Source organism: Neltuma alba, unplaced genomic scaffold (genome assembly GCF_004799145.2).
Source record: "Neltuma alba isolate B1F8T4 unplaced genomic scaffold, ASM479914v2 tig00011257_pilon, whole genome shotgun sequence".
NCBI lineage: Eukaryota > Viridiplantae > Streptophyta > Magnoliopsida > Fabales > Fabaceae > Neltuma > Neltuma alba.
In genome coordinates, this window is record NW_021635970.1 from 1 (window position 1) to 72,089 (window position 72,089).

At 31.1% G+C, this 72,089-nt stretch overlaps 4 protein-coding genes across 6 annotated transcripts; all 4 read right to left on the reverse strand.

Moving 5' to 3' along the window:
* Nucleotides 1–1,224: 1,224 nt before the first annotated feature.
* On the reverse strand, nucleotides 1,225–5,236 carry LOC114763139 (putative zinc transporter At3g08650). The gene is made up of 5 exons (XM_028952748.1): nucleotides 4,526–5,236; nucleotides 3,646–3,930; nucleotides 2,896–3,024; nucleotides 2,187–2,284; nucleotides 1,225–2,068 (listed from the first exon to the last, which is right to left on the reverse strand). The coding sequence occupies exons 1-5, from the start codon at nucleotides 5,000–5,002 to the stop codon at nucleotides 1,255–1,257; spliced, it is 1,803 nt and encodes a 600-aa protein (XP_028808581.1). The 5' UTR covers nucleotides 5,003–5,236; the 3' UTR covers nucleotides 1,225–1,254.
* A 3,929-nt stretch (nucleotides 5,237–9,165) lies between these two features.
* On the reverse strand, nucleotides 9,166–20,402 carry LOC114763138 (probable LRR receptor-like serine/threonine-protein kinase At1g06840). The gene is made up of 21 exons (XM_028952747.1): nucleotides 20,307–20,402; nucleotides 19,768–19,870; nucleotides 19,350–19,500; nucleotides 19,122–19,193; nucleotides 18,948–19,019; nucleotides 18,311–18,454; nucleotides 18,147–18,218; nucleotides 17,944–18,015; nucleotides 16,223–16,297; nucleotides 15,635–15,703; nucleotides 15,454–15,522; nucleotides 15,240–15,311; nucleotides 14,969–15,055; nucleotides 14,758–14,826; nucleotides 13,538–14,046; nucleotides 12,812–12,970; nucleotides 12,353–12,636; nucleotides 11,763–11,814; nucleotides 10,794–11,044; nucleotides 10,034–10,168; nucleotides 9,166–9,668 (listed from the first exon to the last, which is right to left on the reverse strand). The coding sequence occupies exons 2-21, from the start codon at nucleotides 19,859–19,861 to the stop codon at nucleotides 9,309–9,311; spliced, it is 2,868 nt and encodes a 955-aa protein (XP_028808580.1). The 5' UTR covers nucleotides 19,862–19,870; nucleotides 20,307–20,402; the 3' UTR covers nucleotides 9,166–9,308.
* Nucleotides 20,403–43,386: 22,984 nt separating this feature from the next.
* On the reverse strand, nucleotides 43,387–50,906 carry LOC114763130 (acid phosphatase 1). The gene is made up of 3 exons (XM_028952736.1): nucleotides 50,403–50,906; nucleotides 49,849–50,061; nucleotides 43,387–43,835 (listed from the first exon to the last, which is right to left on the reverse strand). The coding sequence occupies exons 1-3, from the start codon at nucleotides 50,843–50,845 to the stop codon at nucleotides 43,658–43,660; spliced, it is 834 nt and encodes a 277-aa protein (XP_028808569.1). The 5' UTR covers nucleotides 50,846–50,906; the 3' UTR covers nucleotides 43,387–43,657.
* Nucleotides 50,907–61,387: 10,481 nt separating this feature from the next.
* Nucleotides 61,388–71,437, reverse strand: LOC114763136 (4-hydroxybenzoate geranyltransferase 2). Of its 3 annotated transcripts, none has more exons than XM_028952746.1 (10): nucleotides 71,217–71,436; nucleotides 69,497–70,173; nucleotides 68,911–69,046; nucleotides 67,940–68,061; nucleotides 65,865–65,934; nucleotides 65,612–65,761; nucleotides 63,372–63,507; nucleotides 63,167–63,263; nucleotides 62,309–62,380; nucleotides 61,388–62,084 (listed from the first exon to the last, which is right to left on the reverse strand). In XM_028952746.1, the coding sequence occupies exons 2-9, from the start codon at nucleotides 69,952–69,954 to the stop codon at nucleotides 62,311–62,313; spliced, it is 1,239 nt and encodes a 412-aa protein (XP_028808579.1). In that variant the 5' UTR covers nucleotides 69,955–70,173; nucleotides 71,217–71,436; the 3' UTR covers nucleotides 61,388–62,084; nucleotides 62,309–62,310. The 3 variants fall into 3 exon arrangements, with proteins under 3 accessions (XP_028808579.1, XP_028808578.1, XP_028808577.1); XM_028952745.1 differs by lacking the exons at nucleotides 61,388–62,084; nucleotides 62,309–62,380 and adding exons at nucleotides 62,387–62,740; nucleotides 70,771–71,062 and having other exon boundaries at nucleotides 71,217–71,437; XM_028952744.1 differs by lacking the exons at nucleotides 61,388–62,084; nucleotides 62,309–62,380 and adding an exon at nucleotides 62,387–62,740 and having other exon boundaries at nucleotides 71,217–71,437.
* Between the last annotated feature and the right edge of the window lie 652 nt (nucleotides 71,438–72,089).

The window sequence follows — 72,089 nt, forward strand, 5'->3', positions numbered from 1 at the left end:
TTGTGTTGGAGAAAGGGCTTCCTCCATTGGCATTCAAATCATCTGTGTTTGTACTGAGATGTATGAACAATGTTCTTGGAGGCATGTCGTTTGTGATCCTGGCGAGGATGACTGGTTCACAGAGTGTGTCAAAACAACAGAAGCCATTAGCTACTGCGGCAGAGAAGGAGAGTTTGGAGGGCAGAGAAGAGAAGAGGATTTGCAGACCAACCGATCGATATCAAAGTGAAGAAGGATCAAAGATTAGTACCTTGAGACATGTCAGGCTATGAGAGGCTTTCATTTCTGGGTATCATTTGTAGATGAACTAGCCAGAGTGAGTAGTTCACCTCGAGCCCTGGATGCGGGGATGAATGGGTTTATTTTGTAGCTAGCAGAACTTTTTTCTGGATGAATTAAATAATATTAAAATAAAATATCATTAAAAAATCACATCCAGTTAATATATTAATATATATTAGCATGTGCACGCACACACTTTTTAGAGTTTAACATCTAGTTAATATATTAACACATAATAAATCACATGCACACAAACGTGTGTGTATTACAATACACAATTTTGTACCGCATTATTTTTTGAAAAATACTTATTATTGATTTTTTCGGGATTGCATGTAATTCAAATGAATTTTTAATCATCTTGTGCATTTAAAATAAGGGAACCCAACCAAACTGAATTTTAATTACGTCAAGAATAAATCTAATATATCATGATAGAATTTTATAAGATTTTATAAATCTCGCTTAAATCTATTTACTATCATATTGTCAAATGTATAGCTGTATACAAAAATATATTGATTTAATCCACTCAAAACCCTAGTTATCCGGGTATAACACCATCCAGTCTAACGAGGGGAAAAAGAATCAGAATCTGCTGACTTCCCGAGTTTACTTTGTTCATCATATTGTAGGAAATTAGGGTTCAGATCAATAAAATCTCAAAACTATATATACATCGTAAAAGCTAAATACGACAAACGTCAGGTTCTGTATGGAAACTTGAGCACCCCTAACAAACCTGCCTCAACACCAAAAAGTATTACCCGTTAGCTTCTTTAGAGCCCCCAAAAAGGACAGCTCCAGTATAAATGGCAGATTCCAATCTCTGCAGTCTCCGTTGGTCAATAAAACTAGACACAACTACAAATCTCTTCACACTTAATGGCTGAGAACTTGGGTGATCAATTCGAAGAGTTCTATACGCCTGTTGTATAGAACATTAACAATAGATGATGCACCACAATCATCCTATCTGACAGCTTCTGGTGCAGAATTGCAGTAAGGTGTATGCAAGCAAACCAACCTAGTGAATGTCAGACATAAAATAGCAAAACCCATACCCATAATAAGGCCGCAGGTACTTTTACTTTTTTCCAAACTCAGTGCTCTCTTAACCATATTTCCAAAACCTGGGATTAATCCGCCACAAGCAAAGACCATAACATGGTCAAGACCGCTATAATCTATACCGGCAAGAATAGCCCCGATTGCTGATGTTGGGCCCATAAATCCAATTATGGCGGCTGCTGCAAGGGAAGCATGCCAACTATCAGTAGCACCAAAGATGCAGCTGGCCACGGCTGCTCCTCGAGGAAGTCCATGTAGAGAGACTGGAAGCACCATGTGACGGCCAAGTCCATATGCTTTTGGTGCTGCCACTCCCAATGCGAGTCCTTCAGCCAGAGCATGAAAAGCAACTGTTCCACATGAAATGAATGATTGAAGGGTGTGAACGCTCATTGGGAACCCAGTAAGTGCAGGCAAGTCACTAGCTGAGGTCTTTTTGCGATCTGCAACCTTCAACACGCTGGAGCTAGAAACATGGACGAAAGCAGCCCCTGCTGCAAGGAGGAATAAAACAGGAAAAAATCCCAACTTTGAAGACAAAAGAAGCTGTACTGGTCGCCAAGCACCAAGAACAAAAGCAATCCCACAAGCGGTGCCCATCAGAAGAGCATGCTGAAGATGAAAGGCAAGAGCAAATGCAACCAGAATGATGCCTCCGAGTAAGGGGCCAAGGCCAAAAAGTAATGAAACAAAGAAGCCAGAAGCATCCTCAGAGCTGCAAAAGAAATTAAACTTTCAGGGGGGAGAAAGAAAAAAAAAACCAGAAATGTTACTTCTCCGGAATGGTGGTGTGGACAGCTATAAATTCAATCTATTCCTTGTCATAAACTCACTTGTAGTCGTGGCTGAAATTTTGAAAGAAGGTACTGAGAGCTTCCATAAATGCTACAGAAAGGGTTGCTGCTGATGCAACCTGGGAAGGAGGGGCTTCCTGTAATCCAAAGCACAAAAAACTATTATACAAAGAAAATAAGACTCTACAAAAGTTAGAGGGAAGAAAATAACATGAGAAGTGTAATACGGATCGCAGGGGAAAAATTCCTTAGGAGGAAAGTTCCCTCAAGAAGCAGGGGGATTATACAATAAGCATTTGCCTATTGAATCACCTCTAAAGTTCCCAATAAAGAAGCAACTCCAAGCCTCCATAATACAAACCAGTTAACAAGCTAACAAAAATCACTAATCACAACTATTGAGCATCTTGAACATTCAAGTTTGAGAGTCTTCAACATAATCGGGAGCCTTCCAGTCTCCTAAATGTTACATAGCACGACCATAATTTTGCACAAATTAAATTAAAATGTAGCACATAGTATATTAATCATGTTGAATATATTTAATATAATTCAGATTGAAGACAGGATAATAATAAATAAATTAGTACATGTGACAAACCTAAGCTTGCATTTAAAGCGTAGTTGCAAAAAGCCACCATGCTACTATCGTCCATTAGAATATTAAAAGAGAAAATAAAGACAAAGTTGTTATAAAAAGGAAACTTTTAAAGATCAGAAGATCCAACACTCATGCAAAGTATGTCACCTTGAATGCATCAGGGAGAACTTCTGCAACAACCATCCAGATCATACACCCAGCTGCAAATCCCGTGCAGAAAGGAAGGAACTTACTAAATGCATCAGCACACATAAATGAAGGAACTGCTACAATTGGCTGCATCAAATCATGCATAACATGGTAAGAGACCGTAGCCAAAAACTACAATTTCAATAACCACTTGTCAGTGGTTACCAGTCTAGCTCAACCTTAACAATAATATCTTAGCCACCACTGAATCAACCTATAATGAGGTCATGATTAATATGCTACTACAGAACCCAACCATTTAACAACTATTAATTGCCATCAGGATCAAATTGCCATGCACATCAAGAATCAATACGTGTTTCCAAATTAACTGCCCATGGGTCTAAGCAGCATGGTATAGGCGAACTCACACAGGATGTGACTTCATTAGATAAGATAACATTGAAGACGTTGAAAAGAGAAACTAATCCTTTCAGGTTAGGCAATACTGCCTCAGTGCTAAACCCAACTAAGTCCACAAACAATTTTGATAGTTGAGTTGTGCCAAAGAGTCATTAATTTGCATCTTATCAGTTGCTATTGTATCTGATCAGATCATCATTATACCTTGGCAATGATAACTGACAACTTTATACAAGTCATAGTTTGATTCTGTTGCATACCAATATCTCTATAGGGCTGACTTAAGTTTTATCCCTTTATGAGGCACGATGATTCAACTTTTAATAACAACAACAACAACAATACCTGAGGTAAAGATGTTATCACACTCCATAACATAGCATTCTGTGGGGAGACGCCCCTTGATGCTAGCACCATGCTCACAGCTAATCCCTCTGGTATGTTGTGTACAGCAATAGCCAATGTAACCAACAGACCTTGAGAGAAACCTTTTGAGCCAGCAAAGGAGACGCCCACCCCAGAACCCTCTCCGAAAGAATGAAGTGTCATTATTCCAATAACTAGAACCACTTTGGCTGCATCAGCACCCTTTATATCCAACATGCTCACTTCCCCATATTGCTCAAGATACTGAAACCAAGGAGATAATGTAGAACAAAATAAGAATGTAATGAACCGAAAAAATGAAATTATAGATGTAGATACAAGATTTAAATGATTAAGTGCATCCCAAAAGATAAGAAAAAGAAAAGATTCACACAAGAAATTAACAGACATTGAATTCTTTCATCAAATGATCAAATCACCAAATTCGCAAAATTATTGGAGTTGACTGGTTCACCCCTAAAAGATATGCCAAAGATAAATAACTCTGTTCTTTTCAGTTTTAATTTTTTTAAAATTTTGGAAAATACATTTTATATAGTCATCATTCACTTGAAAAAAAAAATGCAGGAATACTGACATGATCTACCGGTATAACTACTTGTGTTCCCTAAAATGATATATTTGAAGCTAACGTCACCCTTTATGGCATTATCATACAAAGGTTATGAAAAGCTGAGAAGCATTTCAAAATGTCCAGTCACAACAACACTGAAAAAAGGTTCATGCATCAGAATAGAACCACTGTTTCAAAATATGTGCATACATGCATTGATTCAACTACTTTATTCAAAGCAATACAAATTATGAATTTGGTAAACACAATGGGCAAGAACTTCACCTTCTTGCATAGCCAAATAAAAATGCCACCAGCTAGGATCCCAATCACAACCCAGTTTCCAGCTCCATGATCCTGCCCTTCCTGTACAAGATCAAAACTTGCAGCCAACATGACACCTGCCGCCATTCCATTGCATAATCCAGCCCACTGTGGATCAAGCTCCACAAAGAAGAAGGGTACAGCCCCAAGACCAGTTGCAGCCGCCATTGCCAATGTGAATAATGCAACTGTTGAAACAGAAACTTTACTGCTTCCACCTTTCCTATCACTCAGCACATTATTGGTTTCATCAAGAGCGAGGGAATTCTCTAGACCAGTACCATCAATAACCTTGCTTACTACATTCTTATGTGGAGCAGATCTAATCTTTTGTATAACTTCGTGTTCAACTTCGGCTTTTGAATTACCAAATAAGAGAATGAAGGACAGTAGAAACAAGACACCAACATATAGCAGCAGCTTTGAATTCCAAGCCATATGAATCAAATTCTTCTTTCAGATGTAAACAGATACAGGGCTTTCTTTACGTCAACAGCCCCAAATGAAATCTTTAGAAGCTAGTGATCCATGATCAATCAGGGATGCCGGACAAAAGCTCATAGCATAAAGAAGATGCTATGAGCGCAATGAGATAGTCAACAATCTCAACAAGAAGAAAAATCCATCCAAAGGGCAGTCTAGACACAGCAATCACAAGTTAATATTTCCAGCAAAGTGTATAGCATAAAGATGATGCTATGAGCGCAATGAGGTAGTCAATAATCTCAAGAAGAAGAAAAATGCATCCAAAGGGCAGTCCGGACACAGCAATCACAAGTTAATATTTCCAGCAAAGTGTAGACCTCTTGGTCAACTTTCTGCAATTAAATAATTGAGAAAAAGATTAGCATCGAGACATAGTTACCTGTGCCTTCCAATTGACACTCCCAAAAGACATCAAAGCATGTAGTATATTGATCATAAGAAAAGACATTCTTTTAAAACTAACAATGAATGACCAATGAAACTCCGCTAAAACCCCACACAAAAAAAAAAGAGAAAAGGAGCAAATTAAAAACTCAATTTCGCATAAAATTCAGAATCTCAATCTCGCCTCATGAGATATACTTAAAAAAAGCGACTTTCGGAACTCAATTATAAGCCAAGGGCAATCTCCAAAATCGGAATTAAAAGATCAGCACGACAACCAGATATAATTGCGTTATTGAAGGATAATGCCCCATAATAAACACCCAGTTCCAAAAGGGTAATTGCAGATAAAGATCATTACCCAAAGATCGGGCAAATTGCACAGGCTAACAACGATCAGCAAAAACCCTAGAGGGGAATGAAGAGACGCACCTAAACAGAAAAGACCCGCCGCAAGGATGTAAGGTATAACAGATATTTGAAGGGAGCTGCAATTGCAAATGTGAAATGAAGCTGATTAGTGAGAAGGAAAGAGAAAAGACAGCCCGTTGTTTTGTTTCAAACTGACAGAGAAATTGGGAAGCGGTTTCGTAGCTATTGGCCACCGTCTAGGACGCAGCGTATATACAAAATATAAAGAAAAGAAAAAAGGGAATGTACAAACAGGAAACTGTGCAGAATCATCCTCCTTCTGGTGGGCACCCACAGAAATTAACGGTAGTGGCGGATATTCTTTTCGAAATTTAGGGATTCTTGTTGACATAAATTGATAGTTTGATACTACCATATAATTCTTTCTTTCTTTTTTTTTTTTTTTGGTATTCTATATGGTAACACTTTCTTTGAAAGTTGATAACATATAAATATTCAGCTAAAGATAGTTAAATTTATTGATTAGAAAAAATTGTTTGATTAGTAGCAAAAGACATTTAAAGAAATTAATGTTTTAAATAAAGAGTATTATATTAAGGAGAAAGATATCTTATAATAAGATCATGGTAATATACTCCCTCTAGTAGTGTATCTTAAAAGATTTTTTTTTATGTAAAAGTATCTAATGATTTTTCATTTTTTATCCTTCAGAGTTTTACATTGGGGAAATAATTAAAAAAATTATAGAAATTAAAAAATTCTAAATGAGGTATTCTCACAAAAATATCTTGTTATTTGCAATTCAATTATTGTCAAAACGTGTTAAAATGTTGTAACCAATCATAATTTGAAATTTTGTAATTTTTACTGTTTTTATCTGTCATTTTCCTTTTTACATTCCTTTAATTAATAATGGTAAAATTATAGCCTTTAGATCTGTTTATAGGAAAAATGTCCAAAAAAACTGTGAAAATTGAATTAGATATTTTTATAAAAATATATTGTTATTTCCAAGTGAATTATTATCAAAACTTGTTTAAATATTGTAACGAATCTTAACTTGAGATTTTGCAATTTTTATGGTCTTTATTTGTCATTCTCCTTTTTTCTTTTTATAACTTTAACCTTATAACATTTTTTCTTAAAGCATGTAAAAATATATCTTATAATAAGAACCCAAAGTATGATAATTAGATCGGTTCAACCACGTCGCTGGATTAATGAAAAATAAAAAATGAAATATAAAAGAAATTGAAATAAAAATTTATGGTTTGATATGCATAAAAAATAAAGAAAGAAAATAACTCTCCAAAGTCCAAATGATGTTTTATATGATTAAAATTGAGAAACAATAGAAGTAAGTATTGATAAAATTACTAGAATAACCTACCATAAAAAACTAGGAAACTTAGGAGGTCTCTGAATACCACATTGAACCCCCCCCCAAAAAAAATCTGTTCTAAAAATATAAGTTCTATTGTTTGAAGGGTAAGACGGGCTTTTTGAAGTATAGTCCCACAAATGTAGAGAGTACCTTTCCTTACATCTAATGAATAAAATTTACTCCTTTCGTTCCTTATTATAAGAGATATTTGATACTTATGGCATGTTTCTATATATAAGAAACACTTAAAAGTTGTTTCTATTTTTTTGTGTTGATTTCCTATTTTATCCATATTTATCATCTCCAACTCACACTCTCTCTCCTTCCCACTTCTCTTTCTTTGAGTAATTTACTATTGTTTTCTCTCATGCTCTCTCTCCTTGGACAGAAGAAATCTATGTAATGACTTTGGGAATTCCATTTCCATGTATCAAGCTATTCATTGGCCCATTTTTTGTCCCTTTTCACTTTCTTTTTGTGTTCCATCTAAGATGGCATAAGATTAGGAGAAAATTGGTGACACAAATTCCTGATTAAAAAATTAATTGTAGGAAGATACACCCAAATCTTTGAGCAAGAGTATTTCTTCTTTAGTTTTAGTTTTGTACAACATATCTTCAGTGCAAATACCTTCTGTTTCACACGTAATTAAAAATAAATTGCACATAACTAAAAAAAAAATTGCATTCGCTGGAGGCTGATTGCACTTAGTTTTTTAAATAGATTCTGGATGCCTTTGAACTATTAATTTTCTAATAAGAGACCTTTGACTAATTTTCCTTAAAATTATTAATGCTAAATGAATAATGTAATTTTTTTTGGTAAATTTAATATTTTATAATGATGATTATACACTTTAGCATAAATTAATTTAAAATTTGCTTGCATTCTTCTTTTTTGTTTTTTTCAGAAGAACATTAGGTGATATATGATTAATCTGAATTAAACCAAATCATATAATGGGTTGTAAAGTTCTACTTGCGATCATTTTCTCTACATACAAGATTCAATAATACTTAAATAAAATCACTTGAATCAATTGGTGGTTACATTTTTGGACCACTGATTAACAGAGATCTGATTTTTCTTAATTTTGTAGCCCCTCCACAGTTTCCTCTCCATCTGTGATCTAATTAATGTATCTTGGACTTATTCGTTAGAGGGAAAAGTCAAAAGATTCTATCGCCATGTTTTAAGATAAATACTAATAAATCATATTAATAAATTGATAAAATTGGGTCCAGTTGTCTAACATCATGTTGTTTGGCTTAGTATATCCAATTTTGTTGGCTCCTATTAGTCAAGCTGAGCTGGAAATCATTTTGGTCGTGTTGGGAGTTTGACTTCAAACCACCTAGTTTTAATATTTTTATTTATTTACATATATATATTTTAACCATATTAAAACAGAGATGGCTTAAATGAGATCACAAAGTAATTTTATAGTAAGGGCTTTTTTTTTGGGGGGGGGGGGTTGTTTAAGAGGGGCTTAAATGAAATCAAGTTTAGAAGATGAAAATCTAGTGCATAATTAACCTAAAAAAAAAAATTTCTCCGAGGAGTGTTTGGGAATTAGAAGAAGTGCTTTTTAAAAACACTTTTCCGCAAATCGAGATAAACTCTTTCACATATTTGTTTTGTTTATCATAAAATCACTTCTGAAACCATGATTTGGTCTCCATCCAAACACCTCCTCAAATCATGTGATTCCATGCTTTCTATTTGATACGTGTAAAATTACATCAAAATTCTGGATCTGTTAACTGCCACAGTTAGAATTTCTACCTACAAACTTACCTTAAGATCACATAATTTCCTATCTACATCTTCTATAATACATCTTGCCTCATCCACTATACCACAACCCCAACCTCAGCTTTTCCGCAACTAACAACCTTTTCCTATTTGTTTATGCAGAAAATCACAAGACACCATGTACTTTCACCGTCTTCTCCTGTCTGAAATTTGGTCCGTGACAATGCACTCATAGTTATTGGATTGAGTTCTCTCAACCATTAGATTTAAGTGCATGAGCCAAATATTGAACAGGAGAGGATAGCAGAATTGTTGCAGTGAGAGGATCTAGTTCCAACTTTGATCTCCGACAAAATCATATGTCTAACGAGGAGCAATGGTGGGAATAACATCACTGACAAGGTTGCTTCCTGACAACATGGGAGAGGTTATGTTTTGGCCATCCCTTGCCATGTAGGATGTTGATGATGTTGATGATGATGAAGCCATTTTAATAGGAAAATCAGAAGCATTGTCTGGGAAAGCAGTTTCAGAATCTGGCAACATTGAAAGCATAATCTCAAGCTCCCTCACCACATCTGCCATGGATGGTCTCTCCTCTGGATCCTCATGGCAACAACTGAGGGCAAGATTCAGAAACTTCTCCGCACAATCTAATGGATAGGAACCAATTTTGCTATCTATAATGGACGATATTGTGCCACACTGACGAGCTTCACTAACCTGACAAAACATTCTGCATTGTCAGTTTCAAAACCAAACTGACCGATTTCAAAAAATTAGATCCAATCAAACTGAAAAAAAAGAAGTTAAAAATCAGTTTTTCGACATCAAAACTGATTTTTGACTCAGTTATGGGTTCAAGTCAAATCAAACCAATAGTGACTGTTTCAATGTTCTTGATTTTCTTTTTAATCAATATGTTCTTGAAGTTGATTTTTCTTATACTGCAAAAGTGTAAAATCCAACTAAACCATTTAAGAAAGAAAAATAAAATATCTAAAACTTGACCATCCTTTTTCTAACATTGTTGTGATTAAGTGAGAAAAAATAACACAGAGGTCTACTGGTGCTATTAAACATGGTACCTCACGAACAATGTTTTTTCCATGAGATATTGGTTGCATGCTTGTCAGAAGCTCCAGAAACACAATTCCCAAGCTATAAACATCACTTTTGTCCGTTAACTTATGAGTCAAAAAGTACTCAGGATCTAGGTATCCCTGCAAACATACAAGTAGAAGCATTAAAAACAACTAAGGGAAGGAGTTGGCCAGCCGAAACAATCTCATAATGACACTGCCGATTTTGCACAAAGTCCCCCATAAGTGAGAGGTTGTAAGTTCAACCCCATTTGTAATATCAGGCCATTAGTGCTTGCCCCTTTAAATTAAAAAAAAAAATTGCACAAAACTCCCAAATTACATACATAGGTATGTGCATACATGTGTATGTATTACTGTCCAGCCCTCAATAATACTCCCTCCGTTCCTTATTATAAGAGACATTTGATGCTTATGGCATGTTCCTATATATAAGAGACACTTACAAGTTGTCTCTACTTTTTTGTGTTGATTTACTATTTTACCCATACTTATTATCTCCAACTCACACTCTCTCTCCCTCCCACTTCTCTTTCTTTTAATAATTTAATTGTTCTCTCTCATGCTCTCTCTCCTTATTAATGAGGGCATTTTTGGAAAAAAATTATACTTTTTACACATTAATTGTTTTTAACTAATTTTAACTGTTTTTTTTATCAACGTACTTCGGTTATTTGTCTCTTATAATAAGGAACGGAGGGAGTAGAATTTAAGTCATTCCTGCAATTTTCTGAAGAAAACTTACAGGTGTTCCTCTCACAACTGTTGACACATATTTAGGCGTGTTTCCTTCGTCATCCATATTTGGTGCAAGACGTGAGAGTCCAAAGTCAGCCACTTTAGCAACCAGCGTGCGGTCCAGAAGTATGTTGCTAGCTTTTATATCTCGGTGGAAGATAGGAGGGTTAGCCTCAGTGTGGAGATACAGTATGCCTTTGGAGGCACCCATTGCAACCCTCAACCTCATACCAAAGTTCAGGTTTCCCTTCCTTTTGCCTATCATATAACAATACCCATAAATACTACTAAAGCAGAAAAAACACCAGAGCTCAGTAGATTCCATGGTGAAGGTAATTGGGAATCACAAGAAATGACATTACATAAGCAATACTTTACATTCGGTGTTATAATAGACTTATTGCAGCTACAAAATCATAGAGTGCCATGTTGTTACTTGACTTTGAGATGACCGGCATAAAGGATTTATGGTGATTGAGTGCCCATATTAAGTGTATTATCCTTCTGCTTCAATTCTACTTCAAGTTTTACTGTCTTTTCTTCCCGTTTCCATATTCCTTTTCTAGATATGTTATTTAATTAGTCCCTGTTTTTTTTTCTTCTTTCTCTCATGCCTAGATTTGTCACACAAATGTAAGTTTATAACAATATTCAAATTTTGTTTCCTTCCAACTGCAGGAAAAAAAATTATTCTTCTCATTACCCACCACAGCCATGTACATCAGGGTAGATTTATAGAACTATTATAGTTAATTACTTCAACATTGATCATTTATAATTAAAAAAGATGTGGGGCGGGGGGGAAGACAACTTCTTGCAAACCTATGTTTTGCAATTGAAGAGTAAAACAGATGAGTTGAATACATAAAAAAGGAAGAGAAAAGAAGCACAAAACAAATAATGAAAGAGACACCTATTTTATATTTGACATTGAGAGCATTGTAAATGTTAATTTGAAAGTTCAATATTTTCATACCAGAAATCCACTCCCGCAAGGTACCATTAGGCATGAATTCGTAAACCAGAATCTGAGCCAGCAGAATCGTAGATGAGACTCATTAATATGATCAAACATCTAAAATACACTAAATATTTTAGATGCTAAAATAGCAGAACTAGAATAACTACAGTCCTCATTGTCCTGACTTCATTTTCTAGTCACTGCTTTAAAGAGAACTCAGCAAGAGCATGCAATTCACTTATTAAATAACAAGAAGCCTTATTTGTGATAAATCCAGTTCATACGTAAACTCAACAGAATAGACATGATTAACCAAATCAACATAAAGAACCAACATAACAAAGGGTTTAAACAGCCCAAAGGAGACAGATAGGCTGCATGTGGAGTTCAAGAACAAATAGGAATTGGGCTCTACCATGTGAAAAATTTTGACTCAAATTGCTAGTTTGCTAGAAGAATGTTTACTCAAGCTAATTTTACTATTATCAATTATACAGCCACACACGCACACAGTACACAAATGCTTCACTCACTAAAAATCAAATCTTTTTAAAAGAACCAATTGCAAGACAGCGTTGATAAGGAGGAACTAGCTGAGAATTTACCTGCTCTCCTTCTTCATTGCAGTATCCGACCAATGAGACTAGATTTCGATGATGTAACCTTGACAGAAGTTCAATCTCAGTCAAAAATTCTTTTTGGCCTTGTAAAGAACCTTCATCTACTCGCTTTATGGCCACAACTGTTTTATCTGACAGAATGCCTTTATACACCTTCCCATAACCTCCTTGGCCAACTATAGCTGAACTGCTGAAATTATCAGTCGCATGAGCCAGTTCCTTGAAAGTGAATGCTTTCACGCCATCAATTTTGATGGAAATATTAGAGGCTGCAAAAAGAGATCAGATTTAGATCTTTTAAATGATATTTTTCACCACAAAAATTATCAATATAAAGTATTAAAAATGTAAGGAGCTGAACAGTTTACAAGCCTTGGGCAGTGTAACTTATCAGGGGTTCTGTGAGAATGCACAGGACCCACTCGAAACACATATAATACTTACACATATGGTTCCTGGATAGTTTGGAACGGTATTTGATATGTCTTTTGGCTAGGACGAGAGTGACAATTGCAGAGACTGCGGTAGCACAAGCAATAGCTGCAATTATGGCAACTACTAACACAGTTGTACTGATCTTCCTCTTACCTGTCTCAGCAATTACTACGGCAACGATGGGAGAAGTTAGAGAAACTCAATAGGGAAAACATACTATAATTCAATTCAATCTAACAAAATTTTGGTCGGGTATTAGATGTATCCATTTTGATTCATCAACGTCAATTTTAATTCTAGGTAGACAAAAAGGGTTCCTGCTCTTTCATTGACATTCAAATCTTTGGTTGATAAAAATTATTCTTCTATATTATTCTAGTTTGATGGAAGAATAATTTGGATTCATCAATGAAGCGCATTAATACTTTTACTTTGCATTGAAAAATTTATTACTGCAAAATTTACAGATAGGCGTATGGCTTCTCCTTGTGCATGAGCCAAGAGTGAAAATGATTGCGGTTCAAAACACCAGAAGAGAATGGCTAATTTCTTCGTATCATGAATAAAAATCTGCCAAGCACTTTTGCCAGCAGTAAAGATCATTAGGTTTGTGGTAAATGCTACATACATATGGTGGCAAGTAATGAAGATGATATTAAAAGAATTTAGCCGAAATGGATAATGCATTGTCTAGGATCACATAAAGTAGGAAATTATGCTGATTAAGAAACTTACGATGTTCATAAGGTCCAAGAAGAGTGAAGTTCAGGAGTTCATATGGTCCAAAAAAATCAGTGCGAGGAAAATTCCATGATCCAAATTTTGCTTGAAGATGCCGGACCTCACTTGTATTGAACTTATTAGAGTGGGAATCATTGTAATTAGGATAAAGTTTCAAATACATCCTGAGACGAGGTCCTGCTTCCCAAGCAATTGAATCTATCCATACTTGGTGTAGGTCCATATCTAAGGACTGAGTCAGATACGACTCAAAATAAGTTCTATAAGGAGAGAAGTAAGAGAAACTTGGGCTTTTCAGACGATATCCAATTCTCAGAGGTGCTGCACAATAGCAGGGAACAGGAGAAGCTGGGACATATTCATAGAAATCATCCGTTGGACAAGCTTGAGCAGGGCAGGAAGTTGTTGAATTCATAGGTTCGTCAGATTCAACCCCATCAGAGGCACAATATTGACCAATATTTTGAATGTTAGAATTCTTGCAGATAGGATTGCCAGCAAGCCTTCAAGGAAAAAGGAAAGAAACTGATAAGAAAATGACAATACCAAGAGCCAATAATTTTCAAATAACCATCAATCTTAAACAACCTTTTTTTTTTAACATGTTAGATAGTATCATAAATGAACTACAAGCCTTTTGATATCACCTATTTTGCCCCGCCCAAGAGAATTCATTATTAGAAGAGACAAGCACAGCTTTAGTTGAACGACAAAACATCCTATTTGCAATATATATTGGCCCCAAATAACCCAAAATCCCTTTACATGTCCAGCAAATCAGCACCTTAAAGGAAGCAAGGGCAGATATCATGAGAAGGTCAAAGAATACAGAAACCTATCAAGATGCCAAAAGCTTGAGAATAGGACACCTTTTCTTGACATCATTATTAGATAAAACATATGCATACCATTGCATTGCATTGCAGCTTTCTTGACACTGTCCTAAGGTTTAGTGATAATTGAGTCTCCTGTGTTCCACTGTAGATTGTTACAGTGGATCTGATTTATAAGCATCAACTACTTAAACCACTTATAAGAGAACACATTATTTCCAATTTCAAATACACATCAGAAATCCAGATAAAATGCAATAAGTACGATTACCACGTTATGCTCATGAATCAAACAACAGAACCATAGAGAGAGAATCATATCATGCAGAATGGCAGATGCATGGATGTCCACGTGATACTGAACATGAATAATAAGAATACCTCAAGGTGACATTTGCTGGTAGACTTGAATTGCCTAAAATGTCTGAAAATGAGTTATTGCGGAGATCACTGCATAGATTGGGCAAAACATTAAAATTCAATTTAAAAATAGCATTATTAAAATCCATTCCATACTAACTCAGAAGAGTTAGCTTGATTCAGAGTATTACTACAAGATTTATAAACAACTTGATTTTGATTCAGAATTTACATTGTGAGCTTAGCAGTCCTACTGAAGGACATATTCAGCCATATACTAGCAGGGATGGATCCGGACAAAGAATTGTTCGCTAGTGACCTGCAATTGACATATTCAAAAAATAAACAATTAAAAAAAGGGTAATGCCCATTCTAAAGTATATTCTTGATGGCAGCTGGCTTTTCTTTCTGGAAGGGAGTTGTATTAAAGATATTCCAAAATATTACAACATAATCTATCATATGCTTCTGCAAAAATTACAGATTTATGAGTACGTTCTCACAATTTTTGAAGCAAAGGAAGTAATTTGAAGCTTTCAGCAATAGATCCGTTGATCTTGTTATTTGATAGGTCACTGTAATAAAAAGAAAATTACGATGTCAATCTCAAATGGTCATACATTAAGAATGAGATAAATATATGGTCCGAAAGTAGATAGGGCAATTCGGAGCATTAAAGCTGCAAACTACAAAGAATTAAATCAGCCAAATGCATACATAGTTGTCATATTATCTGCAGGTTTCTTGGCTGGTATGGGTCCACTAAGATGATTCCAGCTAAGATCCCTGAAACATGAACCCAACACAGGTTACTAGGTGGTCTAGAGAGAATGAAGTAGAGGTATGAGCTGTCATCAGGCACAAGTAAAAGCAAACCACAGAATCCATTTGAACATACAAATATGTAAGCTCCTTTATCGAACTCAGATCAGGAACAGCTCCTTGCAAGCTGCAGTTTCTAAGACTTCTGTTAAGTCAAAGAGGATGTGTTAGCTCAGGAAAACAAATCAGTCTTGATTATATTCTCAAAATTACAATTGAAAACTCCCACATATTGTCTTGTCCTTTTGTGGTATTTTTCTGGCCACCGTTTGTATAGGAAATGCAGTATCCCCAGGACAAAGGGCATGCAAATTCCTTGGCTGCATTCGTTGCTTAAGGATATCCTGTCTCAAAAGAAACCCTCAATCTTGAAGTTTGAGAAGTCACTTGAAGCCCAAAGGATATTTAAAACCCTTTTGTCCTTGAAGGATGTAAAGAGAGACTCTCTTCTATCTTAATTGGAAAATTAAATTTGCGAAAAAGAAGGATAGATAGAACTCCTGGCTTCATGATCAACGAGGTTTAGGAATAATGTCAAACAACCTGCTGCCCTAATGGTTAAAGCCATAAGATGAGAGCCGGAGGATGGTGGTTTAAAACTAAATTATCTAATATCTATAACATCCTAAAATAAAGAAAAGGGGTTATGAGCAGGAATACTTACAGTTTTACTAGCTTGGAAAAGTTTGCATAGGTTGAAGGAATTTCTGTTCCACCGAAATTATTGTTATCCACTTGGCTGCAACGGATGACAAGAAAAATACAAAAAATGAGGACATGGCTAAAGCTACATTACTTTTTCTTCCAAATGTAAAGATTTATAAGCGTGCATTACAGCGAGCTAGCATGTGGTGGCATCTACCAGCCGGAAAAGTAAAAGTATAAACGAACAACAATATGTTTATAGAAGTTCATAGCATGGAACATTAAAGCCACCAGACAGTTATTTAATTGTAAGGTAGCGGTCTTGAGTTCAAGTCCTGATTTTCTGAGGCACAAAAATGTTAACCACTCTACAATATTTCTGCAGCTGACCATAGAATTTTAGGAATCAAAGAAATGCTTCGGTCATAATACTGACAATGCTATTCAATGAAATTGATAGGATCCAAGATGGGCAGAGACAAAGAAGGAAGGAAAGTCTTTATTAAAATAGTTAATCAGATTCTAACTTCGCAATTTAATAAAGATGAAGGATAACCTTTATTAGAATATTAGCAAGAATCTTAAACTCATAAAACTAATAAAGCTCAATGAGAATCTCCCAAATTATAATGAATCCCAAAATCAAACCCCCATCCTTACTAGCTGCTGCCTTATTTATAATATAAATAGACATTAAATGATAATCAAATGAATCAGAAGATAGGGAAAATTACCAAAAAAATTAAAAAACCTCTTGAATTTCAAAAGAACAAGAGGTATTTTTTTATAGATAACCAACCAGATCCTAGCCAACATTCAATTAATAACAAACAAATCCTAATTGAGATATTTATAGATAATGTCTCATTCGCTTGTGCAACTGAAAATAAGTTAACAACTCCTCAAAAATGCTAACAAACAGCTTCGGTAAGATTTCACCCACTATCCCATGGTCCCTTGTGAGTGTAATCCTCCACCAGAATCATTCACGCTGACCCAAGAGATACACTTGGCAATTAGGTTGAACAAAAAAAAAAAAAAAAGTAGCTCATGAAAAATCAAATCAGCTCAAATCAGCCGGGGAATTGAAAGGTTATAGAAGAAAATTAATGTTACATTATTAGTTGCTTAAACTTCTTGAGAGATAGAGCATTATAATTCCAAAACATCCTGTATAAACTCATGAAATGGTTGTCACTTTTGATTAATTGCAGTTATCCTCAAGCCATTTAAATTACTTCCAGTCAATGCTAAAAATCCTTCAAGACATGAAAGTTACACAAGAAGACTATATCTAACTCTATTTGTATAAGTAGATGCATTTTCAAGTCGATGTATGTGCGACAACAAACATGGCAAGCCATGCTCCCAGATATTGTAATAAGCCAAGTCCGTCCTAGAGCAGAAACAAGAGGAACCTATACATAAATTCTCTTAGGCTATTTCTTAAAGTCCCTCGTGGCAATATTTCCTGACATTGATGCTTCTGTAGTGCATGTGTATTCATCAAGATAATTAAAATGTATCATAACATCATATTTTAAGCATGATGAGACTGTCATTCCATGTAAGAGCATAATATTTGCATTCTTCACTCATCCTCCAACACAGAAAAAATTGGAGGGGTGAAAAAGAAGCCCTCAGAGACAGTGAATAGGCAGAGAAATCAAGAAGATACATGTCAACAACCATAGCTGGTAACTGCTATTTAATCTAAACAATCTGGGAACAGAAGCATACAGTATGCGCAATGCCGGCAACATGGAAAATTCTGGTGGAAGATGGCCAGAGAAGTTGTTATTGTCCACAAGCCTGTAATGTCATCTCACCAAGTAAACACGCTGAAGAATTGTGCACAAACTAGAAAATGGAGAAACATACTGCTAATAGAGGTTTGAAACGGTAATGTAGATGAAGAAAAGCCTTCTGCCTTGGCTACTTACAAATGCAGTAGATTGTTTAGCTTTGAAAGTTCACGTGGAATTTGACCAGTAAATGAGTTGTTGTTCAAGTGGCTGGAAAGATACAAATAAAGCAGATAAAGTAGGTATAAGAAATCCAGCTACACACCAAGTTAGTGATGCATTTAGCTCAGAGATTCACTCACAGATGTTTAACATTGACCATGTTGCCAAACGATTGTGGTATTGGACCTGACAATTGGTTCTGGTCAACTTGGAACCTATTCAAGTTTAAGAGATTGCCAAGTTCATCTGGCAAAGCACCCGATAGCTTATTGCCATTCAGGAGTCTGTAAAGACAGTTCACAAAAAGAACAGTTATTTTTATATTACTGCATGGAAGAGTGAAGAAAATCAATACCCTGTTGCGTGATTGATGATAAAATTTCATGTGCTGCAGTATTAGCATTTTTGCTTCTCTTCAAACACGCACGCTCTCATACAGATAGCAGAACAACAGAAAATTCCAAAATTAATTTATCACAAGTAATTGGTTTGTAGTCTAAGACAAGACACCTTGTCCGAACTTCAGATTTATGTCACGTGGTGATATTATACGTTAATTTATAATATACCAGTCAGCAGAGTTAAACTAAAGGACGAATAGACACATAAATAAGTAAGACCATCTTTAATTAAAATTTCATCATCATCGTCTAGCAGGACAACAATTTCTTCTTATAATATAAAGGTCTTAACTCTTCAGGATCAATTCCATTATCTCACTTTATTGTGTAAAGGGAAAAACTCTAGAAACTCTAGAAAGAATTTACGCCATCTTACAAGAGTTTCAATGATTTGATATTTCCTATCTCCTTCGGTATGGTGCCTGTCAGATCATTCCACATGAAATTCCTTCACGAAGAAAATAATAAAGACATTAGAATAGCTGAAAGGTATCACCTCAATCTCCTGTTTGATTTCTTAGATAGAAGTGTATCGAGTGAGATCACTCACAGTATCCAAAGCCGAGATAGCTGACCCAGCTGATGTGCTAGACTTCCCGAGAAATTCGAAGTCATTAAGTAACTTCAGTAAAGTTGCAGAATAATAATTAGAACTCTGTCACCATATCTGTAGTTCTATACCTTTCCTCACTAACTTTCTAATATCTGACTAATACAAATTGCCAGATTGAAATTCCCAGAAAAAAAAAGGAGAAAAAGAGAGATGAAAGGGCCATACAGCTCATGGACATGGGAGTATCCATCAGTCCCAGCTTTATCAAAACACCAAACACCAGTCCAGTTTGATCTACATGGGTCGCCCTTGTTCCAGTTCCTCAGATGGTTCTTGGGATCAATCAAACTTTTCTTGATTTGGACGAGTGCATTCACTACAAATGGCAGAGAGACATAAACCATATATTAGGAACACACACACAAACAGTTTATGAAGAACACTTTATGTGGGAACTTTGAAATTTTAGTATTTTCTAAATGGTAACTGTCATGCCATTTTCCTACTTTGAGTGATGTTTTGACACAATGCAGCATCATGATTCAATATGAAGTACTTGTCTACAGAGCAATATGAAGCACCAGAGACACAGAAAAGAAGGTGAAACAGAAAAAGCCAATCGATGTAAAATTTTTAAATTCACCTTCCGAAGGATCTGTCTTTTGTGCTGCTGCTGTGAGAATGAAACAGCAAAACGAAAAAGCCAGGCCAAATCCATATAATCTTGGACACAGCATCCCAATAACCTGCAAATAGTGTAGAAGTGAATAAAAAGGAATCACCACATGCAACGAACGAATAAGTATCTGGGCATGCGAAGGATTAGTGCCAATCATGTTGTAGTGTTGAACATAAAGAACATTAAGATAGACACACCGTAAGCCTTCAATAAGAGCAAAATTAGATAAGTATATAAACAGAAACTCCGAAATGTCATTTGCTTCGATGACATCAACAAATGCAAAATGTAAAAAGAGCTAAAACAAGCCTTATGCAATAACTTGTGTTGATTTTAATTTGAATCATTCTCTCCAGCAGGGGAATGAAAATCAAAAACTTGAAACTGCAGAGAGCCATGAAGAGGAAAGAAAAAAGGGTGGGAAAAATAGCTGTTGAGCTGAAAAAGAATGAACAAGAAATCTGAGTTCCAATGTACAGAACTGAATCAAAAAAAAGTCTTACTTGAGAATTGAGACGATTACAATGAGAAAAATCACCAAGTGGGGGCTTGAAACCCTAGCAATTTAAGTCCAAAAGTCAATGCAGGTAATGGAGTGGGTAGGAAATTGCTTGCTAAATCATTCTCTCCATCATGACTAAACTATTTTATCCCTTTTATAACTCCAATGATGAAGACGAACCAAAAAACGGTTTTTTTTTCCTCCTTTTTCTTTTTCCATTTTTCTGCGCAAGCAACGTTGTCATGGTGATGGGCTGATCGATTCTGAATATTCAAAAGAAACCCAGACCCGGCAGTAGGTAGGTTTCAGCAAAGGCAGCGACACCTTTTCGATATTTTATCCGATTTTTTCTGTACTTTCACTTTCCACTTACGTTGAACAGACAGATCCCGAAAAGGACACGGAAGAGGAAACGCGCCAAACCAGCGCGTGGCCTTGGCCGCTAGAAATGTGAAGCCTGAAGCGAAACGCGGTTGGTAGACGCGGTGGAAGTGGTCAACGACGTGATCCGCTCTGAAATTCATAACTCATACAATAATTATCATTGTATTATTACTCCTGTTTTAATTATAAGGATTAGTTAACTAATTTAAAAAAATTAAATTAATTATTTATAATATATATGTGTTGTATTTGTTAAAATATTTGATAATCAAGTGTATTAGTTAGAACTACTATTGTTACAAATACTACTTTAAAAAAATGCAAAATAAAATGGATTGAAGTCTTATATTTAGAATCAAAATAAAAATTAAATAAGGTCTTATATTAAAGACCAAACCTAACTTAAGAATTGGGTCCTATATTAAGGACCGGAGGAGTAATTATTACAAATCTGGTGGCATGTTAAGCGTGTTCAATTTTTTTTTTTTTGGGTATAAGGAACAGCAAATAAAGATGGAGAACGAAAATACTAATAATTAATAATTATATATTAATAAAATATGTGTTTCACGCTATCCTAAGACTGTTCACCAAATCTGAATGGCAAATGGTTGTTCAACACTTGGATATCCTTTAAAGTGTGGCCAGCACATCATGTCTTTATTAAGGAGTTAAACCATCCATGCTTATTTAATTTGTTAAATAAATTTCAATAGTCCTCATTATAGGCGGAGGAATGTAAATGGAAGAAAATGTTTAATATAATTTTAAAATGACTTATATTTGCTACATTGAATATAAGTAGAATAATAATTAATAACTCTATAAGGCCTAGAGAAGAAAAAAAGAACTCTATAAGGGGCTCTGTAAAATAAGAATAAAACTTCAAAATTTGCAACCAAAACATATATGTTTATTATTTAAACATTCTCATTTGACATTAATTTATTTTTATAAAATACTTTTTCGTCATCGCATCATTTTATGGACTAAATTAACCAATTAGTTCAATCCAAATAAATAACTAACAATGATAACAATATGAATACCAAAAGTTTTTTAAAAAAATTAAACTATTTGATCAAATAATTACCCATTGAATTCTATAGAATAATCGTTGGATTGAATCTCTCTTGTAGTTTTGAGATCAAGCCAATCAAATAAAAGAAATTAAAACAGTATGATTTTTGTAATAGAAAATTATATGTTTTAAGTATAATATGATTATCTTCAAATCCAAGTCAACCATCCAAAATGTCAACCAGTTTAAGTTTTATTTTTTAATTTTTTTTAAATAAAATATGCAGTGGCAAATCTAATTATTTAAATGTTATTAACGATGGAAGCTGTCTAAAGCCAACATATCATATCATATCAACAAAAATGAGCTAAGACAAAGAAATTAATGAAATACTCGTAGTAGCTTATGCCTCACTCTTGATGGGTATGGTTAGCTGCATATCCAAGCAATGTTTCGTTTCATATATTCCCTTCACATTCACTAATTAATTATTAATTATTGGTAATGTGACTGAGAAAAAATGCATTCCTTTTACGGCACTATTTAAATATAAAATTACTTCATCACCAATTGTTTATTGCTATTTTAATATAATCAACATATCATTGACGTCATAACTCACAATATATATATTGCCGGATATATATATTCTTATCATGAGAAAAAAAAAAAAAGACGGCATTAAATGTAAACTGCCGCTCTGTTCTCACTTGTTATTTATAAGTTACTTGTAAGGAAAAAGTTTGTTCTTAAATATAAGTCACTTGTAGAGTGATTAATAAACCTTTTTCAATTTTACCCTCGTTGATTTAATAAATACAAAGAGAGATAAAGTAAATAAGTTAGAGAAAATATAAAACATAGTTTTAATATATTTTTTTAATAAGAGCAAATGTAAAAAAAAAAGTTATCTATTTAATGCATTTTTTTTGTTTGCAAGTTTAGGATACAAGTAATTTATAAACAGAAAAACACTTCACCTACAGCAACGAGCTTTGTCACATTAGATAAAGTCAGTTACTTAGATTAACAAAGATTATACAGCATTATTACTCTGTTAACAAGTAAAAGTAAATCTTTGAAAATACGGTTTATCAAAAGATCTGGTTCAATCATTTTGTTGAGGATTTTTCTTTTGTCTTTCTCTAATTTTTTTCAAAGGACACTAATTACATACTTTACCTAGAGTGTTGAAAACAAGAACAAGATAAGGATTGAAGTGTTCAATCCCTTAGGGATGGGATTCCATAACATGATTACCAATTCCACATGTTATAATCGCTTGATTATGGACCCCATGACCAAGTCAATGGTACAGCTGATGATGGGACTTTGATAATTATGCTCCCAAAATGTTGACAAAATATCACTTTCAACATATTTCATACGATTGGCAAAAAAAAAAAACGTATTTCATACGAAAAATTTTATATTTCATAATTTTTGTTTGATATTTAATAATTTTTTAATTTTACTTTATTTAATATATACTATATTTTATATAAACAAAATTAATATAATAATAAATAAAAAAGATAAAATTGTACATCTACATATAAAAATTTTCCCAGTGTTTTTAAATAGGACTAAAAAATATTTTATCTTTCTATAGGGTTAGGGTATAAATCAAAAGCTGTCTTTCATTTTTCTTTGACTTTGATCCCCCACTAACAAAAAACTTGTCTTTTACTCTTTGGCGAGATATGATCGTATCACTCACTCTACGCTTATTATTAGTTCCTCCTCTTAAAACATAAGATGAATTTTATCTATTTATATTTATCAAAAATTAGCTAAAATTAGTTTTAAACAATAAATACATAAGGTATGTATTTTTTTTTGAAATATGTTCTTATTGATAAATAGAATAAGTAAAAAAATGTAATAAATGAATTAAAAAAAAAAGAATATATATTAGGGGTAAAATTAGAAAAAAAAACTCATTAAATACTTAGATAAAAGTGAATGTTATCTTATAAAAGAATCAAACGACTGAAACAAAATTTATCTTATATTTTGAACTGGTGAGAATATTTAATAGCGCATATATAATCCAATTATATGAATTTTTCATAAGTTCATTGAAGTTATGCGGATATTCTCTCTATTTTAAAAAGCTTATGATACATATCTCCCATGAAAATAAAAGACAAATACATCTATTTTACTTTCGAAATATTTAAAAAAAATCTTCCATGAATTTTCTTGCATTGAAATAATTTCTTTCTATTTTTAAGGAAATATATAACTAAAATAAAAATATATGAAAGATGAAGATACCTATAGTACCAGCAAAATTCTGAGAAAGATTCGGATAATTTGAATATATTTTGAAATTAAAAAATGATGGCTATATAATTTTAAAATAATTTACAAGACATTATTCTGGTTATTGATTTTTATTTACATCCTCAAATCAATTATGATTTTGCTTTTCTTTCTCTTTTTTCTGATACAATTTTGCTTTTTAATTTATTTGAAGATGTAAAGTATATCTTAGAGATGAAACCCACTTAAGAAGTTAAAACAGGATTGAAAGTTAATGGCTGTGTACCACCCGTTTGGAGACATCATTTTCAACGTATTTTATACGGGAAATTTTAAATTTTATTAATCCTCTTTTAAAATTCAACAATTTTTTAATTTTATTTTTATTTAACACATATTATATCTTATATAAACAAAATTAATACAACAATAAATTAGAGATAAAATTGTATATTTATACAAAAAAAATTTCTTCGTATTCTATAAATAGAACTAAAAAATGTTTTATTGTTCTACCTTATAAATAGAACCAGAGTATAAATCAAAAGCTATTTTTCATTTTTTTTCTTTGACTTTGATCCCCCCAACCAACAAAAAACTTGTCTTTTACTTTTTGGTGAGATACCACCGTATTGCGCACTCTACGCTTACTATTAGTTGCTCCTTTCAAAATATAAAATAAATGTTATCTATTTATGTTTATAAAAAAAATTAGTTAAAATTAGTTTAAAATAATAAATATGAAAGGCATATGTATATTTTTGAATATGTCCTTATTAATGAAGAGAATAAATAAAAGATGTAATAAATGAATCAAAAGGAAAAGAAAATATATGTTAGAGGTAAAATTGAAAATAAAAACTCATTAAACGCTTAGATAAAAGTGAATGTTATCTTATAAAAAAATCAAACTACTCCAACAAAATTTATCTTATATTTTAAACTGGCAAGAATATTTAATTAAGCATATATGATTGAATTATATGAACAAGGTTGTCAAACTCGTGAGTTTAAACAAATTCATGATAATAATATAAACTTAGATCATAGACTTGGATTGTAAACTCATAAGAGTTTACTTTTATTAATAAACTAATATTAAAAATATATAATCAAATAATTAATATATAAAAATGAGAACAATTTCATTTAAATATATTCTAAATTGAAATTATATCCATTAATGTTCATAATTTATCACATTTAACAAAGAAATTTTTATAAAATTCATATATAAAGTTATTAAATATAATCAAATCCAAAAATTTAGCACGAGTTTAAAAGCGAGCTGACACGATTTTGCAAGCTAGAAAAGTAAAAACGGTAAACTCGATAAATGAACTCGTACGTTTAACTAAGTTTATTGTTATCATGAGTTTACGAATGAATCGACATAATTTTGTTAATTGAAAACATGAAAATGTTAAACTCGTAGAATCAACTCGCGAGTTTGACAACAGTATATATGAATTTTTCATAAGTTCATTGAAGTTGTGCGGATATTCTCTCATGAAAATAAAAGACAAATACATCTATTTTACTTTCAAAATATTTAAAAAAAATCTTCCACGAATTTTCTCGTTGAAATAATTTCTTTCTATTTTTAAGGAAATATATAACTAAAATAAAAATATATTGAAGATGAAGGATACCTATAATATCAGCAAAATTCTAAGATTAGTGTAATTTTAATATATTTTGAAATTAAAAAAATGATAGCTATATAATTTTAAAATAATTTACAAGACATTATTCTGGTTATTGATTTTTAATTACATCCTAAAATCAATTATGTATTTGCTTTTCTTTTTCTTTTTTTCCTATACAATTTTGCTTTTTAATTTATTTGAAGATGTAAAGTATATATTGGAGATGAAACCCACTTAAGAAGTCCAGACAGGATCCAAAGTTCGTGGCTGTGGGCCGCCCGTTTAGAGATACCATTTTCAACGTATTTTACACGGAAAATTTTAAATTTTATTAATCCTCCCTTAAAATTCAATAATTTTTTAATTTTATTCTTATTTAGCATATATTATATTTTATATAAACAAAGTTAATACAATAATAAATTAGGGATAAAATTGTATATTTATATAAAAATTTTTTTAGTATTTTATAAATAGGACTAAAAATATCTTATCTTTCTACCGTATAAATAGGACCAAAGTATAAATCAAAAGCTGTTTTTCATTTTTCTTTGACTTTGATCCCCCCAGCCAACAAAAAATTGTCTTTTGCTTTTTGACAAGGAACAAAAAGCCAAACCGGACACTAAACCGGTTGAGATAGTGGTTCAAAGGTTAGTTAGTCGAATCGGAGTCAACTCAGGATCCAATCGGTCATATTAAAATAATATAAGTTAATTAAAAATAATGAAATATAACAACATTAATAATCATTAATAACAAAATATAAAGACATATGACAATAGTTTGATTGTAACAATAACAAAGTATAACAATATCAAAAATTTTGATCTTTATGGTTTGTCATTAACTAAAATTAATAATTATTGATATCAAAATTATCATTAAAATTTATTTAAATCTATAGGGACTGCGATATTAGGAGCTAAATGAGAAAAAATATGACCAATAACAACCTAATCATCCAAACTAGTTTATTATCAGTTTACACCAATTTTTACCGGTTTTCAACTATTCACATCAGTTTGACTGGCTTGTTACCGGTTCAACTCCCTCCCAATTTAATATCCAAACTGAAACGAACCATTGACCGGTTCACCGGTTGAACCAGCCGGTTTGGCCCGATTTTTTGTTCTTTGCTTTTTCGTGAGATATCATTGTATTACTCATTCTACGTTTACTATTAGTTTCTACTTTCAGAATATAAGATAAATTTTATCTATTTATGTTTATCAAAAATCAGTTAAAATTAGTTTTAAACAATAAATATATAAGGCATGTATTTTTTTGAATATGTTCTTATTGATAAATAGAATAAGTAAAAAAATGTAATAAATGAATCAAAAAGGAAAGAGAATATATGTTAGGGGTAAAATTAAAAAAAACTTATTAAATACTTAGATAAAAGTGAATGTTATCTTATAAAAGAATCAAACTACTCAAACAAAATTTATCTTATATTTTGAACTGGTCGGAATATTTAAGAGCTCATATATAATCCAATTATATGAATTTTTCATAAGTTCATTGAAGTTATGCGGATATTCTCTCTATTTTAAAAAGCTTATGATACATATCTCCCATGAAAATAAAAGACAAATACATCTATTTTACTTTCGAAATATTTAAAAAAATCTTCCACGAATTTTCTTGCGTTGAGATAATTTCTTTCTATTTTTAAGGAAATATATAAGTAAAATAAAAATATATGAAAGATGAAGATACCTATAATACCAGCAAAATTCTAAGAAAGATTACTATAATTTTAATATATTTTGAAATTTAAAAAATGATGGCTATATAATTTTAAAATAATTTACAATACATTATTCTGGTTACTGATTTTTATTTACATCCTCAAATCAATTATGATTTTGCTTTTCTTTTTCTTTTTGTCCGATACAATTTTGCTTTTTAGTTTATTTGAAGATGTAAAGTATATCTTAGAGATGAAACGCACTTAAGGAGTTAAAACAGGATCCAAAGTTCGTGGCTGTGTACCACCCGTTTGGAGACATCATTTTCAACGTATTTTATACGGAAAATTTTAAATTTTATTAATTCTCTTGTAAAATTCAATAATTTTTTAATTTTATTCTTATTTAACACATATTACATTTTATATAAACAAAATTAATACAATAATAAATAAAGGATAAAATTGTATATTCATACAAAAAAAATTTCTTAGTATTCTATAAATAGAACTAAAAAATATCTTATCTTTCTAATTTATAAATAGAATCAGAGTATAAATCAAAAGTTGTTCTTCATTTTTCTTTGACTTTGATCCCCCAACCAATTAAAAAAAAAATTGTCTTTTACTTTTGGTGAGATACCACCGTATTACTCACTCTACATTTACTATTAGTTGCTCCTTTCAAAATATAAGATAAATGTTATCTATTTGTGTTTATAAAGAATTAGTTAAAATTAGTTTAAAATAATAAATATATAAGGCATATATTTTTTTAAAAAATATGTTCTTATTAATAAAGAGAATAAGTAAAAGATGTAATAAGTGAATTAGAATGGAAAGAAAATATGTGTTAGGAGTAAAATTGAAAATAAAAATTTATTAAATGTTTGGATAAAAGTGAATGTTATATTATAAAAAATAAACTACTCCAACAAAATTTATCTTATATTTTAAACCGGCAAGAATATTTAATTATGCATATATAATCCAATTATATGAATTTTTCATAAGTTCATTGAAGTTATGCGGATATTCTCTGTATTTTAAAAAGCTTATGATACATGTCTCCCATGACAATAAAAGATAAATACATCTATTTTACTTTCAAAATATTTAAAAAAATATTCCATGAATTTTCTTGCATTGAAATAATTTATTTCTACTTTTAAGGAAATATATAAATAAAATAAAAATATATGAAAGATGAAGATACCTATAATATCAGAAAAATTCTAAGAAAGATTACTATAATTTTAATATATTTGAAATTAAAAAATGATGGCTATATAATTTTAAAATAATTTACAAGACATTATTCTGGGTATTGATTTTTATTTACATCCTCAAATCAATTATGTTTTTGCTTTTCTTTTTCTCTTTTCCCGATACAATTTTGCTTTTCAATTTATTTGAAGATGTAAAGTACTAGTATATCTTAGAGATGAAACCCACTTAAAAAGTAGAAACAGGATCCAAAGTTCGTGGCTGTGTACCACCCGTTTGGAGACATCATTTTCAACGTATTTTATACGGAAAATTTTAAATTTTATTCCTCCTCTTTTAAAATTCAACAATTTTTTAATTTTATTCTTTTTTAACATATATTACATTTTATATAAACAAAATTAATACAATAATAAATTAGAGATAAAATTGTATATTCATACAAAAAAATTTCTTAGTATTCTATAAATAGAATTAAAAAATATCTTATCTTTCTGCTTTATAAAGTATAAATCAAAAGCTGTTTTTCATTTTTCTTTGACTTTGATCCCCCAACCAACGAAAAAATGTTTTTTACTTTTTGGTGAGATACCACCGTACTACTCATTCTACGTTTACTATCGGTTGCTCCTTTCAAAATATAAGATAAATGTTATCTATTCATTTTTATAAAAAATTAATTAAAATTAGTTTAAAATAATAAATATGTCCTTATTAATGAAGAGAATAAGTAAAAGATATAATAAATGAATCGAAAAGGAAAGAAAACACATGTTAAGGGTAAAATTGAAAATAAAAACTCATTAAACGTTTGAATAAAAGTGAATGTTATCTTATTAAAAAATCAAACTATTCCAACAAACTTTATCTTATATTTTAAACCGGCAAGAATATTTAATTACGTATATATAATCCAATTATATGAATTTTTTATAAGTTCATTGAAGTTATGCGGATATTCTCTCTATTTTAAAAAGCTTATGATACATATTTCCCATGAAAATAAAAGATAAATACATCTATTTTACTTTCAAAATATTTTTTAAAAAAATCTTCCATGAATTTTCTTGCATTGAAATAATTTATTTCTATTTTTAAGGAAATATATAACTAAAATAAAAATATATTGAAGATGAAGATACCTATAACATCAGCTTTTTTTTTTTTGGGATACAATTTTGCTTTTTAATTTATTTGAAGATGTAAAGTATATCTTAGAGATGAAACCCATTTAAGAAGTCAAAACAGGATCCAAAGTTCGTGGCTGTGTACCACCCGTTTAGAGACATCATTTTCAACGTATTTTATACGGAAATTTTTAAATTTTATTAATCCTCTTTTAAAATTCAACAATTTTTTTTGGTAATAAACAATTTTTTTAATTTTATTCTTATTTAATATATATTAGATCTTATATAAAGAAAATTAATACAATAATAAATTAGGGATAAAATTATATATTTATACAAAAAAAATTTCTTACTATTCTATAAATAGGATTAAAAAATATCTTAAAATAGGACCAGAATATAAATCAAAAGCTATTTTTCATTTTCTTTGACTTTGATCCCCCCAACCAACAAAAATTGTCTTTGCTTTTTGGTAAGGAACAAAAAACCGGACCGGACATTAAACCGGTTGAGGTAGTGGTTCAAGGGTTAGTTGGTCGGACTAGGGTCAACTCGGGATCCAACCGGTCATATTAAAATAATATAAGTTAATTAAAAATAATGAAATATAACAACATTAATAATCACTAATAACAAAATATAAAGAAATATGACAGTAGTTTGATTATAATAATAACAAAATATAACAATATTAAGAATTTTGATTTTTATGATTTATCATTACCTAAAATTAATAATCATTGATACCAAAATTATCATTAAAATTTATTTAAATTTATAGGGACTGAGATATTAGGAACTAAATGAGAAAAAATAGGACCAATAACAACATAATCATCTAAACCGGTTTATTATCGATTCACACCGGTTTTTATCAGTTTTTAACTGTTCACATCAGTTTGACCGGTTCGCTATCAGTTCAACTCTCTCATGGTTTAATATTCAAACCAAACCGGACCACTAATCGGTTCACTAGTTGAACCAGCCGGTTTGGTCTGGTTTTTTGTTCTATGCTTTTTGGTGAGATATCACCGTATTACTCACTTTACGTTTACTATTAGTTGCTCCTAATATAAGATAAATTTTATCTATTTATGTTTATCAAAAATTAGTTAAAATTAGTTTAAAATAATAAATATATAAGGCACGCATTTTTTTTTCAAATATGTTTTTATTAATGGAGAGAGTAAGTAAAAGATGTAATAAATGAATCAAAAGAGGGGAAAAAATATATGTTAAGGGTAAAATTGGAAATAAAAACTCATTAAATACTCGGATAAAAGTGAATATTATTTTATAAAAAAATCAAACTACTCCAACAAAATTTATCTTATATTTTAAACTGGCAAGAATATTTAATAACACATATATAATCAAATTATATGAATTTTTCATAAGTTCATTGATGTTATAGGGATATTCTCTCTATTTTAAAAAGCTTATGATACATATCTCCCATGAAAATAAAAGATAAATACATCTATTTTACTTTCAAAATATTTTAAAAAATCTTCCATGAATTTCTTACATTGAAATAATTTCTTTCTATTTTTAAAACGATGGCTATATAATTTTAAAATAATTTACCAGACATTATTCTGGTTATTGATTTTTACTTACTTCCTCAAATCAATTATGCTTTTGCTTTTGCTTTTTTTTTTTCCCGATGCAATTTTGCTTTTCAATTTATTTGAATATGTAAAGTACTACCTTCGGTTCTTAATATAAGACTTTGTTTGACTTTTATTTTGATCCTAAATATAAGACCCTAATCCACTTTGTCTCTAATATTTATGTTTTTTTTCTCTAAGGTAGTCATTTTAATAATAGGAGTTCTAACTAATACATTTGATTAGCAAAGATATTTTAGGAAAAGCAACACACTATTTATTATAAATAACTAACTTAATTTATTTTTTAATATCCTTCAATTAGTCAACAACTCTTATAATTAGGATAGAAGGTACTCCTCCGGTCCTTATTATAAGACCCAATTTGACTTTTTATTTGGTCCTAATTATAAGACCCAATCCATTTTGTCTCTTATATTTATGCATTTTTTTCCAAGATAATCCTTCTAATAATGATAGTTTAGCCAATATACTTAATTAGCAAGGATATTTTAGTAATGACAATACTTATTTATTATAAATAACCAACTTAACTTACTCCTTAATCTCTCAAATAAGTCAATTGGGTCTTATAATTAGGACCGGAGGAGTATTATATTTTAGAGATGCTTAAGAAGTTAGAACAGGATCCAAAGTGCGCGGCTGTGGAGCACCCGTTTAAAGATATCATACATGACACTAAAGTCATAGTGAATATGGAGTGGCAAGTCTTAATTAGATATATGGACATGTGTCATTTATTTGTTGCTGATAGTCTAGCGAAAGATGCTTATCGGTTAGAAGAAAATTTTTGTATATTTGATCAATCTCCACCTTAGATTCAAGGGATGGATCTTGATTAAGAATAGTGTATTTGTATTGTTGTTTGCTTTTGTTAAGTAATGTTATTTAGTACTGCCTATGTTTCTCATTATGAGAGCTTATTTGACTTTTAATTTGATCCTAAATATAGGACTCTAATATATTTTGTCTTTTATATTTTTTTTTCAAAATATTCTTTGTAGTAGTTGGATATATTAAAGGTTTCATCAAATCATAATTCTAACTACCAATAGGGGTTGGTTCAAGTGGTAAACGACTTGGTACTGCTTAAGCGAGACCTCGAGTTCGAGTTTCAACGTATGTAGAAATCCCTGTTGGGAGACTCACCCACCACAGCCAGGTGTGCAACGCGGGTCGGATCCAGATGTAGTCGGAACAAAGCTCCGGTAAACTGGGTGGTCAACAAAAAAAAATCATAATTCTAACTAATATATATAATTAATAAGGATATTCTAGGAAAGACAATAAATATTTATAACAAAAACTAACTTAATTAATTTTTTAAATTAATCAACTAGGTTTTATATTAAGAATATGAGGTAATATTATTAAAAAGAAAAACATGGTCCAAAGTATATAGAAGTTGCAAAGTTGGGTTTCAGTTTTAAGATTGGCCCAAATTCATTTCGTCCATAACCGTTGAGGCCCAGCCGAAGAACATACTTATAAAGCCTAGCCCAAGAGTGTGCTGTTAAAGCCCAACCCAGCACGGTTTCTTAATCAGCTATCAACATATCCAACTCTTCAACCGATTCTTTTTACGTTCCCCCCCCCCAAACCAACAACAAAGCTGTGGGCCTTGTTTTTAGTGTTTGAAAATTGAAAAATAAATTATACACTGTTCATACAATCTTCTGTTCTTAATATAAGAGTCAGATAACTAATTTAAAAATATAAAAAAAATTAATTAAGTTGGTTAATTATAATAAATGTGAATTACTTCACCAAAAAATAAAAAAAATAAATGTGAATTAACTTCTTTAAATTATACTTATTCAATTATGTATGTTGAAACTAAATCTGTGTGAAAATATCTTAAAATCAATAAAAACATTTTTAAAAACACATTATAAATTTGTGAAACAAAAAGTGTTGTTGTCTACTATTTAGGAACACTAACTAGTTCTAACATTTAGGAACGGGGCTAGTACTACTTCCTGTCCTTAATATAAGAACTAGTTGACTCATTTAAATATACTCCTCTGGTCCTAAATATAAGACTCATTTTCTAGTGTAATTACACTACAAAATGGGTCTTATATTTAGGATCGAAGGAGTATTAAGAAAATTTGTTAAGTTAGTTATTTGTAGTAAATATATGTTATCTTTCCTAAAATACTCTTGCTAATTATTCTTATCTTAATTCATTATATATTAATAAATATTATATTAATAATAATATTCTTCTTGTCTATATTAGTTAGAACTACTATTTAATTGAACATTTAACATGTACAAGTATTATAAGGACTACTTTAAAAATAATAATAAATATACAAAATAAAGTAAATTTTGTGCTTATACCACCTCCGGTTCTAATTATAAGAGCTAGTTGACTAATTTGAAGAGATTAGAAAAAATTAAGTTAGTTATTTGTAATAAATAAGTGTTGTCTTTCCTAAAATATCCTTGCTAATTAAGTGTGTTAGCTGGAATTATCATTGTTAGAAAAACTACCTTGGAAAAAAATATATAAATATGAGAGACAAAATATATTGGGATCTTATATTTAAGAACAAAATAAAAGTCAAACAAGATCTTATATTAAAGACCGGAGGTAATATTAAGTAACAGAGACAGTGTTAAATATTAAAATTTCACAAACAATGACGAAGAATTGTAAACAATTGGAATTATGTCAAATAATCCAAGACCCAATTCAGAAAATCCAAAGTACATTGTCCAATAAATAGAAGTTGAACATGGCCCAAAAAAGGTTAAAGGATAAATTAAGATAAAAAGAAGGCCAATCACGAAGAATTAAAAAAAGACGACTTTTTTTATTACCTTTATAAAAAAAAAAAAGGCGACTTTGTACATAGACTTTTTTTATGAATAAATTCATAACTTTGGAAAGTTATCAAGGTGAGGGATAAGGTTAAAGAATATATTATAACAAATACAGCTAATCTATATTGTTCTTTTATTAATTAATTATAAGGTTGTACTTGTTCTAATTAGACTGACAAAAGTGGGGATAATTTCTTCTCACTTTCTATTTATAAGTTACTTATAAGAAAAAAATTTGTTCATAAACATAAGTCAGTTGTAGAGTAATTACAAAGTCTTTTTCAATTTTATCCTTATTGTTGATGAGAGATAAAGTAGATAGGTGAAAGAAAATATAAAACATGTTTAATAGGGGAAATGGCAAATAAAGACCCTTGAAAATATAAAATGGCAATTTGGGTACTTCAATTCATAAAATTGCCATCAGAGACCGGGTCCTAGATTGCAATTATGAAATGAAGCCCAAATGACTAAAATGCCCTTCCTTTTCTCTTTCTTCCAGCACCTCATTTCTTTCTCTTTCCTTCTTCTCTTCCTCTCTCTCTTTGTCCTACTCTCCCTCTCTGGAAACGTAAATTTCTGACTTCCTTTCTCTCTCTCTCTCCCCCCTCTTTCTTCTCTTTCCTTCTTCTACTCTCCTTCGATTTCATTCTTCTTCTCTAGAACCGTGACGTTCTTCTATGTTTTTCCCAACCCATTATTTGCAATGGGAAAAATGAAAACATGTTAACCGTGTAGCTTCCATATTTAATTTTCTGCAAAACATGTAATGCTAATAGCCTAATATAGTACTCTTCATATAAAAGCTCTCATTCTCCATAATCTCTCTTTATTCTACAACCTCATCTCCTACTGATATACTCGAATTAACAACTGTTACCTCCTTTCATTGTAAAAAACTGGTTGTTGTCAAAGAATTCTGGAAATTATCATTTACGAAGAGAAATGTAAACTTGTATAAAAACCTTATCAGAAGTGATAAGTTCACTATGACAAATGATAAGCTGAGTATGATAAATAACAAGTTCTCATAAGGTTTTCATACAATTTCAAATTTCTCTGTTAAAATGACTAAATTTTCATATTGATTTATGAAATGACAAGTTTACTATGGTAGATGACAAGTTGAGTTTGACAAATGACAAGTTCCCATAAGGTTTTCATACAATTTCAAATTTCTCTGTTAAAATGACTAAATTTTCATATTGATTTATGAAATGACAAGTTTACTATGGCAGATGACAAGTTGAGTTTGACAAATGACAAGTTCACATAAGGTTTTCATACAATTTCAAATTTCTCTGTTAAAATGACTGAATTTTCATATTGATTTACGAAGTGAAAAGTTTACTATGACAAATAACAAGTTGAATATGACAAATGATAAGTTCCCATAAGAATTTCATACAATTTTAAATTTCTCTATTGAAATGACTGAATTTCCACATTGATTTATAAAGTGACAAGTTAACTATGACAAATGACAAGTTGAATTTGGCAAATGACAAGTTTCCATAAGGTTTTTATGCAATTTCAAATTTCTCTATCAAAATGACAGAATTTTCACGTTGATTTACGAAGTGACAAATTTACTATGGCAAATAACAAATTGAGTTTGGCAAATGACAAGTTCCCATAAGGTTTTCATACAATTTCAAATTTCTCCATTAAAATGATTGAATTTCTACATTGATTTACGAAGTGACAAGTTTACTATGGCAAATAACAAGTTGAGTTTGGCAAATGACAAGTCCCCATAAGGTTTTCATATAATTTCAAAAAAATGAATGAATTTTCACATTGATTTATGAAGTGACAAGTTTACTATGGCAAATAACAAGTTGAGTATAGCAAATGACAAGTTCCTATGAGATTTTCATACAATTTCAAATTTCTTCGTTAAAATGACTGAATTTTCATATTGACTTATGAAGTGACAAGTTTACTATGGCAAATGATAAGTTGAGTTTGGCAAATGACAAGTTCCATCAGGTTTTCACACAATTTCAAATTTCTCTGTCAAAATGACTGAATTTTCACATTGATTTACGAAGTAACGAGTTTACTATGACAAATGACAAATTGAGTATAGCAAATAACAAGTTCCCATAAGGTTTCATACAATTTCAAATTTATCTGTTGAAATTAAAATTTGCAGATTTCTGACAGCAACTACTTCTGATAAGCAGTAAATGACAAGTTTAGTAAGATTAATGACAAGTTCAGTGAGTTGAACCCCTTGTACAAGGAAACTAATTACGAGCTACACCTCATGCAATCTTGAGTCTTACATTCCATCATAAAGTTGACTTCCCTTCCTCATTCACATGCAATGAATCATCCAAGCTTTCATTCTTTAAGGAGGAGTAGATTATGAACTTGTCACCATCAAATTGAAATGTATTTCCTAATCTAACCATAGTTCTCAAAGAATTTCTTGACACCTTGTTCCATTTGGAAGAATTGTCCTGTATGCAAGACAAAATCCAATATGATCTTGGTATGTTTTCTGGGTATGTAAACACATAAAAGTTCAAACTATATATAAAAAGACACATACACATTAAAATAGCCTTTGACTTTCTCCATGAAATTGATAAATTGACTAATGAAAGTTAATCATGAATTTTCATTTCTTGATTTCCTCCATAACTGTTCTGATATATCCAAGGTGATAAAAGATGAATCAAATAATGTTGCAGATTTGGTACTTAGTTCAAGCAGGGGCAGAATATCACACTCTGTAAGCATTACACATAATCTTAAACAAGCATAAAACAATGCTCCAACATGCTTTGCTACACTGTTCCTTCTCTCTCCGAGACAAGGAATAATAATTTCAAAGTAGATTTTCTATTCAAAATCCAACAAACCATCGCAATATTATTTTGTTACAAGAGATAATAGTACAAGCTGAAACTTTACCAAATATTCTAAGGTACAGATCCTTCTTCGCTGCACCAGGTTTGTGGCTATGGAAGGTGGAAATGGAGATAGGGTTTTGAGCTATGGTGGAAGAATCAGAACATAGCATCGCCTTTCTCTCCCTCTAAATTCTGAAGTGAGAGACGTGGCTGAGGTGAGGACTAGAGTGCTATGCTTTGAGCTTGATTCAGTAGCAGTAAAGAGAAGGACGAAGAGAGAGAGAGAGAGAGAGAGAAGAAAGAAAAAGAGGGAGGGGATGAGACGGAAGGAAGAGAAAGGGAATGACATTTTTGACTTTTCTCCTGCATTTCATAATTGCAATTTAGGACCCGGTCTCTGATAGCTATTTTGTGAATTGGGGTACCCAAATTGCCATTTTATATTTTCAAAGGTCTTTATTTGCCATTTCCCCTTTTTAATACTTTTTCTTTAATATGAGCAAATGTGGAAAAAGTTATTTATTTAATATATTTTTTGGTTTATAAGTTTAGGATACAAATAATTTATAAATAAGAACATAATAGTAAGATTATAATTCACTTTGTCCCTCATATTTGTAATTTTTTTAAAAATAATTTATTTAACTTATAAATAGATATACTTCTATTCAAAATATAAACATCAAATAATTAAATTACATAACTCAAACAGTTCATTAAAATTAAAATTAGTTAAAAATAATAAATATGTAAAAAAAAAAGCGCAACTTATTTTTCTAAAATATACTTATTTATGGAGAGGGTAAGTGTGAGATATAATGGATAGAAAAAGAGATGAGAAAGACATATAATTAATTAACAGTAAAAATTTAAAAAAAGAATTAAATGATCAAACAAAAACTCAAATTGTACCTTATTAAAAAAAAATCATGTCAAAGATTTGATGCTTATATTTTAAATTAGATAGAGTATAATTTAATATTATATAAAGATATTTTAAAAAAATTATATAACATTTATTAACTAATTTATTTAAAATTTTTAAATTTATTCAAATCGATTAAGTGGCTCTTAAAGTATTTATAATATCAAGAAGCTTGAGCATTTTAATCTCTATATATGATGAAGAAAGGTACACAGAGATGAAATAGAACCACCTGTACTACTAGTTTCAGCCGAACACTTTGCCTACAACAGCGGGTTTTGTCACAACAGGCAAAGTCAGTTGCATAGATTATATAGTATCATAAGAATCATATTTTATAAACAATAACTATTATTTTTTTATTCTTAAATATAAGTAATATTTATAAGTTGTCTTAAATTTTTGTAGTTAATTCTCTATTTTACCCTCATTAATTACTTATTTTAATACTTAATATATTTATTATTTCATTTATCAAACCATCATCTCTCTATCACACACTCTCCCTTCCATAATTTTTTTATTATAATGATTTTCTTATTTTCTATCTTATACTCTCCCTCCATAAATAAGGGCATTTTAGAGAATAAACTTCTAATTTCCACACATTTATTGTCTTTAATTAATTTTAACTAACATTTTGATTTACGTGATAAACTCTCATGTTGTTTATAAAAAGGGATGGAGGGAGTAATAAGTAAATCTTTAAAAACATTCATTTGATCCTATTTATAAGACACTTCTCATATATTTCATATAGATAAAAAAAATATTAAACTACATTAACTCTTAACTAAAATATAATAATTTTCCAATCTTATCCTTATATAATAAATATACTTGTCAAAAAAGATAGTTATCTACATTCTAATAAATAAAAGATAAAATAATACTACTTCCGTTCCTCATTATAAGAGACAAATAACCAAATTACGTTAATAAAAAAACAGTTAAAATTAGTTGAGGACAATTAATGTGTAAAAAGTATAATGTTTTTTCCAACAATGCCACCATTAATAAGGAGAGAGAGTATGCAAGAGAACATTTAAATTATTAAAAAAAAGATAAGTGGGAGGGAGAGAGAGTATGAGTTGGAGACAAAATAAATAGGGGTAAAATAGAAAATCAATACAAAAAAATAGAGACAATTTTTAAATGTCTCTTATATATGAAAACATATTATAAGCATCAAATGTCTCTTATAATAAGAAACGGAGGGAGTATATCTAAGTTACAAATTTAATTAAGTGACTTATAAAAATGATCAACAAAATTTTTCTCTTGCCTTATGAATATGACTAAAAGAGTATTGTTTATCAAAATATCTTGTTCAATCATTTTGTTGAGGATTTTTTTTGGGTCTCTGTCTAATTTTTTTAGAGGGCTTTAATTAAATACTTTACCTAAAATCTAGAAAACAAAAACGAGAAGATAAGGATTGAAGCGTTCAATCTTAGGGATGTAGCTCTATAAAAGGATTACCAATTTTCATGTTATAATTACTTAATCATGAAACAATCACAGAACTCAAAGGTTCCGGTCAAAAAAAAAAAATCACAGAACTCAAAGGTACAGTTGATGATGGGACTTTGGTAATTATATTCCAAAATATCGACTCCATCCGCCACGTGGGATCCAATTATGGAGCTAATAAGTTCTGAGAAATAATAAAATATCTAAATCATTTTTTCCTTTTTCTTTGACTTTGAATTCCCCCTCCGAAAAAAAAATTGTCTTTTACTTTTTGGTGAGATATTACTATATTACTCACTCTATGTATTACTAATATTTAATAGTGCATATTTAATCAAAATAATATGAATTTCTCATAAGTTTATTGAAGTTATACGGATATTCTCTCTATTTTAAAAAGCTTATGATACATGTCTCCCATGAAAATAAAAGATAAATACTTCTATTTTACTTTCAAAATATTTTAAAAAAATCTTCCATGAATTTTATTACATTAAAATAATTTATTTCTATTCGTAAGGAAATATGATAGCTAAAATAAAAATATATGAAAGATGAAGATGCCTATAATATCAGCAAATTTCGAAGAAAGATTAGTATAATTTTAATATATTTTGAAATTTAAAAATTGATGGCTATATAATTTTAAAATAATTTACAAGACATTATTCTGGTTATTGACTTTTATTTGCATCCCCAAATCAATCATGTTTTTGCTTTTCTTTTTTGATACAATTTTGCTTTTCAATATATTTGAAGATGTAAAGCATATTTTTGGGATGAAACCCACTTAAGAAGTTAAAACGGGATCCAAAGTATATGGACGTTGAAAAGTTGGGTTACAGTTTTAAGATTGGCCCAAATTCATTTGGTCCATGAATTTTGAGGCCCAGCACAAGAAATGTACTTATGAAGCCCAGAATAAGAGTGTGATGGTAAAGCCCAACCCAGCACTGTTTCTTAATCGACTATCAACATTCCAAGTCTTCAACCGATTCTTTTTAAGGTTTTTTTTTTTTTTTACAACCAACAACAGAGATATGGGCCTTCTGTAGTGTTTGAAACTTGAAAATAAATTATGCATGATTTATCAAAAAGTTAATCCAGCACCTAGAAGTATTTTTTTTATATGTATCTAGCATTCTAAAATATTTTATAGTGTATCCAATATCCTGAAGTATTTTTTAAGTGTGTCCAGCATCATGAATATTTTTTGATGCATTTAGTACCTCAAAGCAACTTTCTTAATTTTTTTGGGTGCATCTAGCACCAAGGGGAAAAAAAAAACTTTAGAGTGCTGGACGGACTTACAAAATACTGTGGCATGCTGATGTATCACAAAATATCTTAGGGTACTGGATGTACCTTAACCCTTTATAAAAAAGTTTATATTATCTTTGGTTCTTAATATAAGAGCTAGATAACTAATTTGATGAGATTAAAAAAATTAGTTAAATTAGTTATTTGTAACAAATATGTGTTGGCTTCCTTAAGTTATCCTTAATTAATTATTTACATTGAAACTACACTTAGGTAAAAATACTTTACATCAATATAGATAATTTCGAGAAAAAATTATAAATTTACAAGATAAAATGAATTGGGGTGTTATGTTTAAAAACACCAACTAACTCTGATATTTAGGGAAAAAAATAGTATTAAATATTAAAATTTGACTAACATTGACGAAGAATAGCAAACAATTGGAAACTATCTCAAATAATCCAAGAACCAATTTAGATAATTCCAAGTGCATTGTCCGATAAATAAAAGTTGAGCATGGCCCAAAAAAGGTCACGATAAATTAAGAGACCAATCATGAAGAATAAAAAAGGAAGACGACTTTGTACATAGACTTTTTTTATGAATAAATTCATGACTTTGGAAAGTTATTGAGATGGGGGATAAGGTTAAAGAATATATTATAATAAATACAGCTAATCTATATTGTTCTTTTATTAATTAATTGATTAAAGGTGTACTTGTTCTGATTGGACTGATAAAAGGGGGGATGGCACCTTATGGATTGAGCTTTGGACTTGCAAGTGTTTCTTTGCCAATTAAAGTTTGGAATGGAATAGAATTTTTCATATATAAATAACAATCCAATAGTGTACTAAAATTAACAAATAATAAATAATTAGAAAAATTAGGATTTCAATGATGAAGCATCTAATCATGATTCCCTCCCAAACATCACTGCCTTTTGGGCACAATTAAAGAGGCTTTCTCCCTCCCAAATTGCCAGTATGAGTATGATCAAACCATTAATTAACTTTTTGCCCAAAAGAAACATTAATTAATTAGTATGTGATATGGTAAGCAAGGAATTTTGGAGATTTTTCTTGGGGGTATTATATTGATTATCCTTATATATAGGGAAAAAGGCCATGGAAAAATTATCTGTAGATGATAAGTAAGAAAATCAAATACTGATAGGTCTCCTGAATTTCATTTAATACTAATAGTTCTTAAAGGACTTATAAATAACACAACTCAACTTGTAAATATGAAAACTATATCTATTAATATTAAATGGAGTTCAAAAGACCTATTTATATGTAATCTTCTTATTTGTGACCTATGAAAAACTTTTCCAAAAATCATTAGTTGTGTATATTATTCATGAATAAATATTGACTTGGCAAAGTAGAGTAGATAATAATTAATATATCCATATATATTAGAAAATATATAATTATGCATGGGGTCCATATTTTATATTTAAACTCTTATTTACCCATTTATTTCTTCATTTCTCTTTGAACACATCACACGCAATCAATTTTATCAGAAAGTAAAAGAATCCTGACTCAATCAAATTGTTTACAAATTAAATTATAAACAGTATATAGTTTATTTCCCAAACTCTCTAATTTAATGCATTAGCGCAAGTTTTTATCTCAATAAACACAAAGCTAATTTTGGTTTTCACGTGAAAATATACTTAAGAGGAATCTAATTAACAAGAATAATTATTATTGTTTGGCTGGCTATCTTGTCGTCTGGTCATGTAACTTTTAATTTCCCCAACCACACCCAATTTGTAGGAACCAGTTTCAGTGTTCATCACCTTGATGTGTATCTTAAACTCATAAGAGATAGACCATTTATATATGATATGAATGATTTATGTTTAAAAATTTTAATTAATTATTTTTAAATAGAAAAAAATCTTTTTGAAAAAAACAAGAGTTAAGAGATTATCTCTATTTTATATTCTATACATATTAAAGTAATTATTTTGACCAAAAAAATTAAAAAAACCAAATTTAGACTATTCAAATGAGATATAAACAATCCAAATCTGATAAATTTAGAGTGCTCATCAAAAGGATGAGCTCTACAACTGATTCCCTAATTTGTAGTGTCAAAAACAAATTGATCAATATCAAGTTAAACCAATGGTAAGTTACTCATTTGACATAGGATGTAGGAAAAAGTAGCATTATAAGAACCTAGATTATATATGCAGAACTTGAAGGGGGGGAAAAGATGCAAAACCATCGAAGAATAACTTTTAAAATGATGACAAATAGTACATGGCAAGTAGGACGCGCTTTTTTCCTCGTTCAGAGAGTCAAAATGGGTAACCTCACTCCTTTATCTGCTTCTTCTTGTTGTCTATCTATCATCAATTTGTTCTGAAACTTTCCAACCCACATTGCCCTCTGGCTTCCTGGAAATTTCACTTTTCTTGTTTATATTATCTATGTATATATCATTCATCATGGTCCCCTATTCCTTTAAATGTTAAATATCTCTTGTAATTTATATTGCCTGTTTCTTCTTGGAATTTCGCTCCTTTTGTGTTATTCTCCCTCTCTCTTCCTCTCTCTCTTACTCTTCTCCTTTGACCCATTCAACACACATCTTTTGAATTAGTCTCTCTAACCATATCTAATTAATTAGATGAATAATAGGGTTTGAAGATCTTTTTATAGGTAGAAAGGAGGAGGAAGAAGAAGTAGAAGGTGTAGATCAAATTAAGCAGCCTAGCTCATTCGAAGGCATTAAAATTATATTGGCATCACAATTTGTAATTAATTATGATGTGAGTGCATATGTTACTTAATTGGCATTCAACAATGGGAGACCAATTAATACTAGTTAGGGGGTACAAATTAAGACAAATTAAACCAGGCGGCCAGCTAACTAATGGTAGCTAACAATTGACGAAGTTGTGTTATTAATTGACATATATAGCTAATTAAAGATTAATTAGAGCAGGGTAATGGAAATTAATATTCAATTAGCGGATGAAATACATAGGATTAGGAAGCTTGAAACTACGTTTCCCCTGAGAGTAGCCTTGAAGATCACTCCACTGATCTCCCACATTGCCCCATATTCTGTATCCTTCTGCTTCTATCTCCTTCCTCTTCTCCGACTTGTACTTTGACGCGCTTTCGCCTTTGTACTCCCCTCGCCTGCAAATATAAAAAGTATAATACCTCAGTCAATTTTGTCTCTTAATTAAATTTATACGGTTTCTGATTCTTATTATACGTTTCAAATAACTAATTCACAAACAACAAACTCTTAGTTAAAATTAGTTAGAGCAATAAATAGGTTAGAAATATAGTTATGTTTTCAAAAATGTCCTTATAGTAAATGAGAAAAAGGATAAAAGAGAATGTGCGAGGAAATATGATAAGAGAGAGTATAATAATATAACTATATAATTGCAACAACAGTTACTTTTGCCCTAACACTTTTATGTATCTAGCAGTAAATTAATGACTACAATGATCAAAATCATAGTTAATTTCCTCCTAATCACAATTCTAATCATTGCTAAAACAGCTGATTCCATAATTAACCAACACAGTAAATCAAGGTAATATGTATAAAAACAAACTAACTTATTAGTTAGTTAATTAATTAGTTGATTGATTGATTAAGGTGCATGGGAGTAGGAGGTTGACGTTGAATGGGGCAACGCCGTGAGGCAGCAGTCGCAACTTCGTCGTAATAATGGACCAACTTTAATTTAATTCATTGCCTTAAACTCTTGTTTTTTTTTTAAAAAATCATTAATAATATTATTATCATTATTATAATTATTATTTTGGGTTGAAACTGAAATGTCATAATAAACGGCAAAAAAAGAGAGAACAACGGTCGACAATCGACATGAATGAATGATTGACAAAGCTATCTAATTAAAGGCGAAGATTTAGGTGCGTTGTTCCCATTGCGCTGACTTGAGCCAAACTTGACAAAACTTAAAACGCGGGAATCATTACTCAAAACGTGGCCATAATTTTAAGAAATGTGTTAGAGTGTCCTGAAAGTTTTTACTTAAAAGTATTCGATACCTAAATATTTTTTTAAATACAAATTTGTTTTGAAAGTTTAAAATTGTAACAACTTTATCTCACCATTAAAAATGTCAACGGTCAATATAATGTTAGTTTTTCGACAGCCAGGGCAAAATTACTATGATTTTAAATTTTTAGAATAAATTTATACTAAAAAATTTTGGCTACTCAACTCTCCTGATTGAAAATTTTCAAAACAAATTTACACCTTAATCCCTAAAAAATACTACCTTCTATAATTTAACAAATTAAATCTTATATTAAGGATCTTAGCTAGTAATTACTAATTTGTAGTAGGTAAATAAGTTAAAACCTACGGCAATGTCATTTATATAAACCAACCCTTTGACCTTTTTCACCATCATCAATCATGAGTGGTTGACGGCTATATAAATATATATAAAATCAATTACACTAACCCAAGATTCCAAATCACCCACATGCTTGAAGGCAAAAAATTTCTTAGTGCTTATTTGGTGAAAGTTTCTCACTTTTAAAATTTTATGGCAGCAATACAGCTATTCTAGATGTTTAAATTTATATAAAAAGTTTGAACAAGGAAATTATATAAAAAGTCATGTCATTAAAAATTTTATCACTTCGCTAACTAATAATAAAACGCCACTTGAAGCTTCCTCATGTGATAAGAATAAGGTGTAGTACAAGTAGGGGTCTAAAGTCGTTTTGGTGTAAGGAGGGGGGAAAAACCATGCAATGAGTTTATAAATCTGCTGCGTTAAAAAAAAAAAAAGTCTATGAGAATTGATTAAGTTTTCAAAACAAAACAATTATTCCTCTAATCCTACTTATAAAATATTTTAACATATTTTAACAAATCAAGAAATATCTTAAACTATATTAACTTTTCATTGAAATATAATAACTTCCGAATTTTACTCCTATTTAATACATGTACATTTTAAAAAAAAAATGTCTATAAGGGATAAAATAGTATGTGCGTACTAAAAATTAAAAGAGGTGTCTTATAAATAGAATCAAGATAAATTTTCTATCTCTATTTTATTTTTATAAGTAAGATCAGGAGTATCACTTAATTAAACTGAAGCTCATGGAAATTCCATGCACCAATCAAGTCATACTTATGAAAAAAAAAAAAAAGCACAGAAATCATAACATTCTCAAATGATTTCGGTCTCTGACCGATGTTAAAAGGTTGTAAATGTCCGAGACTTGTAGCATTAAAAAGTTGATCATCAGATAAGCATTTAGAACTTCCTATGACTTTTCATTATCATTTTCAAACAACATGGGCAGCCAGGTTCAAGTAGTGGGTTGGCGAGCTATAATATTATTGTTCAAGGCACATATTTTCTGATGATCCACCTAAACTGATAAATTTAAAAATTGCGTCATTTTCAAATCTCCACATACCATTTTCTAATTCCCGCCAATAAAAATCAACATATCCACATATCCATACCAAGAGGATTGACACAGAACAGGAATAAGCAAATTGAACCGTTCAAAGTGGACAAAAAAGGAACAAGAGTCGTGGGAAAATAGTCTCATATGCATAACATGAAAAGAACTAATGATACTTATCTAGAAGTAGAACTCGGTTATTCAAATACATATTGAAGTGCCCACTAGTGAACGAAGTCGGCAATATAGTAAATATAAAAGGACAACCACCTATTTACTTTGTGGGAAGCATGTACATGATCCTTGCGCTTTAAAATATAAGAAGTCTTGTAAAAAAAATTTTTAGCCCAAAATATAAGTGGTTGGTATAATAATTAATGATACTCCTCTGGTCCTATTTATAAGTCACTTCTAATATGTTTCATACAGACCAAAAAAAACCTTAAATTTCATTAACTCTCATTTCAAATTCAACAACTTTTTAACTTTATCCATATTTAATATACATTATACCTCATGAAAACAAAGTCTAATACAACAATAAGTAAAGGGTAAAATTATACATTTATGTAAAAGTTTTTCTTAATACCCTATAAATAAAACAAAAACATGTGTTACCTCTCTACTCTATAAATAGAATCAGAGAAATAATTTTTTTACTTTTATCTCTTATTATCAAGGGGAAGAAAGTTTTAAATGTAGAAGACAATTACATTATTTAATAAGGTTAAAATAGGTAAGTTTTATCAATTTACAACACATTTAATAATTTAACTAACATTCCATGGTTCGTGAGGAAGCTTAATTAAATCCTCTGGTTTTATTTATAAAACATTTTTAACATGTTTCGCACAGACCAAAAAAAATTAAACTGCATTAATTAACTCTCCTTAAAATATAAAAACTTTTCAACTTTATCCCTATTTATTATATACACTTTTTTTTTTTAAAAAAATAACTAAACACTGTAATAAAGGAGAGATGAAATAGTGCATTCATACTAGAAGTTAAATAAAATGATTTATAAATAAAACCAGTAAAAATTTTCTCTCTCAGCCTATCTTATAAGCAGCACCAGACGAATTTTATTAAGTTTGTATTGTTAGTTGTGACGATTGAACTTCCGAGCATTGAATGCGCATAGGCGTGCAAATTCCATTATTACACGACAGCACATGTGGCCATGAAAAATGACATCAATAAATAATAGAGAGGAAGCATCCAGGCAAAACCTTATTGGAAAAAAAAAAGAATTTTAAAAAAATTAGGTATGACCTAATTAACATCGGTCGTACGTGTGTGTGTGATTGTTAAGGGTTTTTGATATATTGAAAAGAGGTAATTAAAGTGGACCCGTTTCTCATATGTCATGTTGTTTATGGAGTGTATAGTTTATATATGAACACTAATTCAACATTTTTTTAATATTAATAATTAATTTTGCATCATTAAAAGTAGAATGGGTTCTAATAATTAAAATGAAATTTCGCAAATGAATTTCACCATCCATCGTTGACATATTAAATAAAGAACACAGACATTGAACATGTCAAACCCAAAGTCTGAAACAAGTTTGTGTACTAATGATCCTCCCATGTGACATGACGTGCGAGCACAATAAAATCTCTGTTTGGTATTTGGTCAGCTTTGAAACAAAAGATTAAATTGAGTGGACGGCGTGAACTAAAAAGTGCTTGATTTTTTTTTAAAAAGCATTTTAAAAGTATTTTTATGTAAGTTGAGATAATTTTTTTTACATATTTATTTTATATAATATAAAATTATTTTTAAAATTATAATTCAGTCTTCACACAAATACTCCTCTGGTCATATTTATAGGACAGAAAGAGAAGACATTTTTTGGGATTATTTATAGGGTACTAAGAGAAATTTTTTGTATGATGTACAATTTTACTCCTCATTTATTAGTGTGTAAAATTTGTTTACATGAGTTATAATGTATATTAAATAGGAATAAAATTAGAAAACTGTTGCATTTTAAATAAGAATTAATAAGTTTAAGATTTTTTTATCTGTGTAAACATGCTAAAAGTAATTTATAAATAAGACTAAAAGTACTCTTCTGGTCCTATTTATAGGGCAGGGGAGAAGGTTTTTTTTATTCTATTTATAAGTCACTTCATTAAATTTTATCATAAATGTACTATATTGCCCTTCATTTATTATAGTGTAGATAATTATTTTTTTGAAAAGTGTATATATTAAATAAAGATAAAGTTAAAAAGTTACTATATTTTAATAAAAATTAATACAATTTAAAGTTTTTTTTAATTTATATGAAACATGTTGGAAGTCATTTATAAATAAAATCAGAAAAATATTTACTAAGTTGGAAGCGGTACTTTTTAGGGCCAAAAAAAAAAGAGGCTACCAGTAGGCCACCAGTTTCTCTCTCTCCCCCCCCCGGGGCTCCCCCTCACTCATGTGCATTTCATGGATAATATTTAATAAGTAAAATATCAAACCCGTGGCACATGAGAACTCAAGACTATTTTATAAGTGGCAAAGATGAGGTGGGATATGTCGACAGAAAGATAAAAAAAATTCAAACCATCCTAAAGTCTTAAAACAAACAATGAGTTAATGTCATCTTTAATTTAATTCCTGAAATTTAAAATTAGCAGTTTTAAAACTTAAAATATGACTTCATTTTGATATACTTAAAAAAATTTTGGTCCCTAAAATATTGCCTTAGAAACCAAAATTAAAACAAGGTCAAATTTAAAAATTAAGGATGATATCAACCTTAAAAAATCTATGAAAAATTGGTCAAAAGTTTTTTTTTTTTAATATTAAGACTAGTTGTGTAAAAGCAGATACCTAAAAGACCTAAGTAGTTGAGCTAACGATTGCAACTCTTTCCAGCTATCTGAAGATATGTTTCACACAACTGAAGAAGGCTTCACACCCAATTTAAGATTAGTTGCACTTGATCTTTAAGCAACTTCAAATATTTGTGCATGATTAGTTTTCTAATTAAAAAACTTATAATTATTTTTCCCAACCGTAAATCTTGCTCTTATCTTATGGATAAGACCCCACAAAAGGCTAGAAATAGGAGAGGAGAAACTCAATCTAAGAACTACTAGAACAGCCTAAAAATGATCATTACACACACACACACACACACACATTAAAACGTTTATGTGTGGGTGTTATGAATTGGATAGTCTCTATCTACTCTTCGAGTAAGAAGTACGCATGCAACAACAAATGATATTGTTTTTGGTTGTAAGCTTTGTCCTTATATACACACACTTTATTCTATATATTCTTGATTATCATAAGAAGAATCATATTCCCCCACCTAAATAAAACCAACCATAAACATAATAAGAGGACAAACACGCATGCAACACGCATAGCTATGGAATTGTACAACTAAAGCAAGGAATCAGGTTCACTATGCTGATGAAAAAGCCAAGCCAACTTTTCTTCATATCTAGCTATAGCTAGACCTTAATAGTTGGAAAAATCGTAAAAAAAGACCGCCAAAATTTAAAAATTACAGATAAAGACTTTTTCATAAAAATTGTTGTCAAAACCTATAATAATTTGTAATAGGTCTCTGTTTGTAATTTTTCTATTTTAATGATTTTTTTTGTGATTTTTCCTTAATAGTATGGCCAATCAAATTCAAAATATTCAATAAAAAAATAAAAAAGAAGAAGACTAATATAAAACAATAAATTAAGAAGTAAGTAATTATGAGTACCTCAAAATGAGACGATGGTAGCCAATGAAGCCTTGGGAATGTAAGTTGAGAATAGTGATATGGCCAAGAGTGGCTTGGTCTCTACCGGTAAGTAAGAACACTTTGAAGCCTCTCTCTATGAGCTTCTTGAACACTCCCAATATCGATGGGATTGCTGGGCATGATCCCTTCATTATCCACTCCTTGAACTTCCCTGAATCAAATGGATCGCACCTACACACAAAAATCTCACCTTATTAAGCAAAAAACATCTCAGTTTTTAACTAAATTGCACGGAGTCTAATGCTAAAAGCCGTATGCTTATCGGGTAGGTACTAACTACTTGAAGTTACAGGAAATCAAACTTATGACTTTTGGTTTATAGAAGAGCATTCGTGTCACTAGATGAACACTGGGAGTATAGAATTTTTTTTTTTTCGCCCTTTTTGAATATGCAGAGACAATCATACTGAGGAAAGAAGATGATATTCATCCCCAGAGAAAGAAAACTGAGGGTTTTGGGAGGAAGATATATATATATATATATGTGTATGTATAAAGATGAAGGAACGAACCCAAATCCCTGAGCTTTGTAGTAGTTGATGTTAGAGATACAGGTATCGTCGACGTCGAAAACCCAGGCGTCGAGGCCGTCGGAGGAGAGAGGGATGTGGAGGGCATAAGACAGAATTTGGTCGGCGATGAGTTGGACATCATTCTGGTACTGTCCTCCCATGATGTAACTCTGCACGTGTCTGTAACATCTCGTCGGAACTGTTCGCCATGGACCCACATTGTTTGCTTCCACAGCTAACCTCCAGCTCAGACCGTACCCATTATCATCATCCTCCTCCTCCTCCGACGAGGACGACGACCAGCACGATGGCACCGACGGCAACGACGCCGACGTCGTGCTGATGTGCGTCTTCTTCACGAGCACCACGATGGTGTTCAATATCCTAGCCACCAACAACGTTAGGCCTTCCACCGCTCGTTGGACCATCGTGGCTTTCATCATCTTCTACGTCTCCGGCCGATAGAGACTTCTCAAATTGGGGTTAGGATTTTGGGATATATAGCCATAGTTACTGTGTCGGGATGAGACCTCTGCCATTAAAATTAAAGAAAAGTATAATTCATCGGCGATGAATGAGATCCAGAATGTGGGACCCTGGCATGTCGAATTAATGAGATGCTAATTATGAGACACGTTCCATGCTCATCACAGTAATGAGCACGGATGTAATTTGAACCATCCAAATTGATTTTAGATGGTTAAGATTGAATTTAAATTTTTTATATATTTTAATTAATATTTTGTTTTAATAGATATAGAATTTAAAATAAATATAATATCATAACTAATATATCTTTAAAAAATAAAGATGTGCCTATATTTAGTATTTGAAGAACTTCGAATATGATTGTTTTTAATAAGAGAATACTTGTATCTATAAAAAAAAATTAATATCTTTGTCCATTAAAAAAAAAAACTATCGATGACCACTGTAGCTTTGGCGACGGAAGAATAATTTACAACAACATGTAAGAAAAATTGCAATTCTCCTTTCTCATATCCTTATCATAATTTACAACTACAATATGAATTAGCAAATTTACTACTCCCTTTCTCATACGCTCATCCATACTTAAAGGAACAAAAAGCAAGGGCACCCATGTATTTTACCCATTAAATTTAATACTCCTCCGATCCTTATTATAAGACCCAATTTGACTTTTTATTTGGTCCTAATTATAAAACCCAATCCATTTTGTCTCTTATATTTATGCATTTTTTTCCAAGATAATCCTTCTAATAATGATGGTTTTAGCCAATATACTTAATTAGCAAGGATATTTTAGGAATGACAACACTTATTTATTATAAATAACCAACTTAACTTACTTCCTTAATCTCCTCAAATAAGTCAATTGGGTCTTATAATTAGGACCGGAGGAGTATCATGTTAACCCTTGAAATACAGTGGAATTTAGACATTTGTGAAAAAACTAATTAGCTACTGAGGGAATGCACTAAAATTCTCCCATTATTTATCTAGATGAATTTGTTCGTTGGAGGTAATAATGGCTGTCAGTCATGTTGCATATTGTGGTTTAGGTAAATACTCCTCCTATCCTAAATATATAGTTCATTTTGTGGTGTAAATTACATCACAAAATGGGCTTTATATTTAGGATCAGAGGAGTATCATATTATTTTGTCTTTTTTGCTTTGTAATTTACACTTGAAAATTGATTCTGATAACAATCCTATAAACATTCTTAATTTTATCAACATCAATTTTTTCAGAAAACATCGTCCAAATATGACCAATTTCTTTCACAAAATCTATTTTATTCAAAGCCATGATTTTTAATCAATTTTATTCAAAATCTATTCTTACACCACTAATTCAAAGGCTGAAGTGAAAAAAAAAAAGACTTTAATGTTAAAATTTGATCGGAGAATTAATTAGTCGTAATGAATATAAATTAACAGGTATTAAACACCTCCTTAATTATCCATAAGATTTGAATTTAAAATTTTTTTAAATGCGTCAAATATCTTGTATACTTAATCTAACGATCTTTGGAATACAAACTAATTCAAGATACTATCTCTAGCTCTCAATATAGGATTTTGTTGGTTCCAAATATAAGAGTCTAATATATTTTGTTTCTCATATATATCTATTTTTTTTCTAAAATAGTCTTTATGGTAGTCCTAATCAATATACTTGATTGGCAAAATATTTTAGGAAAGACAATATCTATTTATTATAAATAACTAACTTAACTAATTTCTTGATCTACTCAAATTAGTTAATTAGTTTTTATATTAAGAATTAGAGTTAGTATTATACAAATTTCACGGGGGGCCAATCCAGATGGGTTGAGCTGTTCAAAGAATTTATAGTTGTGGGGTTGGGCCATTATAGTTGCGTAGAAACACGTGGAAAATAAAATATACCTTTCCTGTTAGGTGATGTTTAGATTTGAGTTGAAAAAAACTGACTTTGGTTATAATAAAACATAAGATTGACTCTTGATATAAAAGGTTAAAATCATAGTTTTTTTTTAAAAAAAATAGTGAAACACCTATTATAAATGTCAAAAGCTTTGTTTTATCCAAGGCTAATCCAGTTACATTCAAAGCATGTGGGAACTGCTAATGAGAAAGATAACTAAGGGTTTTATAACTGATTTAATCAAAATATATATGGGGGTTTAGATGTATTTGTTTGGGAAATTTTAGTCATTGGTGATGCATATGAAATGACGAACCCTATGGTGACTTTATCATCAGCCTCTCTTTAGGTAAATTCAGGGGAAGCTTCATACCAACAGCCAAAGGATTCTGCCTATACGAATCATTCTATCCCTTTTTTTTTTTTTTTTTCAAGTTTATCTTTTAGATATGCTCGTTGTCTGAAATTTAAGAAACAAATTATATTTATAATTTATAACAGTATTATTTATTATACATTTTATATTGGTATATTAATATGAATGATTTGGTATATTATATAAAATGGTAATGGTTGATATGATTATGACATGATATATAGCCTAGCCCAAAAAATGACAAAAAAGAGCATAATTTTCCAAGTGGAATAAGAGACTGGCTAGCTCTTTGTTTGGCATCATTAAAAATGCTATAATTTTTTTTTTTTACAATTTTAAGTTACTACTTACCAATTTTTATCACATTTTATTATTTAACAAAAGAGAGTGTGTGATAGGTCACAAAATTTTAATACCCTCAATGCTTAATATAAGATCTAATTAACTAATTTGAGAAAATGAAAGAAGTTAATAAATTACTTTAAATTTTTTATATTTATTGTTTTTTCTCCAAACTAATTTGTCTCACTTATAAATTGATATAAATTGATTTAGTAACTTTCTTAATCTTTCTAAATTAGTCAATTAGGTTTTATATTAAATAAACTGAAGTAATAATTAATACAGTTGACCTTTAGGTGAAAAATTATTACGATTAAAGGGAAATTTTGTTTTGAAAGTTTTCTGAAAAAAAGTAATTGGTATACTCTAAACTCTTAATACGCACAATGTTTTGGGTTATCAATAGTCAAATTAAAAACCGGGCAGAGTTGGCTTTTTGGCTCAGACTACTTCAAGTAAAATCTCTAATTAAAATTCGAAAATATAATTTTGAAATTTTGAATGTCAATAACGAGATGTTGAATTTTTTTTAGGTTTGAATTTTTGTTGAGAGACGCCTTTATAATTAATATCCGATAATACCTTCAACATTATTATTTCTAATAGAAAAATACTTGTGCCTAGCCAAAAAAATCAATTAATTATACCGTGTGAAAAATTTTTGGAACAAATTTATCTTTTATATATCCCTAAAAATGATATATTATGTAAGTTGCTTTGATCTAGGTAGAGCTAAAGATTATGACCCATCATGTGGCCGGGGCAATAAGCATCTACTATATTTAGTAAGTTAATATTATTATCTAATTAAAACTTTTAAATTTTTATGTTGTGATTTTATTCTAAAAATGTAATATTAAATTTTGTGATGTGTCCTTGATACGGTTGGGTTTGAATTATACACTTCCATTCATAAATCGTTTAACCATTAAGGTCAATGAAAAGCGAAGCAAATTAAAAGGTGGAAACTCAAGTTTAAAAAGGAGATAGAATTTCAAAAGAAGCCAATTATCTTTTTTGGGAAAACCATATTGGAGGTACCTATACTTTCTCTCAATTTTTAATTTGGTACCTATGTGTTTTTTCCCTTTAATTAAACATTTAATTTTATCTTTTTAGCAACATTAGCTCTTATAACTTTGTTCTATTGATATTTTTAGTCTCTACATAAGGATTAATGATGTTAATAGAGGAAAAATAAAGATTTAGTTAAGAACAAAAAACACATAGGTACCAAATTGAAAATTGAAAAAAAGTATAGGTACTTCCAATATAGTTTTCCCATCTTTTTTCCCACTTTATTAAAAGGTAAGTACATAAGTGGGCTCAATGCAAACAAAAATAGAAAGGCATAGAAAGAATATGTTTAATATGTGTAATAAAAAGGGAAACAAAATATCTTGCTTAGTGATGTTTGGTAAGATATTTAGGAAAAAGAGACTGTTTCAAGATAATCCAAATTAAAAGACTAAATCACCACTCCCTCTTAAAACATATAAATAACTTGGTATGGACATTTTCTTAAATTTTTATAATTAAGGATTTACCCTGGATAATATAACACCTTCATTTTTTTTAACTATAAAATCCAATAGTATATATTGGAAACTATGTCAAAATGTCACATATTGTCTCCTTTTTGGTATATCACATATTACACCATGCATGGAGTGTATTATGTATCTCTTCATTGTAATCCTTCAGTTTTATTTATAAGACAGAGAGGGAAGATTTTTTTTCCTATTTATAAATCATTTCATTAAGTTTTTAACATGAATATATTATTTTGTTCTTCATTTATTATAGTATAGATAGTTATGTTTTTGAATGGTGTATATATTAAATAAGGGTAAAATTAAAAAGTTATTATATTTTAATAGAGAGTTAATATAATTTAAAATTTTTCTTAATCTGTATAAAATATATTAAAAGTATCTTATAAATAGAATCATCACAGTATACAATGACTTTATTATTATTTATTTCTTATAAACAAGTCAGGAATATAATTTCATCACTCCGAATGAAAATGTTTGGCGGGGTGTCCTATTCTCTTGAACTGTGTGCAAATACTAAACAAAAGCCCTTTGTGGGACAAGGCATGTTTTCAGATTGGAATTCTCTTGTAAGCGTAACAACCAATTTGAATTATTGAGTTGTATATAAATATATATATAAAGAGAAATTAAATTTCTTTCAACATGATTCAATTCAAATTACTCATAAAATCATCTAATCTAATAATAACTACTATTGATAGTTTTTTTTTTAAACAAACAATAAACATATATACTCACACGAACATATCGATTTTTGAATTTGAATCTCGGATTATATTTCTATAACGTAAGCCAAAAACACTTGCCATTGAGATTAGATTGAGATTAATTTAGTTGATGATTGACAACTACTATTAATGATATAGTTGGATTTGCACTCCATCCCACTCATTTTCTTAGTCTATGGGAGTGTTTATATTCGTTTTTGAGAAATGATTTTATCGTATTCGAAATAAGTATGTAAAAAAAGTTTGTCTCGATTTGCAGAAAAATATTTTTTTTTAATTATCTTGGAACTATGCCAAACAGTCAAACACTCTAGACGACAACGGCTTGTGTCTCTTCAAAAAGAAAAACACAGGCATGATACACACGATATATGTTGGAGGATATTAAAGAAATGGTATGGTGATGATATTGAGAGAAAATTATGTTGGATATGCATCACGGGTTTGGATTTTAGCTTGGTCAATTTTCTTCGTCAACATCGATCTAATTTTTTTTTAAAAAATAGTCCAGACAAAATTTTAAAGAGATAAACAATTGAAAAAAATTTCAACATTTCAATCAGCACTCGTGGATCCGAGTAAGAGAGGGTTCAATTTTCTAAAGTGAGATTTTGAAATTAAATTTTATGAATAAAAAATGCTTTTTAGAGTGAGAGTTATTGCATACACACAAAAAAGAAGAGAAAATTGGTAAAAAAATCCCTGTTTGAAATTTTAATTGGCCAGAAGGACCTGATTTGTGCAAGTGCAAGTATGATTCGTGAGTGCAACATATTATCCGTTGTGTGTAATTATCCCAAAAAAAAAAGTCACTACCTTAATAACATTCAGATACCTTTTTTCTCAATCTATTATTGAATATATTATCTGCAATTATTTTTTAGAGTGTGTAGATAATTATTAAAAAATAAAAAAATAAATGAGAGATGCTAAAGGAGTGGGGAATATTAAATAAATTATGAATTCTAGAGAAGAACATGGAATATGGGAAGAATTAATGGAAAATTGGAAATGAATAATGATAACATTATTGGACAAAGCAGAGCATTAGTTTGACCCGTCGTTTGTAGGACAAAAACAATACCACTTCCTGTTCTAAATATAAGACTAGTTTATAATATAATCTATACTAGTCACTCATGATACTATTGATGAGCCCAAGTTTGGATCCTCTTTCTTCACCAAATTATCAGTATTAGATGTGATATAATGGGGTAGAAATATAATTAAATAGATAAAGAATTTAAGAGAAATTCTCTTTTCAGTTCTTGTGTTAACTATTCTCTCATTAATTCCTTAAGGTTTATAATGACTATGTAACCAAACTCTGTGCGAGTACTGTTCATATAACGTCTCAACAGATGTTTCTTAGTTGTTCTCATCTTTTAGTTGCCTCATTTTTCCAGTTCCCTTTTTCCACCACCTAATTTTTTTTTGTTGGATTGTTAACAAACTTTCTGGACTTTGTCGTCTCTGTATCTGATATCTTGTGTTGCTGAGTTAAATTCGAGTATTATCAAACCCAAACAAAAATAGATAACTTAGAGATGAAAGCCACAATTGAGTGCCCGGAATGCTTTTAAAGAGAAAGTGAGGAACAACAACCACCAAATTAGTAACTTGTTAGTCAAAACAACTACAATAATTGGGTTGGTTTAGTGGTTACTCCAGAAAGAAAAAGGAACAAGACAAAAAAATAATAATAATAATTTTTTAATTTAATGTTTACTACTTGATAATCATTATTGTCATTACCATTATCCTTATTTAAAAATATCCAAACTTACGAATGGCATCCTAGAAGGTCTTAGTTTGCCAGATGGAGGAGATATGAAACAAGTGGTTGTCTACAATGATTCAATCGATATTATTAACGTAATTAATTACTTGATAGTTATGCCTCTACTCATACTCTGTGTTTAATTTATAGCCTTTTGAGATATATATATATATATATATATATATATATATTTAAAAGGTTGTAAGAGAGTGATTAAGTGAATTTATATATCAATCAGAGTTAATAATCAGTTAAGCATAACAATCTTATTATGCCAAAATACATATGAATTGAAAAGTAAACCTATATTATATTGAGAAAGTATTGGTAAATACACTATTCAGGCTTGTCAAAGTAGCTAAATTATTTGTGGTATGTGCAAAGAATAATCTATTATTAATTTTATACTTTATATCGATAAAGAGCCATTGATATTAATAAAATTTGTAAAGGGAGAGGCATGCTTCATGTTTAATTAATTGATACTCCTCTGGTCCTTGATATAGCACCTAATTGTTAAGTTAATTTTGGTCCTAAATATAAGACTATTTCTCATATTTATCAGTTTTTCCTAAATTACCCCTATAGATACTCCCTCAACCATAACCAAATAAGTGAAGGAGGGAGGATATTAAAAAAAATTATGGTGTTTTAGAAAAAACATGTCATATTACTTATAACTAACTAACTTACCTAATCTAATTAAATTAGGTAAATAGGTCTTATATTAAAAACCGAAAGAGTACTTAAGTAACTCGTCTTGACACCTAGGGTATTTGAAATTTTCAAATGAATATATAATTTGAATTTTTTTTAAGGTCGCAAGACCTTCACAAATGATGATGAATCTTCAAATAGAAAGAGCAAATATTGTTTTTCTAAGTTTAGTGGTTGAGCCTTATGATCCTGTGTTGAGTTCTTGCAAAGCTTTTGCCAAAAGGTTTGCAAATATTTATGATACTAACAGGAACCTAAGTTCTTTAGCAACTAACTAAAAATTTATATTGCAAGGCTGCTAATTTTTGGCTTGTGTAAGGATTTTCAATCAGCAGTATCTTCAACACTCTTTGAATGGTTTAAAGATCGTGTCGTTGCAAAAGCGTACACGTGTCATTGGCTTTTTATTATCGTGGCACCATTTCCCCAATTCCAGAGTTATGATACTGTAACTAGCTTATTAGTTCTATAATCCTTAATATAACTTATTTAACTAATTAGATTAGATTAAGAAAGTTAGGTAAATTAGTTAATTATAAGAAATATGACATGTTTTTCCTAAAATACTATAATCATCTTTCTTAATATCCTCTTTTCCTCTTTTACTTGATTATAGTTAAGTTTGAGGAGTATCCGTAGGACAATTTAGAAAAAATTATAAATATGAGAAATAAGTTTTATATTTAGGGCTAAAATTAACTCAATAATTAAGTCTTATATTAAAGACCAGATGAGTACTTTTTAAGATTTTTATGATGGAAAATTCTGAACAACCTATAATGACGAATTATAATGTAATAAATATCATTAAGACTTATTAGTAATTTTTTTTCTTGGGACATCATTGTAATTATTTTTTTAATGATTATGGTCGTTGGAGGTGATTTGCAAGTGATGTTGTTGGCACTTATTGACTCGCCCTCCTCCTATCCTGTCTTGTTGTAAAAATAAAAAAAAGAAAATGATGATGAATCTTAGAGACTTCACTAACTTAGATCCTTTGTGCTTAAAACAAAATGGAAAGTAAATGACTAAGTTAACCACTGAAGAATTAAAAAATAGAGGCGTAGTCATCGTCGTGTTTTTAAATACTTGACGTCAACGTCGCGCATCTATTCCTCAATTGGAATAAAATAGGAAAGCAGATCCCTCCATTGATTATGTGATAAGATGTCCAAAGCATCCACTTCTCTTCTTCTCAATGGCCATTCACGTTCTTCGTTTTCATCTTTGCTTCACACTCACTCACCATTAAAAGCCACTATCTGCATTTTTTTAATTAAAAAAAAAGCCATTATCTTGGTTGACCCTTTTTTTTAAGGGAAAGAAATAGAGTATCTTCTACTAATAGTGAACCTTAAGTACCCGTTTGGATTATTTACGAAGAAGTAATTTTGCCTTATACAAGAGAAATATGTGAAAAAAATTATTTTATAACACACAAAAACACTGTTTTTTTTTTACCTTTTTAATTATTTATTGGCCGAAACATAACTTTGTTCTTTTAATTTTATATAAAGTTTTACTTTTTTTAATCAAAATATAAGGTTTTAATTTAATCTCTTATTCTAAAGAATATCTTGTTAGTTCTCTAGGCCTAACACTTTTAGACTGAAATGAGTGATTAAACAATTATTATTATTTTAAAAATTTAATATGTTAATATTTAAAAATGTTTTGTTAATATTTAAAATTTTAATGACAACATTTTTTTATTAATGACATTCTTGTTAAAAGACTGAATATTCTAAAAAAAAATAAAAAATTAAATCAAATTAAAATTTTGTGTGAAATAAAAAAATAAATTACACTTTTGCTTGGTCTTTAATATTCAAACACTGTCAATTAATTTAGAATGATAAATCCCCTACCACTTGATGAGCCAAGTGTTATGAGTCTTGCTAGAATTCATGTTCTTCTTAGAGTGTAACCCAAGGAACAAAAAACTAAACCAGACATTAAACCGATTGAGCTAGTAGTTCAATGGTCAATTGGTGGGACTGGGATCAACTCAGGATCCAACCAGTCATATTAAAATAATATAATTTAATTGAAAATATCAAAATATAACAACATTAATAATCACTAATAAAAAAATATAAAAAAAATATTATGATAGTTTAATTGTAATAATAACAAAGTATAACAATATTTAGAATTTTGATCTTTATGGTTCATTATTAACTAAAATTAATAATCATTGATACCAAAATTATCATTAAAATTCATTTAAATATATAAGAACTGAGATATTAAGAGCCAAATGAGAAAAAATAGGATCAATAACAATCTAATCATCCGAACCAGTTTATTACCAGTTCACACGATTTTTACCGATTTTCACTTGCTCACACCGATTTGATCGGTTTGTTACCAGTTCAACTCCCTTCCCGTTTAATATCCAAACCAAATCGAACTACTAGCTGGTTCACCGGTTGAACCAACCAATTCAGTCTGGTTTTTTGTTCTCTAGTATAACCAAGGTGCACATCACCATATTCATGTTTTTAATTTTTATTTTTTAAAAAAATTATTTTAATGAGTACAGAATATAAAATAAAGATAACCTTAACTGTTTGCTTTTGAAAAAATAGTTTTATAATTAAAAAACATGAATTAAAATTTTTAAATCCAAAACATTGAAATTATTGGTCTTACCACAATGATGAGCTTATTACGCTTATTACTATGATGACTACCCATACTTGTTCCCGTAAGAGGATTGCGGCTGATCAAAGTGTTTATAGTGATGTTCTCATACTACAAACTGTTAAGCTTATTAGTCATTACTACTTTTAGTTCTTAATATAAAACTAATAGACTAATTTGAACAGTTTAAAAAAATTAGATAAATTAGTAATTTATAATAAATATGTTTTTTTTAAATATCTTTGTTTATCAACTGTCAATTGATAAAAATATTTAACATGTACAATTACTGTAAAGACTATCTTAGAAAAATAAATCAACATAAAAGACAAAATAAATTTGAATCTTATACTTTAAATTAAATTAAAAATCAAGCTAACTTTTACGTTAACAACTATGACATAAAAAAAAGGATGGAAATGCCAAACAGTTGTTTGATATGTGGAAATTTTCACAATAATACACCTTGAGATTCCTTTTCTTGATTGATATCAAATAATACAGCAAATAACAATGATGCCCATTAAAACTTCTCTCACCTGTCTAAACCTGTTTACCTACCTAAGAAAACACCTTTTCCTGTGGTTTTTTCCCCTAAATACAGAATATTCTCCACCAAAAACTAATCTTTCTAGAAGGCAAGATTTGCACCAAATAATTCAAACTCGCACCGTTTGGAAGAAACCCAATGTTAGGGATGAAAAACGACACAACTATTATTCTTGATAGAAAAGGAATAATAAAGAGATAGTCACTGTTTAAATGATTATATAACTTTGACACAATAGACATCATATATATCCCATTTTTTGTTTGTATTAAAGAAGGAATCTTTTTCCGCCCCACTAGCTCTGAGACTGAAGTCACATGTGAATTATCCGGTTAGTTAAGGCATTATTAAACCGAGCAAAAACAACTGAGAAATCCAATTTTCCATCAGAGTGAAGCTCCAATCCATTTACTTCATCTCCACTAAATGAAGCGCCCAGAACATCTTCCACCCCCTAAAAGCCATATAATCCTAAGAAGAAAAAGAACCAAGAGTGCTGATGACTAATTCATTTTGCATAAATATTATGTTGGGAACTAATTGATGAAGCTTGGTCATGATGAATCGAGTCTGAGAACATACTAGCCCTGCAAAATGAAATATATAGGCCAATTGAGAGAGAACTTGAATATTATCAAAACAAGTAACTGCCAGTCTTGTTCAGTAAAAAAATTAATGCCCACAGAATGGAAAGCCAACGTCGAGTCCATTGGCATAAGGTCAATTTTGGTATCCATACATCTACGACAAGACAAACTGATGTTATCAGCAGAATAAAAATAGATAAATTATTTGGCAAGGAAAACTTTACCGCTATGATGCAAGCCTGCCAGCGAGGATTCCACCAAATATTATAGCTCCAAACCACTTATTGGAGACAAATCTGGAAGAAAAATTTATTAGTGCCAACGTGGAGTTCATTATGCTCAAAAGCAAGAAACAAGAACAAACATACAATCGTAGAATAATTAAAAGCATCCTGCAACTGGAGTTCATTTTCAAGACTTAGGGTACTAGATGCTCAATAGCTGCCAATCACACTTTGTCACGCAGTATGGTAAGTTCTACATTCCAGGTGACGTCAACTACATAATAAACACTTCGCTGTGGAAGATACATAGCAAGTTGCATCTGATCAATTAATTAGCACACTAAAATAATATATGGCAGATAAGTTATCACTGAATTTTCCAGCGGTTTGATGTCTATGCATAGAATTAATAGCGACTGGTGAGGGTTCCTTCTGCCAAAAAAATATAGGTAGCAAAAACTGATTTATTTAAAAAGTCATAAAGAAAAGTTCAAGACATAAATGCATATAAATATCCCATAATTTCTTTTCCATGATATAATAAACCACTAAACAATCAAACCTAGGTGACGCCAAAAAAAAAAAAAAATCTATATCTATATGCAATATAATGCCCTCTAACAGGACCCATTATTCATATGCCATGAACAGTGCAGCTTAATTTCCGAACTCCGTGCAACTAACATGACTTGTAATAGCTTTTCTAAAGCTCTAATAGAGGTTTTGCACCAATAAATTGCCAAGGAACGGTGAAAATTCAGTAGAACACACTGAACATTGGACTTCAAGATCAGAAAATAACAGAAAACAAAATACTATGGCCGAAAAACAGAAAGGTAATATCAACCACAAACATACTTCTTGTTGCAATCAGAACGCGATGAAAGGTCAACTGTCCAAATTTGCCAGATCAGGTGCCCAGATGCAGCTCCCAGAAAAGGATAATATGGCCAGCCTGCGCATATATTATAATCATGCAGCAGAAAACAGTTAATACAATCCAACTGCCAGCTAATAGGCACAACCATGAAACAAATGAAGAACACAAAGTCATAAAACATACCAATCTCAGCATTAAATCCACTAAAGGCAAGACTACCAATGCATGCAACGCCGAACCCAGAAATCCACTTCTTTGTTGACTCACCAAAGCGCAAAGCTGTTGATTTAACTCCCACTTTCACATCGTCTTCTTTATCCTGGTTGCCAATATTTTTTCTAGACAGAATAAGAAACTCAATTTCAAGGCTTCAGTAACAAGATTCAGGAGAAGGACTTCAAGCAGTGTTATTTTTGTCCCCACTCCCCATGAAGCTGACCCAAAATTTTTAGGATTTAGGCTTCTTATTGTCATTTCTGTTTTATAATACCCAAACTAGACAAGAAAGTTATCCAAACTAGTGAATATCTTAACATTTAACCGTAGTGTAGCTGAAGAAGCAAACAATACTGCCCCTTAGCAGGCAGGAAATGGAAACCTAAACCATAATTATTAAGTTGCCTATTGAATTTCAAAACTCAATAGTGTCAGGAAAAAAAAAGGTCCCTGAATACCAAAATTTTGAATTCCAAATAGTAACATCTAGAAAGAGTAAGGAATTCCAGAGAAAAGTAATTATTTGTGCTATACTGGCACTAAGGCCTTAAAACACTCATTCATTCAAATTTTCAGTGTAATAGTACTCTGCTGCTCTAGCGTTATTCAAATAAAATAACAGAAAAAGTCCGTATCAATATGTGGAAATAGGTACAACTGTGGATACAAAAACTAGAAGAAGAGTAAAACAGAAGTCAACGGGAGAACAAAAAGAAAATTCAGAAACATAAAGATAGGCTCTGGCTTTTAAGAGGCTGAATTCTCTCCAGGAAATCCTTGATCAGAATGAGCATAACGTTCCTCTAGTCTCCAAGGTCTCTCAATTTCTACCTTAACATCCTCTCTCTGTTGTAAAAGCTATAGATCATTTCACCAAGGCTATTTTTTATGGGATTTCATTCTAGAAAGTGAAATCTTAACTGCGAAGAAGATGGCTACTTTGGATATCTTCCCTCCTGTGCTTCACAGGATTAAGACCTCAGGTTTGCTGTGGGAGGCAGGGATTTTATTTTATTGGTGGCTAAGTCATCAAGTCAGGTTCAGCCATTTAAATCTCTCCCTCGTGATCATCATATCATTAAACAGGATGTTAGACAATTAGCTCTTTCTTTAGTGTCTTCTTCTGCTGTTGCTCAGGTTGGTTTACATTTTTGTCTTAGCTCATCAAGTGCTGCATGTATTTCATTTCGTATATAAGTTTTATATTGTATATCAATTAAAAAAAAATCCTCTCTGTGCCAGAGCATCACCTCACAATCATCATGTGTCAGTGAGCTCGTTATTCACACATACTTCCTTTTCCTTTCTTGGAAGCAGACCAGTGTCTCATTTGCTTTGGTTGAATTAGGCCCGGCCTTGCTTCCCTCTTTTTGTTTTGTAAAAGTAGAACATGCCCTCTACAGTTCATATTGCCAGGATCTCTTTCCCTGACAAACTAGAATTTGACATGCAACAGATTAGGGAAAGAGGAGTGAGAGTAGTAAAAAAAGGATGTAGCTGCCAAGAAGGAAAATGTGCTTTAAAGAGTCAATAGTAGCACAATTTCCAAATTTGGAACTTAAGATATCAAACAACAGAGAAAAGATCAAAAACTTTTTCCATTGCTGCTTTAGTGTTTTGACAATTCGATAAAGCTTTCATGACTGACCTTAGCAAGAAAATAAAGTGAAAAAAGCAACATGAACACTGGTAAGAACGCTGATGGGAAAGTTTATGAAGAAAACAGTAAACAGAGCATGGAGCAGAGAAATTGAAACAAATTATCATCATTCTTCAGATGTATTAAAATTTTTTTTTATTAAAAAAAAAACATGATGAGCTAGTGCTTTGTCCAAAATTCAAGTATCAATGGGATTTGTGATTAGATTCGGTAAAGGATATTTTACAAAACAAATGTTGGATCTTCTCCAACCAGCTTAAGCTACTTCGGTTTATTGACAATTTAGAAGACTGGGTAACAAAGGTAAGCACACCTGGCCAAATCCCATATATGCTCCTACAACTAGAATTTTACATTGGCTACAGCAACAGAGCTTAGCCCAACACATTTCCCTAGAAGACAGAACACACTGCAAGGACAGAGGCATGGACTCTTGCTATATAGGAAATAGGAACTAAATAATACGAACAGATTGTAAAAAAGGAAGAGAGGTGCAAAATCAGAAAACCAGATCTTGGCATCTTGCAAGCAGCACAGCTATTTGTACCTGATGAGCATATATTGTATCATACACAAGAGTCCAGAAAACTCCAGAGGCATAAAGTGGAAGCACGATAGCTGGATCCAGGCTTCCCTTCACAGCAGCCCATCCTAATAAAGCCCCCCAGTTAAAGGTCAGCCCAAGATAGGCTTGAGGCTAAAAGATGAAGTCACATGAGATAAAAGGCTTTGTGAGATCATCCTTCAAAGATAGGAGTAGGATCTATTAACGGAAACTAGAAATAAGGAAACTACATTACCCAAAATGTAAACCTCTTCATGAGAGGATAGGAAAAGACAAGCAACAAAGATGAAGCTCCCAAGACACGACTGCCATAAGAACACAAGCCATAATTAATCAAAATTTAGCTGAGGAATCACATGTCGCTGAATATTGAATATCAATCAAAATTACAAGTATAAAAACTGAATAATGATAAAGAAAAGTTTTATGAAAATGCATTGTACTAGTAAAACCATGTGAGAAAAGTCATTAGTTTTCCAGAATCAATAAAGCAGACTGGCAAACTCTGCTTAAAATGGCAAATTGTTGACCAAAGTCTTAGCTTCCAAAGCATTATCCTGACCGTGACCATCTTCATCATATTACATTAGATAGTTCATAGAGTGGCTAGCACAGCCTTTATCAGCCCAACAGCGTATTCTGTTCAAAAGCTCAATCAAAATTTTACTCTGATTCCATGAATAATAGAAACAGGCACTAATTGTATACCTTGGTAATGTACTGGAGTAACAGTCCCAAAAGAATACACTCATACAGTTCAAAAGGACTTACTGCAGGATAAAGAGGCCACTAGGCAAAGAAATCTTAAATGCATAGCAGAAGGAAATCACGGATTGCAAAATGAGGACTTAAAAGTAATATTCATTTTCAACAATGCAGAATGCCGGTCAACCTGGATTTTTTTTCCTATTGGACCATGTGTGGACTTATCATGATATTTTAGATCCTGGGGTATTTTTGTCGGATTTTTATTGGTATATTGCCTTTGTGTAGAGGGAAAAAACTACAATTAGGCCTGAGAACGGGAGCTGCGCAAGCATGTCACAAAGGACATGTCTGGGGTGAGGGTTAGGGGAGGGGGTGAGATTGTGGTTGTAGGGGTTTATATAGGTGTCTAAGGGCTGAGAGGAGTGAAGAAAGTATTTGGCTTATTGATGAGGAGAGCGTCTGGCCTCTTGAACAGCAGGCTGATGGAGGAGCTTCGTCCCTTCTCCATTATCTTTATTTTCTTTCTTTTAGTCGCCATTTTCAAGGTTTATCATTCACTGTTTCCTAGTGCGAGCTAGTATCTTCTGTAACAGCCTCACTTCCTTTTCTGAGAACCTCATCAGGGGTTCTGTTAGGCGTTCAATATGAATAAAAATGGTTTTCCAATTTGATGTTGGTACAAAAAAAAAAAATCCATATATGAATAACAATGATATTTCTTGCCATTCCTAGGGATCTTGACAATTTAAATTTGAAATAACTCAATGAGACAGATTAAGTAGATAAATTTAGGTTTCCAGAAAGAGTTATGGGTGCTCATGGTGTGGGAAGGGAAAGGGATGCTACTTTGCAATATATGTAATATAAAGTAACCGTAAATGGCTTGCTATTTTCAATCAGGGTATTCCTAAGCTTACTCAAATCAATTTCTATATTTCTGGGTCTTCAATTGAAGTCAGTAGAAGCTCAAAGATGCAAAAGAATAAAAACTTCAAAATATTAAGAAAAAAGGTTAACAGAAATTTTTTCCAAAAGATGCAAAGGACTTAACTAAAAGAGTCAAGAGTCACTGTGATGTGGGGAGCGCAGAGAATGCCCTTCTAAGTCTGGGTTAAGTTTTAGTTAGTTTTCTTTTTTTGGTGATGGCACCCCTGGAAATCACTCAAGTCAGATACTATATTTTTAATTCTTCCCTAAATGAAGCATAGAGCAGGATTCCGTAGATATCATTTTTTAGATACGTAAGAATAGAGGTTGTAACAAGATTTCAGAAACAAAATTAGAAAGAACTTATTTCCTATAAATGCAGAGGGCCTAAACACAGCTCATTTAAATAATGCAAGCAGAATATAGGAATAGAGTTGCTGAAAATACGGAAGGGATTCAACAGAAGAATGTTTTCTAAAACGAGAAGTACGTAGAACATTAGTTTCCCTATTTAGGACATGCAATCCAGATCATGGTTGCTGTGTAGTGCAGTTTTCCTGCCAATTGGTCTGATTGTTACAAAACTAAGGGCCTAGCAACCTGATATAACAAAGATGGACTGACCAAGGCCCCAACGCCTAACTACAGAATGTGCTGTTCATAATTAGCACTAACCTATAATTATTTAGTTGCAGAAGAATCCCAAGACCCAAAAGCAATTGAAGACCGAGAAAACAAAGCCCTTGAAATGGTGTCAGATGACCACTTGCAATTGGTCTGACCTTTGTACGCTCTACCTGCATCATATGTTTACATAAAAATTTATTCAGAACTACAAATAAAAATCATAAATGAAATAATACCGTAAAAAAAGAATCAGGCAACAAAAATTCCCAGGGTCATACTAAGAGTTGGGAGACAATCAGTAACAAACAAATACAAATTCTTAGTCCACCATCTTCTCCCATTTGCTTATAGCATTTTGGCTGCTCATGCATGAGTATGACCGTTTATGGTCATAAAAACACAGTGCTCAAGAGCCACAACAGAGTGCTATTTCCTTGCATTCAAAGGTGTTGAGTCATAGGAATGCATCTCCAGCTGTTAACGACCAAGTGAATTGAGTGCAAGTATGGGATTTTAGTTGGGTTTTACAACCTCCAACCCCCTTGCAGACTTTGCTACTGAAGATAGATTGGATGATCAAGCTGGTGTCAGTCACTGTCTAGTGTCTTCTTAATCTTAATTGTTTTCTTTCAGTTTTCAGTTTGTTACTCTTTGGGTTGTTTAGACTTTGTCCTTGCTCTGTTCTAGTTTTCTATCAACGAACATGTAGTCCTTTTGACGGGGGGAAAAGTAGTTGAGTGCGGCAAAATTTAAATCCAAAGAGTGATTCTAGATGGCTTGCAAACTGAATTTATATTCTGCACTGCATTAATTCTGAATAAAATAAACAAACGTCTGGAAGAATTTTGCTAGTTATTGGGATGTTTATCACACCCATCTGAGGGCTAACATCTTTAGAGTATAATTCTGAATAAGACAAATAGGTGCATGCTTAGATAAACTCCAGGAATAATAATTCAAAGCACAAAATCCCCATCTCCCATTAGAAGTAAAACCAAGGATGAAAGCAACTAAGTTACCTTTGTATCAATATCCCGATCAAGAAGATCATTGACAGTACAACCCGCGCCCCTTAAAAGTAATGCACCGCATCCAAACAGCGCCAACATTTTAAAATCAGGAAGATGCCCTGGAGCTGCTGCTAATGTAATTGACCTGCAGCATAGAGCATATAAAATCAGAAACACTGGTAAAAATGAATGAGGTAAGAATAAGGAACTTCAAACAGGAAAGTAAAAAAGTGATAATTACTAAAGAAGTTCCTGTGAATTTATGAATGCTTAAAACTTCAAAAAAAATCATTCACTTAGCAAATTATACCTTGAGTATTTTGTCAAATCATATGACGTACCTATCAAGTTATTTTTCAGTCGTAACTGAATTTGCAGTGGATGCAATTTACAATTCATAAATAAGCATTCCAGTTTGCAATTTGATAAAAATGCTATATACACAAACAGCTGCATGTGTCATTTTGTGCGTCTGTGCTAATTAGTTGTCAAGTTACCCGTCAAAATTATTACAGCTCTTCATGCTTCCTCAATAACAAAGAATTCCTTCACAAAGAAAATGGGGGAAAAAAAAAATCAAAATCAAGATTCTTACCACATACAAGGCCATAAAAGCAACCACGTTCCAATTGGCTTGTCAAGCCGAGCAAGTTGAGCATATGGCTGAACCTGCCTCGGAAGATATAAATCAATCCAAGAGAGGTTGGCTGCTGGAAGTCTTGCGTCATTTTCTTTCCCACTTGAATTCTTTTGTTCCTTAGAATCCCCTCCCACACCAGAAGACGTAGAGATGGTTGCAACAAAACAGAAATCTGGATGAAGTCTAATAGTTCTATACAATTCAGAATTAAAAATCTGAGGGACGGATTGCCTGAATGGACTGAATGGAAGATTTGAAAGGCAAGGTTTCGGAGTAGGAATTAGATTAACAGATGATTGAGTGGGGACGGAAGGATCAAATATTGAGAGGCATCGAGACACTGATGAGCCAGAAGAAGGGAAATAAGATTTAATAGATCTACGTGTTGCACAAGAGATCAAAACAAAAGCCATTATTTTTTTGTAAGCAACAATTTGGATTTGCTTTGCCGCTACTAACTCCACACCAAACTAAGCATTTGGATAAGAATTAATTAGCAGATTAGAATGAAGCAGAGTGAATTATCTCAAGCGGTCAATATCAAAGGGAAACATTCTGATAAAGTGTAAAAGCTCGCATATGTCAACCTCTCTAGTAACTCTCTTCATGATGACGAGCATTCCATGAGAACGCTGTAAATTCAAAAATTTGGTCACCGCGTAAATCATTAATGATGTTTTCCAAGCATAACTCTTGAGAATATGGAACATACAATTTAGCAATCCACTAGCAGAATTAATTTTCTCATTTTTAATATCAAGTCATTTAACTGGGATTCCTCAATAACCTTAAAAGATCAATACCTTTGCAGCATTCCACGAAAATTGAACAATTTGTTTCTAATACAAGGCAATAAAATCCACAAAACAGAACTGAAGAACTTCTGGATAGTTGTAAGGTACAACAAGTCCATAGACAGATTAATGAGATAGAGGAATATGATAGCCTACAATTTGGGATAAATAAAAGAGCAAATTTTATTTGCACCATCGGATTGTGTACCAAGCAATTGAGCACAAAATATGGTGCAATGTCTCTTCGAAACGACAAAACTTGCCATTATCCTTTTTTACGCATCTGTAATATAGAGTAATCAGTAACCCTCTCTTTAACACTGTTAATTTATTTGAAAATTAAAATCTTAAATATCTCTCATCCCCGTCCCATCTCAATCCACGAAAAACACAGCAGAGCTGCGAAGAACTAGCTTTCATCACAAAATCTCTAACCCGTAAGCAGAGAGTGAACAGACACGACCAGACGGAGAAGAGGCAGGTCATGGATGTTGGCTTTCAGTACTTCAAAGAAAAGTTGCTAACGGAAGTGATGACAAGGCACCGCATGGCAGACGTATATGTAAAAAGAGCAACGTCGTTAAAGCTGATTTTTTTTTTTTTACAAAAATAAAAGTTACTGGAGTTTTAATTTTAGCAAGGGGCAGGCTACGATGATGAAAAGAGAGAACTTCTTCCTCATGCCCTAGAAGATGCCAAGGCAGAGGAGAACAAGAGGTTGAAGCCGCTGTAGAAGACAAAATTCGACGAGGCCATGAGTTAGTGAATAAAATGCTACTGACGATATTTAACAGAGATGGCTACTTCATATAAAATGAGGATCATCTATATTAAATTAAATTAACGAGATTTTTTGGAAGAAAACACATAAATCGCCGAACCTGGCAGTAGAAACGGACAAAAGCCTTATGCGAAGCTTCAACACGATTTCTGGTTCACCAAGCCATCGGAGACAAAGGTTTAAGTAGGAGGAAAACCTCAAGCCGCTAAACCCAACCAGCTTCTCGCCAGGGCGCAATTAGGACGAGGCGACGTCAGGCAACGTACTAACTAATGTCCCCACGGGCGGTGAAGTCAAACGCCTTCCATACGATCACCAAACACAAACCCGAAACTCTCAGTTTTGGTTTGGCTTTTAAAAGTTTAGGTGTGATGAGGGGCGTTTGGACATCAAAATAAAACACTCTCCCGTACACTAAGAAAAATTTCTCCATATATATGCTGTATATATAAAATGACTACCTCTCGTCATTAATATAAAGCTTTATTTTATTTTTATTTTGATTCTAAATATAAGATTCTAATTCATTTTGTCTCTCACATTTATATATTTTTCCTAATATAGTCCTTCTAACAATAGTGGTTCTAACTAATATACTTGATTAGCAAGGATATTTTAGGAAAGATAACACTATTTATTACAAATAACTAATTTAACGTTTTTTCTTAATCTCCTCAAATTAGTCAACTAGATCTTATAATTAAAACCAGAAATAATATTTTTAAAATTATGATTTGGTTTCTATCCAAACATTTTTTAGTTTTTAGTTGAGACAAGTCCAAAGCATTCTTTTAGTCTTAGATTATTCACAGAGCTTATAAATTTTTCATCCACTAACATATCGGGATTCAAACTAGTAATATAACCAACTGAAACAAAATTACTAATTAATACTATATCTGATATTTAACATAAGACTTCATTTGATTTTTATTTTAATTTTAAATATAAGACCCTAATCCACTTTGTCTCT

What these genes read in the sequence shown, in the direction of transcription:
- LOC114763130 (XM_028952736.1), bottom strand. Translation starts at nt 50,845, where the DNA reads ATGATGAAAGCCACGATGGTCCAACGAGCGGTGGAAGGCCTAACGTTG. An exon ending in TACAAAGCTCAGGGATTTGG is followed by an intron (nt 50,062 to 50,402) that starts GTTCGTTCCTTC and finishes TTTTGTGTGTAG; the next exon opens with GTGCGATCCATTTGATTCAG. An exon ending in TACCATCGTCTCATTTTGAG is followed by an intron (nt 43,836 to 49,848) that starts GTACTCATAATT and finishes TTATATTTGCAG; the next exon opens with GCGAGGGGAGTACAAAGGCG.
- LOC114763138 (XM_028952747.1), bottom strand. Translation starts at nt 19,861, where the DNA reads ATGCTGTGTCCAAGATTATATGGATTTGGCCTGGCTTTTTCGTTTTGC. An exon ending in ATCAAATCATTGAAACTCTT is followed by an intron (nt 18,455 to 18,947) that starts GTAAGATGGCGT and finishes CTGTCTTTACAG; the next exon opens with ACTCCTGAATGGCAATAAGC. An exon ending in CTTGCGGGAGTGGATTTCTG is followed by an intron (nt 11,045 to 11,762) that starts GTATGAAAATAT and finishes GTTATATGATAG; the next exon opens with GCAAAAGGAAGGGAAACCTG.
- LOC114763139 (XM_028952748.1), bottom strand. Translation starts at nt 5,002, where the DNA reads ATGGCTTGGAATTCAAAGCTGCTGCTATATGTTGGTGTCTTGTTTCTA. An exon ending in TTATTTGGCTATGCAAGAAG is followed by an intron (nt 3,931 to 4,525) that starts GTGAAGTTCTTG and finishes CCTTGGTTTCAG; the next exon opens with TATCTTGAGCAATATGGGGA. An exon ending in TTCTCCCTGATGCATTCAAG is followed by an intron (nt 2,285 to 2,895) that starts GTGACATACTTT and finishes TTTGGATTACAG; the next exon opens with GAAGCCCCTCCTTCCCAGGT.
- LOC114763136 (XM_028952744.1), bottom strand. Translation starts at nt 69,954, where the DNA reads ATGGCTTTTGTTTTGATCTCTTGTGCAACACGTAGATCTATTAAATCT. An exon ending in CTTTTATGGCCTTGTATGTG is followed by an intron (nt 69,047 to 69,496) that starts GTAAGAATCTTG and finishes TCTATGCTGCAG; the next exon opens with GTCAATTACATTAGCAGCAG. An exon ending in TGGATTTAATGCTGAGATTG is followed by an intron (nt 63,264 to 63,371) that starts GTATGTTTTATG and finishes ATATATGCGCAG; the next exon opens with GCTGGCCATATTATCCTTTT.